The 72,089-nt window shown below is 32.7% G+C and overlaps 3 protein-coding genes and 1 long non-coding RNA gene across 4 annotated transcripts in view; 1 reads left to right on the top strand and 3 right to left on the bottom strand.

Moving 5' to 3' along the window:
- The window catches only part of LOC139495733 (uncharacterized), a 2,918-nt gene extending 699 nt beyond the window's left edge, over positions 1–2,219 (bottom strand). The window contains exons 1-2 of the long non-coding RNA XR_011657443.1: positions 2,099–2,219; positions 1,440–1,509 (exon numbers count right to left, since the gene is read on the bottom strand). This is a non-coding gene — a long non-coding RNA (uncharacterized lncRNA). The remainder of the gene's footprint in view (positions 1–1,439; positions 1,510–2,098) is intronic.
- A 13,668-nt stretch (positions 2,220–15,887) lies between these two features.
- LOC139495732 (uncharacterized) lies at positions 15,888–21,160 on the bottom strand. The gene is made up of 5 exons (XM_071284092.1): positions 21,067–21,160; positions 19,472–19,875; positions 18,494–19,123; positions 16,722–16,991; positions 15,888–16,177 (listed from the first exon to the last, which is right to left on the bottom strand). The coding sequence occupies exons 2-5, from the start codon at positions 19,872–19,874 to the stop codon at positions 16,089–16,091; spliced, it is 1,392 nt and encodes a 463-aa protein (XP_071140193.1). The 5' UTR covers position 19,875; positions 21,067–21,160; the 3' UTR covers positions 15,888–16,088.
- A 10,995-nt stretch (positions 21,161–32,155) lies between these two features.
- On the bottom strand, positions 32,156–48,893 carry LOC139495731 (uncharacterized). The gene is made up of 8 exons (XM_071284091.1): positions 48,569–48,893; positions 46,529–46,562; positions 45,875–45,960; positions 43,133–43,261; positions 42,147–42,263; positions 41,519–41,600; positions 39,912–40,113; positions 32,156–38,878 (listed from the first exon to the last, which is right to left on the bottom strand). Exons 1-8 carry the CDS (start codon positions 48,769–48,771, stop codon positions 33,306–33,308), a joined length of 6,426 nt encoding a protein of 2,141 aa, XP_071140192.1. The 5' UTR covers positions 48,772–48,893; the 3' UTR covers positions 32,156–33,305.
- An 8,489-nt stretch (positions 48,894–57,382) lies between these two features.
- LOC139495730 (testis-expressed protein 9-like) lies at positions 57,383–71,605 on the top strand. Its single transcript, XM_071284090.1, has 11 exons — positions 57,383–57,480; positions 59,504–59,604; positions 60,558–60,621; positions 61,802–61,869; positions 64,303–64,366; positions 65,220–65,320; positions 66,761–66,957; positions 67,663–67,919; positions 68,312–68,446; positions 69,352–69,486; positions 71,449–71,605. The coding sequence occupies exons 1-11, from the start codon at positions 57,436–57,438 to the stop codon at positions 71,521–71,523; spliced, it is 1,242 nt and encodes a 413-aa protein (XP_071140191.1). The 5' UTR covers positions 57,383–57,435; the 3' UTR covers positions 71,524–71,605.
- The last annotated feature ends 484 nt before the right edge of the window (positions 71,606–72,089 follow it).

Genomic DNA, 72,089 nt, shown 5'->3' with positions numbered 1-72,089 from the left:
TGCATTAAGAGTTTATTTTTTATAATGCATATCTGATTTAATTTTATATCCATTGGTGGATGAAACTGATTAATGGTATGCTTTCGACCCTACAGTATCATTAAATCTATACACATGCAAATCTTACAATTTAAATTGATTCAAAACACTAATGTTTCTACTTCGTTTTTAGTTTGATCTTACAATTGACTCGATTACAACCCCATTGTTGAAACTTAGAACCGAAGGCGCACATCTGGCATGCTAATTTGTAAGCAAAGAACTATTACTTCCATTCATCATTTTGTTTGTGTGAGGATGGGTATTTCTTTGGGTTTGCTAGTTGTTCCTAATAATTCTGTACTGAGTTGTTTCCAGTTCATGGTTAAGGCTCAAAGTGTTTCGGATATTTTGAATATAAACAGGGATGTGAAACTGGGGTCTTTAAATATAATATATACAACAAGTGAAAGCGGTATTCATGTAAATCTATGTGGATGCGATACGTACTCGACTAATTTTGTTTAAAATGAGATCTTGCAAATATGACTAAATTTGATGAGCTATAGAATGATAGAAGGGAATTTATACAATATAGAATCCATCAATTTTGTCATAGCAAACATATATAGGGTGTAGCAATTTTGATTGTACATTTTGAACAAAACAGTTCTGTATCTTGCCTTGAAATAAAACAAAAATATATATATTTGGATTGTTGTCAGGTGCGTGTATTTTCATGTCCTTATATGGAGAATGTGACATAATAAACATTATTCATGTCGTTGGTCACATTTCATGCGTCTATTTACTTCTGATCATAAGATATTTCCTCATTGTTTTCTTTCGTTTCAACACACCGACATTTTGTCACGAATGTGACATATGGATGCATAAAGAGACCTAATCTATTCGGACGAAACCTCACATGTCAGACAAAGACGACTCAGTTACTTTATCTGTTGAATACATATGTTTTGTGGCTTCCAATACTTAATTGTGGTTGTCCTTTACCTCATATCCATAGTTTAACGAAATTCCTAAACTCTATATTGGTATAAATGCAACGTGATTATTTTGTAAATAATATTTGTCTTTTGTGGTAAAGTGCAATGCATTAAGACTTCATCACTTCAACGTAGACGATTAACTATCTATTTACAACAATAATTCCTATAATCATCTTGTAAATAATTTCTTTACAATCAACATCGTCGTCAGACAATATAGAAAAACGCCTTTCAATACAACACTCTGAGCAACGAGTTGAGAAATAAATATATTATTATATGTTAATCTTCTTGGAATACTGGTTGATGTTATCGATTTTCAATTTTTTGTCACGTCAAAGAAAAAAATACTTTTTATAAAATTTGCACTTAAAAAAAAGATGTTTGCCTCTTTCCTTTTTATTGATTTACAAATGAATTTTTATTTTCCTCACTTTTATTAAAACTTACCAATTCTAACTGTATGTTCCCTTGCACGTTCAGTCATATTGTCTGTATCTGGATGAACTTTAGATGAAAACTGAATTAGGAGAAGAAATCGTAAAAAAATGTTCGTATAAAGTCCAACTTATTTTCTATATGTGTATAATCAAGGAACATACTGATCTATTTCATATAAAGATGACATAAACTGAAATTTGAGTCTGCAAAAATTTATGCCATTTGTTAATTCTAAAACACTGAAAGAAATGTACTGAACAAACCGTATGACTCAGGTTTGCATTACACTTGTCTTAAATAATCATCGTCGCTAGAAAATTGTTTGACAAGCAAATAACAATAAAACATTCATTAATGTCAAAACCGAACATTACTCATATGCACAACTTTGAATGTTTCTTATATATTTGATGTCGAAGTTTACAATATTAAATGTTCAAGAAGAATAATTCCAGAAATCCTCGAAGGAGAAAATGCTTTAGTGCTTCAAAGTTGAAGCATCATTATATGTAATAGTGCATTGTTTGGTTTCTTGGATAAATGACTCAAATTAAAAGTAGTAAGGTATAACAAATGAACAAATAGACATACTGCATTCGGTATAATCCCTGAACTTAATTTCTTTTCAACTAACAATAAGATAGATTGATTCAATAGTTTGATAATACCTTTTTAATTTTTTTCGCCGCCTTTGGTCCATCTTCTAGAAGTGTTTGTCGTAAAGGCTCGTTTGGTTTGCCCTTAAAGCGTGGTGTTGTTCTTGCATTTCTACGTTTATCATTGTTGAATCCTGATAACACAACGAAATTTTCACAATGTTATTACAATTGCATTTGCATAAATATCACTTGTGAAAATATTAATGATAGCCATTTTTCGTCTTATCTTTCATTTAGTATATCTATTTTATAAATACACAAACAGTTCGTCCGTTAGTTCTAAGAATTTAGAAAATTTCAAATACATGCAACTACATATTTCATAAATATGGATTTAGATAATTGACGGTATCTTGTAATCAGAAGGAAGGTTGCCTTCAACTACAATATCGTTTCCAGCGGATCATAACTGTCCATACCCGCTGCATGTTTATGGGCCTGTCCTGAGTCAGGAGCCTGTTGTTCACTAGTTGCCCCGTATGTTTGTATGGTTCAGAGGTATTTCTCCGTTTGTATAAAAAAAAAAGATCGTTGGTTTTTCTGTTTTAATTGTTGTACGTTAGTCATTTTGGTGTCATTTATAGGTTGCTGTTTGGTCTGGCCTAAAGCTATGTTTCAAGGCCGTACTTTGATCTGTAATTGTTAACTTTAACTTCATGACTTGGATTGATGATTGAGAATTGTCTCATGGGCACTAATACTTCATCTCATTTATATATAAAGTGCCAAAGAGACAAAGAACAACAAGAAACACCAAAAACGACGAAGACACAGACAACCAACACAAAAAAACTAAAATATACAAACATCAACATCGCGAACCCCAAAAAACAGGAGAGCAACACAGGTGTCACAATAGTATGAGAAGTTCCTACTTCTTGCAAGACACCTGCCGTGGTTACAGTTATAACACAAGTCTGATGAAGGAGGACAGACATCTATGACAATTCAATGTAGATCGTTTAAAGTAATAGAAATAAGTACTCAATTGTTCAGGCTAATTTCGGTTGTCCTCATAAACTAACAGTAAGACAAGAAGTAGTAAATGTGATGCAATTAAAAGGAGAGCATTATATGTCTTGGTGAACCGGGGAAAACACTTCAGTAGTTAGAAATACAACTACAAAGAGTATAAGGTTTCCAGTTCTGCAAGCATTTAAACGGAAAAACCTTAACGTTTCAAGATCATCTATTATTAAAGACAAGTGTTTTGTTATCTTATAGTTAACATGTACGTAATGACTCTATTTACCTCAAAAGAATATATTTAGAAAATTACTGCTGTACTATAATTAAAGCTTGATGGTACTATCATTTTAGATATGTTCATTACAAACATACTTTAACACTGTCGTATCAAACCCCAAAATGTATAAAGCCAGGAAAACAATTATTTATGATCATATATCGAATTGGGATGATATGTCTGAGGCCCTCTGTTTGTCAGCTGTTTGGTAGAATGAATAATAAAATACTTATTTGAAGCTTACCAATGTCCACATCGTTTAACTTTAAACTTTCAGCATTTGATTGTGTATATGGTGGAAAAGGTTTACATGGCTTCTGTAACAAGATAAAAAGCAGATTTGTAATAATGTCTACTTAGTCTATATTATATATTTGTGAAGTCCAATCCCTAACTGATTTATTTCACGTAAATCACAAACACTGACATACTCTCATTTAAAAACTGCAAAAATAAAGGATAATTAAAAACCAATTGTTCAAAGAACAATTGAAGGTCTTTCCACAAGTAAAGATCTATTTTATTATCAAAATATTAAAAATCAATCTAAAATGTCAGTTCCTATCACTTTATTATGTATAAATATGAATTTAAAGCAAAGGTCAAAATCTAGAACGTCCTATTAACCTTTGACCTTGACCTCAATTTCAAGGTCACCAACCATGGACCTCAAATAAAAAGACCCTAGGTCTGTAATATGTATGGTTAATGAGTTATATCACTTTAGGCATGATTTTAAATATAAGATGGGCGAAAACTCTCATTTACTGTTTACGCACCCTTCCAACCAAAATTTATAAGTTATAACATGTCGCAACTCACAATTTAGTAAAAATAATTTGTCAATATCTTTCACGGTTGTTGAAAATAAGTGAAAATAAGCCAAAATCAAAATTTAGAATATGACCTTGACCTTTGACCTTGACCTTATTATCATTTTTTTGGACCAAGGAACTTAAATCCAAAGACCCTAGGCCTATATCACTGATGGTTTACCAGTTAGAAACGCATATCACTTATATCAAATGCATAAGGGGAAATAACTCTCATATGGAGTCTCCGGATAACTTCAGTCCAAATGAATATCCTAATCCTGAAGAAGTAACGAGCAATTTGGTAAAATAAATTTGTCGTAATCTTTTACGGTTACGAAGGAGCAGTGGCCACAAGAAAAACTGTGTTTAGGGAGATAACTCTTACAACGTAAAGTATTTTGTTACGCAGTTGTAAATTTTTAAAGCGTATAAACTATACGACATCATATTCCAAATATCTAAGCGACATCTTTTGAAACATCAATACTACGCAAGAAAAAAAATTAGGCGGAAGAAAAAAAGAATAATAATAATAATCAGAACAAATTCAATAGGTCTTTCCACGGAAAGGTGGAAAGACCTAATTACTAAATTTTAATTCTTGAGAGAAAATTAATGTAATGATCGTTGACACTGCTGGTGGAATGTTCGTCCTGAGTGTATCATCGTATATTTAGTCAGTGGTTCTGTATCGTCATAATGTATTCCCAATTGATAAATTGGAAAACATAGATTAAGTCAAACTTATCGATTATCGTTCTATTGTGATTGTAACCTTCGGAAGGTGCCAGTTTTATTGCATCAATAGCTAATGTGTATTTCAGTTAGGGGTAGAATACCTTAATGAAGTATTGTTACTCAATACCGATGATTTAATATTGTTCGTTGTATACTATTTTTCATGAATTCCGTTGGTTAAAGTGAAAAACAAAGACGCCTCGCTGCATTGAAGACCTGTTGGTGACCTTCTGCTGTTGTCTTTCTCTTTAGAAAGATGTTAATTATATATATTTTATGAACAAACATAACAATGTATCGTTTCAAATTCTTTATCACATTCAATGAGAAATGTGTAATCAATTCAGTTAGGAAATGTCTAGCAAAATGATGATATCTTTGAAGTTGAACTTTAGGAATACTGCATGAATCTTCTGTCTTCTTCTAAAAAAACTCATCATAGATACCAGGACTAAATTTTTTATATACGCCAGACGCGCGTTTCGTCTACAAAAGACTCATCAGTGACGCTCGAATCCAAAAAAGTTAAAAAATTAAATAAAATATGAAATTGAAGAGCAGTCGCACACATAACAAATGCAGACCGGAAGAGCAAAAAAACAGAAAACGCACATAGAAACGCCGACTGTATTCGAACAAACAAATCTAATATGAATGACAATTTTGTTATAGCATCATTATTTTATATTAGATGAAGCTTTAAACTTCGTAACTAGAATCCCCTTCCCTTTCATGAATGTGACCTACCGAATTAGACTATTTACCGGATTTGTTATAACATTAGCAACACGACGGGTACCAAATTAGGAGCAGGATCTGCTTACTCTTCCGGAGCACCTGAGATCACCCCAAGTTTTTGATGGGGTTCGTGTAGCTTATTCTTCAGTTTTCCATGTTGTGTCATGTGTTCTATTGTTTGTCTTCTTTCATTTTTAGCCAGGCGTTGTCAGTTTATTTTCGATTTATGAGTTTGACTGTCTCTCTGGTATCGTTCGTCCCTCTTTTAAAGAGACATATACATATTCATATGATGAAGACATAATCTTTCAATCAGTTTAATTAAAGTCTGGAGCTGGTATGTCAGTTAACTGCTAGTAGTCTGTTGTTATTTATGTATTATTGTCATTTTGTTTATTTTCTATGGTTACATCTTCTGACATCAGACTCGGGCTTCTCTTGAACTGCATTTTAATGTGCGTATTGGTATGCGTTTGCTTTTCTACATTGGCTAGATGTAAAGGGGAGGGTTGAAATCTCATAAACATGTTTAACCCCGCCGCATTTTGCGCCTGTCCCAAGTCAGGAGTTTCTGGCCTTTGTAAGTCTTGTATTATTTTCAATTTTAGTTTCTTGTGAACAATTTGGAGTTTAGTATGGCGTTCATTATCACTGAACTAGATACTAGTATATATTTGTTTAGGGGCCAGCTGAAGGACGACACCGGGTGCGGGAAGATCTCGCTGCGTTGGAAACCTGTTAGTGACATTCTGCTGTTGTCTGTTCTATGGTCGGGTTGTTGTCTCTTAGACAACATTATTTGGCCTTTTTAACTTTTTTGGATTCTAGCGTCACTGATGAGTCTTTTCAAGACGAAATGCGCGTCTGGCGTATATACTAAATTTAGTCCTGGTATATATGATGAGTTTAATTGACACATTCCCCATTTCCATTCTCAATTTTATATAATAAATGAGGGATGTGGTATGATCGCAAATACGACATCTATTTACCAGAGTTAAAATGAAGTGGTATTTAACAGTTTTAGGCTACTGTATGGTCATTAGCAACGAAAAAAACTCACACCGTATTGTCGGCTATAAAAGGCTCTGACATGGGAATATATGAAACATTTCAATAGACTCATCATACATGCCATAAATGAAATATATTTATCTTCATCAAACGAGAAAACTAACGACTCAATTCTAATAGTTCTTATGTATTTCTTATAACTGCAAACCAATACAACATTTAAACAACTTTACAGGAATAGAACATTAATTCGGCCCCGATCGGCAAGAACATGCAAGAAAGTAGTACATATCTTAAACAAAATAGTGTTTACGCATAGCTGTAACTTTGTCAATAAATAAAATAACTTCGGTATCAAATTAAAGCTAAAGGATTTAGTATTATTGCAGAAACCTTCCTGAAAGTTTCTTTTGAAAAGATAAAAAATACATGAAATTATAATATTTGTCCAGTTGTTCAGAACAGTCCTGCTTTTGTACTACCAAACTGCCGGGAGCTAGCGATGCAATTAACGGTATGTTGAATATTGACTGTACAAGTCAGAATTAGGTTTGATTTTGACATGAAATGATTGTCACCTTATTTGAACTTAAGACAAAGTAGCCATTCATGCTTGAAATTGTTGAATTTGACAGTTTTATTCCTTAAGTTATGCAACTTTGTATGTTGTATCTTTTTTATGCTGATTAAGATAGATGTGGCAATTCGCGGATCATAATAAAACAATAAATATTATTTTGGCAATAAACAACATAACAAAAAAAATGGAACTTAAAAATGTTATTATTACTTACTTCAATAGTCGTTTTCTTTTTGGCGTTTTCATTTGATGTCCTCTGGTTGCAGTTTTCACACACATTTCGTATACTGCGGTAGTCTCTAATACTTTTGCCAAGTACAATTATGCAAGTTAGCATTTCTACGCCGTAGAAAACTGATGCTACTATCATGAACTGTGACCATTTTAAACCCGAAAGATTCCAGAAAACAGAAAATAATACAGTATCAACTGTCATATCAACAATTCTATAATATATTGAAAACATCTGGCCTCGTTTCGATAAATATATGTTTGATTGTGTTTGTGTTATTTTGCAAATGCTAGAGCAGGAATACGGTAGAAATAAATTGAGACACACAACAAAAATCATGAGTACCGTCCAACAAACCACAAAACCGCTGATGACTTCTTTACTTAGATCTTTTCCTAACAGAAGATTTGCAGTTATCATTGTCCCCATGTTAACTATAAATCCAATGTAAATCCTGAAAGTGATTACTTTAAGATAAACAGTTCTAGAGTCGAATGCATCTTCGAATAGTATATCTTTTTTAAATAGTTTGGAATAAACATAAAATAAAAATGTTGTTGAGAAATCAAAACAGAAATATTTTAACGCCATTATGCAGTGACGAGCATTTTGAAATATTGTTTGGAAAGCCGTAAGAGATCATTCAAACAGAGAAAAACATTTAATTACATAAAGTATTGTAATTAATATTTGAGTAACTCTAATCAATTAGAGACAATTGCTATTCAAATATGTAGTCCTATAAATAATCCTCGTAGTAAACCATGTTATATTCTATTGAAGTCGCTTTAAAGACAATTAAATGCAGTTATTGAAGTGTAATGGCATGAATCATCAGACTTAACTTTCTTTTTGTCTTAATTCATTCAAACTGTTATTCAAACTAATTGTATAAAACAAGTGGGATCCGTTCTAAACTTCCGTATAGCGGAGTTTGATTTGCAAGTGCAAAATATCGTGATTCAAAGGCAAACATTTTTCGTCAAATTTTGCCAAATTCTGAATTCCCATTAAAATATAATGACGGATACTGAAATACTGTCAAATGCTGCTGAAGCGTCTAAAATTTACTCGTCTCGTGATATTTTTGCTAACGGAAGCCCGTCTTCAAATTGATCAAACTGCTAGCAATTAACTTTATCGTCATTCATTGAAACAAGTGTCTATTGATATAGAAACATTCCTTGAGAAAATTTAATGGTCACTGTATACTTCAAATATTTTACTTGTAATGACTATCCTCAAAGTGCTCATCCATATTGTATAACTGTATTCTGGCAGTACTGTATAAGAACTGATTCTAACATGGTAATACTGTTTTAGAACTGGTTTGAATTTTCTAAGTTTTTATCTGATGTTTTTGTCTGATGACAAATAGAAAAAGGAACAAATAAAACATTAAAGATTTCGATTCAGCCAATGCAATTGCAACTTTTTATCTATAAGAATCGTGTAACAATTTCTGTTTTATAATCTATTTGTTTAATGCAAATATTTGATTTCATGAAATTCTAGCAGTTTGGTGGTCGTTTTTGGTGTTATATAACAGCAATGAGTAGCTAGTTAGTGATCAAAATAGAGAACTCTGTTTGCTATATATCAACCAAGGGCAAAATCATCGTTAATAACAAACAGAGAAGATATTTTGCTTCGACAGATTAAGCATCGACTCCAATGCATTTATCATCCGCCATTCCAATCAAGAATTAGTCAAGAACATCCCGATACCTTATTGCACATAATTGCTTTATTTCAATTTCAGGCGAATATCTTCAGTCGTCTGATCTAAAACCGAGAAAGCATGTCTGTCGTGAGCTTGAGCACTTCGAGGCAATAAATAAAGGCAACAGTAGTGTACCAGTGTTCAAAAATCAAAAATCGAATGAGAGAAAACTAATCCGAGTTACATACTTAAACCGAGGGAAACACATCAACTATAAGAGGAAAACAAAGGAACAACAGGAAAACTGATGTGCAACAAAAAATAAAACGACAAACGAACTATTTGATAACAAATGCGATATTCTTGACTAAGTACAGGACACTTAAAGAAATAAATGGTGGGTTGAACCTGATTTAATGGCTAGCCAAACTCATTTGATAGTATTAAACATTTTTGTGTCGATTGCGATATGTCATCTTAGATGCAACAGTAGGTCAACAACGTTCAGATATATGTATATCAGTCAGAAAGATACATAACAAAGTTTTTAAAAAAAGGACGATTCACAGGCGCTCCAAATTAATCGAGTCTGTGTGCGTCGACAGGATAGGCGTCTCCTTTTCTGTATGCATCACATGCTCCACCTGCTGAGAATATGATTTGGTCATACTTAACAACTGGAAAACAGAAATCTTCATGTTTGTCATAGATCAATGTTTGCAGTAGTCCACCATTGTAAATTTCAACATAGAAATATAGGTAGGCAGCTGGCCTTCCATTTCTGGTATTTTCCTTACTAATAACATTCAGAGAACATAAGACCTAACTACCTGAGCATGGAAGATGCTCTTTGTTTTTGTCTTTAACAATGTTTTGTGTAAATATTATCTTATATAAATACAATTGAAATGATAAGATTTCTGTCATTACAAGTTTTCATTACAAACATCATAAAAAAGGTTACAGATATAACAACTGTTCACGAAATGTTAAACTAGTTGCCGTGATTGAATTGAGGGTGGATGCATAATCCAACTCGCATTCATTCATATCATAACCAGCTAATATTTTGTTATAAAAACGAGTTTTTCCATTTTTCCAGTAAAAGGTCTGTCCATGTTTCCGTCGAAAGACATTTGATTTTGTTCTAAAAAAAATTCTTCGGTTCTTGGGTTGATTTACAAAATATTGCTTAGATATTTAATATATGATATCGACCAGTTGATACGTATTTAAGACTGACATTTCTTTAATTTGTTATTATAAGTATGTACTTTATTCGACTCCATAATGTTTGTCTATTCTTTTATGTGAAGAAATTGTGTGCAGATTCACTAATACATATACTGTGGATAAATTCATTTTCGTGTGTGCCAAGGAGTAAGGAAAAAATACATGTTTGTGAATATTTAATTTCGTTGTTTTGCCGAAGTCTGCATACAAGTCTTTAGAAAATTTGGTTTTCGTTGAACATTTAATTTCGTGGTTCACCTAAATCGAAAATTGGTATCCAACGAATAACAATGAATCCACAGTACATAGCACTGGGTCGTCTCTTTCCGTTCGGTTTTGAGTTGACTTATTTGGTGTCAGTAACTGCTATCAATCTTGTTAAATTTATATTATTCTTGAGTTTCTTTGTTTTACATGTAATTTTGGTTTGTTGTCTATAATACAGGTGTAAAACAGTGGATTTGTTTTTACTAAAAACCGACTTTTCCTCTGCATACATGTACCTATTGTTTTATCACTATTTGAGATTTTATTATTAGGCTCTCGAAAAAAATGGTTTTCCTTGTAAAATGCAAAGTCATGAATCTTAGTATTTGGTATATCTAAATCTATTGAACTATTGTTACCGGATATATAGATTAATGGTAGACATATCAAGTGATATACTTACGCTGTATAAACCTCTCCTTTCTTACACATAAAACATTATACCGTAATTCAATATGTTTAGGAAATTATTCCTGCAATCATTCTAGGCAGTGTAGGGATTCCCAGATTTTTATTCTGTTATACACTGCCACTGTATAGCCCTTTTGTTTTGAAGCTGCGAAAAGAGGGGTTGAAGATTTTCGATTCATGGTCAACAAGAAAGCGACATAAATATATTGAAATGTATAATTTTACATGATTTTTATACAAACAGCTATGAACATCGTTGAACTTTGGTCATGTTGATGTCGGATTATTTGTTCACTAGGGTAACCTTTTCAAAAATCACCAAATGTTCAATTTCTAGACAACATACAGGTTAACATACTTGCAATAAGTTCTTGAAAAAAATTGATTAATTTGCAAGCAATTTACCAAGACCTTGATGATAAATATTCCATATCAATTTCGCAAATAATACACGATGATCTTGAAGTATAGACTTTGTAACTCCTAGGTCCAATTTGAGATCACTAATACCAGTGATACACAACGCAACCCATTAATCAATCTACAGCTTGGTACTGGCACAACATAGTGTTGTCAAACCAGTCTTACGTGCGTATAAACCTCTCCTTTCTTACACGAAAAGCATTTTATACTGCACTCGTTCTATTTGAGCAGTCAAAATGCGTTGACCGTATATTTCTATGTCATATACAGTCACGGACATGATATCACTTTTCCTCATGAATATTTAAATAGAAATTGCCGAAATTATAATGAATTATTCATACCACTCTTGTTTTCAATGTATACAACGACTTAATCTTATTTCGTTTGCAATTTATATATATAAAAAAAAAACATATTTCACTTGTTAATATTTTTGGTCTGCAAACTATAAATCATTATGTTTTATGCTTATTGTTGATAATTTAGTTCATTTTCAAACAAATTCATTCACCATCGATCGCGACTTTTAACAGGTAGTGTACATTTCATCGTGTTGCTTATTTCTCCACCTGCATGATATGAGGTCTTTTTATAAAAGGGAAGTTTCCCAATAATTAAATCAAATGATAAAATTAACACATTAAACAACAATTGAAAAGGTTTTTTTTTTAGATTGCAGTATAAAGACAATAATAGTGAATTGACTTGACATATCGACGATATCAGGATTCGGCCCGAAACAGCTCGGCACAGCCTCGCATTTCCCCGTTTCTAAGCTTCATCCTTATATCTTTGATATGTCAAGTCAATGCACTATTTTTGTCTATATACCGTACATCAATATTATTAGGAAATTATTCATGCAATCACTCCAGCCAGTGAAAAAATTCCTATTGTTTTCTTCTTTATACACCAATGCTATATATCATTTTTGTTTTGTAGCAGCGTAAGAGCAGTTGAATATTTTTTATTCATGATCAACAAGAAAGCGACATAAATAAATTGAAATTTATAATTTTACATGATTTTTAAACAAAGAGAAATGAACATCATTGAACCTTTGATCATGACTAGGGTAAGATACAAAAAATACACCAAATGTTCAATTTCTTAACAATATACAACCTCATGTACTTGCAATTAGTTTGTAAACAAAACAGATTGATTTATTTGCATGCATTTTACCAAGACCTTGATGATAAATATTCCATATCAATTTCGCAAATAATACACGATAGTCTTTATCATCTTAATAACGTGCTATATATTCTTTTATTGTCTTTGTAAATAATTTCTTTATCTGTTTTGTTTATTTTTTGCAGTAACGTCACACACGCTGTTCCTACAACCCCTATGATTTAAAACAGAATCTTCGAAATTTCCTCCGCAAAACAAAACGAAATGTTAACAAACACTAACCACTATAAAACTAATTCAGTATATGTTTTCCTTTATGTTCTTATAGCTCTTGGTCATATGCTTAGTAATATCTAGTATATTTGAGGATTAAAACAACAAAGCTATGTGAAATAAACGGATGTCCAACGTTACATTTTTAAACAACTGTTTTATCTCTTATGTATAGTGATCCTATTTTTTATTCTCTGATCTTCCCGAAACTTGGCAGAAGCAACGAAGTTTGTCAGTTCTCGGTTAAATTAAAACCGTTCTTTTGTCGAATTTCGTTTGACTCCGTGGCTGCATATTAAGCTGGAATAAGAAAAATGTCCAATGACGTTTTTCGTTGACTTAACGACTGAAGTAGACATAGCTAAAAATGTCTAAAAAATGTGAGATAATTATAACATCTGCCGAAAGAACAAACATTTGCCTCATTGTTCGTGAGTTCAAAAATTGTAGATTCTATAAAACCATCTCTACACAGTCGTTTTTCAAGCGGTAGCCATTTTGTCCAAGTTGATATTTCATTTGTCCAAGCAATTAATGCGGGTTTTTTACCTGATATTTCAATAAGTTATTAACTGCATGTTTGGGTCGTACAGGAATAAAATGCTACGAAACATTACAAAACGGTAGCCATTTTGTCCAAACGTCGAAAAACGTCGAAAAATCCAAACAAACGCTTTTTTATCGACGTTACATGTGCAAAATGTGTTCCATTGTATATTTCTGATACTTAAAACGAATCGCGTGGTGAAATTAAAAAAAAAAATGCTGGTTGTCGGAAAAAAAACCACGGTGCATGTTGTGCATGAAACGGAGGTATCTGAAAAACTTATCGGAAACAGCGACAAAAACAGTTTCATTAAATTAATGCAACCCCGTATTGTATGGACGATTCAGGAGAAGATTAGTACATTTTAAAAGCAAGCAACTTCAAATGACTGGGAAAATAATTTTCAAGATCGGGTTACAGTCATTTTATTTAATGGTTGTATATCTAGAAGTTATATGTCAAGCAAATTTTTAATACAATTCAATTCAAATTAATCAAGGGTAAATATGTTTTTATTTACTTGCAGGGTGTCGGATATATGTGTATTAGGGTTGAATCAAGATATGAAAAATTTACAATGACAGATGATATGCACCATGCAATTTTAGCAGCCTGCGATTAAAGTTTTGTTATAATTCATTTATTGAAAACCGTATACTTCTGTCCCATTTTTCCTTCCTTCAAGTTTATTACTTACGACAATACAACATTTTAAGGTGAATTAAGGGTAGACATTATTTAATCTATTTCCACAACTTGAGGTAAATAAATTCATGGTAAATAGACACCACAAAATTAATAGAGACAGATTTAGAATCAACCAACTACATAAAAATAGCAAATGAAACTTAAAAATTGAATAAATGTACGTCAAAAGTTTCAGAAAACTCTCTTTGATGTCGTGGTGGTGTAACGTCGTGTTGTAGGAACATCGTGCGCAACGTTAGTGTACATTTGACTTGACTTGGTACTTGTGCGTCCCGTCATTGTGGGGTTGCGTTATGGTTAATTTTTGTCTTCTTGTCTTTCGTTTTAGCTGTTGTGCTTTGTCTATATGCCTTTTTGTTCATCTTTGTTGGCATGTGTGCTTTTTTTATAGTGATTAAGATTATAGCACCATGTTGACTGCTGTACTTTTTACCTATTATATGAGAAAGAAGATGTGGTATTATTGCCAATGAGACAACTCTTCACAAGAGACCAAATGACACCGAAATTAATCATTCGGCTTCAACAACGAGCAACCCCATACCGAATAGTTAGCTATAAAAGCCCCGAAATGACAAATTTTAAACAATTCAAGCGGGAAAACTTATGGCCAAATTAATGAACAAAACATGAACGAAAAACAAATATGTAACACATAAACAAACGACAACTACTGAACTACAGGCTCCTAACTTGGGACAGGCACATACATACAGAATTTAGTGGGGTTAAACATGTTAGCGGAATCCCAACCCTCCCCTAACCTAGAATAGGGGTGTATCACTACAACAACGCTCGGTGACGTATACTAGTAGTTGTTAATTTCTGTGTATTTTTGTCTGTTGTTCACAGTTGTATGTATCATTAGCAAAATGAAACTGCTTTATCTTATTTTTCTATACAAATCATGTCAGTTCCGAAACATTGATTTTTAGCTACAAATACCCTCGATGACTAATAGTCCACCAGAAGCGGTGTCCACCCAGTGCTAGAAAATGAAATAAAACTTTATAAATTTGGTCGTCTGAAGCCCTTTACAGTATAAACCTTTACCAGCAACGCTCATAACAAATAATTAAAAGCCAGAAAGGTGTGCGACAAACGGAGACATGCATAAAACGAAGAGCAAATACCATCATAAGGACAACTTCGACTAAGGGAGCTGAAATCGTATATCTTAACAATTCCTAAATATACCAGAATACTAAGTGAATTGACGCCTCGATCTGTGTCAATTCTAGATAGCTATCTTTATATGAGTCAGGGTTTATCTTTGAAAGAGGGCAAAAGTTACTAGTAAAACTACGGATCATTCTGTTCTAATATCGGTAATCAGATAAATACAAATTTGCACAAAAAAAGACAAACGGAAAGACTTACAGCACATATGCGAAAAACAGAAAAAAAAATAACGGTCGGATCCACTGTTATGTCTATTTCTATATACATTTTCACATTTACTTGTTAATTTTTCTCTTGTAGTGATGATCTAGTCATCCTCGATAAATTGGCATAGTCATGATAGTCGGAGTTTAGTATGACCTCCATTATCACTGAACTAGTAACATATTTGTTTAGGGACGAGCTGAAGGACTCCTCCGGGTGCGGGAGTTTCTCGCTGCATTGAAGACCCATTGGTGGCCTTCGGCTGTTGTCTGTTCTATGGTCGGGTTGTTGTCTCTTTGACACATTCCCCATTTCCATTTTCAATTTTATGATGATGTCCATTTAGACAAAAATAGATTTTCTTCAAGATAGAGACCACCAACAAAGCTTTACATATCTAATAAGCTGTAAATTAAATCTCGTAATAAAAGAATATTATGCACGTATACAACATTTATATCCTCTACACTATGTTCTCAGATTTACAAATAACAGACGGTCTACATGAATAATACACTCGTCTTATAGACAAACTATTGGTCAGTATAATGTTTCGCTCTAGCAACTATTGGTATCAGTAAAGCATTACGAAAGTTCAGATTTTGTTTGAAGTTCCCCGGCTTCATCAGCTTGATATGGTGGTGGATTTTCTGTTTCAGTCGGGGCCTCGTAACCTAAAATTAAAAAGGTATTTACTAGATAGAATGTTTCCTAAGCATAAAAGCACCTTAAAAGGAATACGTATCATCGGTTACGTTTATTTTTATATTCCACTCATTTTGGTCGCCGTAACTATGTTTGTATGTTCGGTTTTTTGCACATTTTTAGGGACATAAATTTAACCTGGTTGTAATTCCAAAATTTTATGAAACTGACCTACTATAATTAGTTACATTCGGAAGAAATTGATTCAAATTTCGAATAAGTTTTTTGCAGTTTTAAAAATAAGTAGTTGACCTATGTACAGCAAAACAATAGCAGTAATAGTTATTGTTTAGTAGCAAGTTAAATTCCTATTGATTCTGGAGCATATTTGCTATCGGAAATATAAAGTATTGATTGTTAAGTTCCTTATTCAATATTTTCATTTATTTCAGTGTTTTGATGTCTTTTTAATGTTAATATTCGAGCGTCACCAATGAGTCTTTTGTCGACGAAATGCGCGTCTGTAAATAATTTCGATCCTGATATCTATTACTTTCTAGACGTAAATCTTACCTGGATTTTTAAATCCACTGCTATGTTGCTGATGAGGCATAACTCCTGGTGGTTGTTGATATGGCATTGGTCCTTGCTGATGAGTCATAACTCCCGGTGGTTGTTGATATGGCATTGGTCCTTGCTGGTATGGATATGTCATGATCCCATATTGTTGCTGTGGATACGGTCTGTTACCCTGTTGTCCAGGTTGAAACACATAGCCCGGATAACCGTTATGGTTGGTGGTAGAATATGGTGGAGGACCGTTAGGTTGGGTAGGTTGAGCTCCTATTTGAAGAAAGAAATTATAAGCGTTTGTTAAGAATTGTTATATAAAATGTGTGTAATATTGTGTATGTTAACTGTCATAAAAAAAAAGGCCCGATATGTATGATTTGGCGTGCAGATTGAACATGCTTAAAGATTAATGGTTTATTTCGATTCTTTAATTGACATTTTTGGAAAGACCGCATTTTACAGTTTATTTAGACATCAAGCAAGGCAAATTCAATGAACGCTTAACACGCCAAAAATTCCAATTTGTTTTACTAGTAACCTCCGTTAATTTTTTTGAAATCAAGAAGATAAGTAATTTAAAATCATAATTAATACAAGACAGTCGAAAATCCCAAAAGTCATTCAATACAAACTGCGTACTTTTTCGTACGTTGTTTAAGAAATAATTCATTGGGGCTTGAGTATATCGTGATTTTACCACGGGTTGGCCCTTTATGACAAATATTTTACCATGAGCGATAGCGAGGGGTAAAATGTCGGCATAAAGGCACAACTCGTGGTAAAATCACGATATATTCAAGCCTCCATGAATCATTTCGATTCTAATAGGACAAATACGGCAATTCTGTTGGATCGAAGCGCTCTAGTTGGAGGCAAATATTTGCCGTTCCCATGAATAAACGCACTTTTGAATTGGCGTAAAAGAACGGACCAAACCGAATTAGTGACATGCTTAAACTATTCACAATAACGTATTTAGATAGTTTTGGATGAATTTAAATGATAATTTACTTATATGTCTTAGATGTATAAAAAAAAATGGCTTATAACACATTTTAGAATCGTTTGTTTACGTTTCCTTGTTGTGATATTTTCGGTTTCACAAACGTGTATTTTCCCGTAAAATGACTATATTGTCACGTCACCGTTCTATGACGTCGGGAAGCTTATTCATAAAAAGGCATATGACGTGGGAGTACGATCGGAACAGCCTATGCAATATATTCATATTTTACCACGGGTGTGTACTCAAAGCGTTTAAAGGACGTCATGTTAGAATTTTGAATATCCAAGACGTCGCGAAAAAATAAAATCATCTAACCATTAAGGTGGTACCCAACACTTGCACTTAAATTAATTTGGCTCGTTTAATTTTCATAAAATTTTGTCAAAGTACTTACTTTGACCCTTTAGCAAAAATATAAAAATTTCAAAAATTTTTAACCAACCGTTTTGTCAGAAAAATTACACTGGTTATATAGCAGTTTGACAAACACCAATTTTGATCATTGAGAAGCTTAATATTCCTTTTACAATACAATGTAATTAAAACGTTTAGCTGACTTTACAGAGTTATCTCCCTGTAGTGTTAGGTACCACCTTAAATCAGGCTTTCATATCTAATAGACAACTAGCAAAAAAACATTTGACCTAAAATGGTTTACTTTTACAAAGTGTAAATTAAGACTGAGATGGGGAGTTGTCTCATTGGCACTCATATCACATCTTCTTACATCTTTTAAAGTTATTTATGAATAATAATTTAGACATACCATTTCCACTGGATCCATTGGTATATATGCTATTTGGTGGAGGGAGACCATAAACTCCTTGGTACACCGGAAGTCGTTGTCTCTCTTTCAAGTTTTCATTATGTTGTTTTACCATGCAGCATATTCTGAATCCATCAATTAACCAACCAATTCCAAAGAGACCGAAAGTAAAAAAGTACAAGAATCCCCAAAGTGGTCTTTGTAAATAGAAATGATGAAATCCGAGAATTCCAAAAGGAAACCATAAAACATAGGCGTCATCGCTATACTTCAAATTCGGATCTCTACCGCTAAATTTTTCTTCGTTATGTCTTTTCACTAAATTAGGTGTTCGGAACCAATCAACAATGTAACCAACACCCAGTAATCCGAAAGTAAAGAAGTAAGACGCGCCATACAATGGACGGTTTAGATAGAAGTGGTGAAATCCTAAAATTCCGAATGGTGACAAAGCAAGTACTTCCGCAGCACATGCAGATTTTTCGTCGGGAATTTTCGGTTCTTGGTTAGCTTTTCTCACGTGATAAGGCATAAAACATATGTCTAGCAGCCAACCTATGCCAAACAGTCCAAATGTAAAAAGGTAGGCAAATCCTAGACCATAATTACGCAGGTAGAAATGGTGGAATCCTGTAAAAAAAACATTCGAACAGTTAGGTCATGAACGTTTAAGTGATCATGTAGCATTAATTGTTTCTTTCTGAACAACTTTTAGCAAATATTTAGCGCATTTTTAGGATGATATTCAAACATGTTGACAGTATAGATATATTTTGAACTAAAAATATTTTATGTTGAAAACAGTGACATTGTACTGGTACCCTGATTATCATTTACGATGGCGAAATACATATTTTAGTTAATGTCAAAATGAATGATTTTGCCAAAAAAAATTTGTTCTGTTTGAGAAAAGTAATGACTGAAATTGATTGCGACATTGATCAAAATATGAGTGTAATCTAATATGAAGAAATTTACCTAGCAATCCGAATGGAAACCAAAGACCATAGGCATCATCCAGTCTCTTTTTAAATTCAATTTCAGGATCTTTGGCTCTTTTGTTAGCATTCTTAACCAACCATGGCATTCGAAACCAATCGAAAAGGACACCAGCTCCTAGCAATCCGAATGTGAAGAAATATAATACTCCAAATCCAGGTCTTCGGAGATAAAAATGATGAGCTCCAAGAAAGCCGAGAGGTATCGATAATATGTAGGCTTCAATAACCGTTTTCGTGGCTAATGGTTGCCTCTGTAGGACCACAGTTGGTGCTGTATACTGGTAAAACATCTGGTTGCCACATCCTGCAGATGCGTTTTGTGGAGCGGTGGCCGCAACTGGTGGTGCTCGTTGTCTATGTACTTCAGATTCCTTAGACATTCTACAACAATTTCAAAACGTGTTTCTACATTTTATTACAACTTGTCAATGATTAATCTACAATTTAATTCTCATATTTTATTTAACGAAATTTTTGTACCACACGTAAATATCCCGTTGGGTTTTTTTTTTGCTTTTTTTCACGCTGGTTTTTGTGTATATGTTCATAATTTAGTTTTTTGTGTAGCACATACAAAGGGATAACAAGATACATCGGAAATGCCGACAGAACAACAAACGATATATCAATCAACAGCACCCGATTCTAAAAAAAGGAACAGACGGATACACCCAAAGACGAACAACAAGATTCAATGAATTGCAAATGATGCATTTTTCTTGACTAGGTGAAGGCAAAATAAACGTTATAATGTTGAACTAGTTTTAAGGGCGAACAATCCTTTAAACAGAATAATTTTGAAATAGTGACGGTTATTTGTTACTCTTATCAATGTCTTGTAAAGGTTTGCCGACTGAAATTGTTCAATATCAAATTCCAACAAAATACAACAATTCCCAAGCTAGTCCAATTTTAATAACAGTCGTTTGACGCTCGCTAATTAAGGCGTAGCAAGTTTTGCTATTTTACCAAGTTTTGCCTGAGAACGTTTATCCGAATATATTATATAAAAACGTTCTTGCGATTTGATCAGTCCCATGTAGTGTCGTTTAATGCACAAACTGAAAGTCAGGAGCTTGTAATGCAGTGGTTGTTCGTGTTGTTGTTTTTCATATTAGTTTTTCGTTGATTGTTTTGTGCATAAATCATGCCGTTAGTTTGTCGCTTGTTTTTTAATATTTGTCTTGTCGGTGCTTCTCTTAGCTTGCTATGCGGTATGTGTTTTGCTCATTGTTGAAAGCCATACGGTGCCCGAGTGTTGCTAACTTTTACGTCATTTGGTCTCCAATTGAAAGTTGTTTATACCTTCGAGAAGTCGTTTATTGTTTTGTGCGTACAAAAGTACTCATGACAATCTTGTTTTATACTGAAATATAATGTATCTAAAGAAAAAGTAAACTTATGCTTTTGAAAATATAAAATTACAACGGTTATTCTAAAGATTGACCTCGGCAATACATTAATTTAAAAAAAATGTTTTAAGATCGAATGTTTATTTAAAAAAAAAACCCACATTGTTTGGTATAATATTACTGATGTCCAATAGAAATAAATCAATGTAAGTATGCTTACCTGTTCTTCAAAACTAATGATTCAATCAGGTAACCGCATTATTATAAACAACCCGGTCTTATGACCGAACGTCATAAATATAAATAAAACAAAGTCATGTGGTTCAAGTTTCATTTTTCATAATAGCATAGAAATAATTATTTAATTTAGATAAAAGTGTTGATCCAGGTCATCACTGTAGTTTTTTTTTTTTGAATATTTTTGTAACCTAAATTGGTCGGACTTAATGTTATGAATGAAGTTAAAAATAGCAATTATTCATATACCCGGGGTACACCTGTTTTGTAAACCGATGTTACTTAGAATATGTGTACTTCTCGCCTTGACACAAAGATGTTATCTTGTGTTTACAATAAGATAGGTATATGCAAGTAATGTGTGTAAACTACATACCGTCATCGAAAGATTAAAATCGGTATGACTAAAATAAAAGTGATTCGTAGATAACTCTAACGTCCAGCTGCAAGTATCACAAGCATGTGTATGCCGATAACATAATTATGAGTCATGACTATACCCTGCTTGGTACAAAATTGACCTGTTTAATATTGTTATTGGGCTGTGTGCAGACCACATACACCCCACAACACTTCATAATACGCTGAGTCGAATTTTTTCATGTGCAAGCGTACAAGGTTGTTTTCCCTCGCGCCTGTTTCTCCTGATTAATGATACTTGTGTAAGTTTCTGAAACGCATCAGCTTATTCATTTTTTCATTTTGTTTGCTTGCTCTTTTCAGAAACTATAGTCGGCCAGGTAGAGAATAAAAGTATGAAAAATTAATTGAAAAAAAAATAGGTAGTCAATGACCCAGGCATCTACAGAAGATATAAGAAGATGTGGTATGAGTACCTTTATAACAGGCACCAACTACATGTGTTGTGACGTAAGATATATAATATCCAATGCATTGTAAGAGCTTTTGAGGGTTTTTTTCCATAATAGAGAATGATGATAAAAATAATGAATAGAAAAAACTGAGCGGAACAAATAAAAATCAAAGCAATATATTGACCATGATAGTGAAATCTGTACAGAGTACAGAAATCTTTTCATGGTTAATCTCGCCGTTTTAGAATCTAATGCATTCTGGGTAATATTTTCAAACGTGTACACCAACACGTCGTGATTGATTCAAAACGTGCAGAACAATGAAAGTTCAACCAATGACGTGACGTTATTTTCATTTTGGGGTACGAACAATAAAATTACCCACAGTCCTTTAAATTCTGAAATGGCCAAAATCATGCGACTTTTACAGAATCAGCAGAATATTAAGCGTTATTTTTAAATGTCGATAAGAATTTTTAAGAACACAGAAATAAGGACCGCCGGGGCCTATAAAGAAAAATGCAGTTCATCTGGACCCGCTTAGTATGAGTCATATAAACTATTTATTATGAATTTAAGTGTTAACAAGTTTTAGCTTTCTAAAAAGCTATGGACTGCTGCACTAATTTAAGGTTATAATTTTTAAGTGTGCATGTGGTTGTTAAATTAGTATTGGAAATGTGGTATTTTTAGATATTGATTGATATAAAATAGATGTACTTTAAGAGTGCGTTATACACCCATGCTTTTAAAAAAAATTAAAACAATTATAAATTTAGACACGACTCTTGAGGTATTGTCAGAAGTTATAAAATGCAGATAATGCATTTTTGTAACATTGTATAGGAACATTGTTTAGCAAAGCAAATCGTGCAAATTGCAGAGTAACAAAGCAATTAAACACGTATTAATAATTGATATTTCAATATTGAAATTATCTGTGAAATGTATGCATAATAAAAGGAAAATGAATTAATGACAGTTGATCGGAACTGAAATACACATAGTTAATTTTCATGCACTTGATGTCTTATCCTGGACGAGAAAAGTCTGTAATTATTTAACTCATTTAAGCCAATAGCTGTTGTTGTATAGCAGCCTCATTATAATGCAACCAATCAGAATCTATACGATAAGTAATTTATTCAAAATGGCGTGTATTTCGACTGAAACTAATAGCTCCGCGTCGTGATGCGAAGCAAAAGGTCAGACTTGCTTAATATCAACTAGAGTTTAACCTATTTCATAATAAAAAATCATGAACTACCGAAGTGAATAACGAGTAGTAACAGAAGATATGAAATATCTAGGTCTTTTTCTATATGGAATACCCAGCTTTATACAAATAGTTAATGTCGTTGTCGTTGGATTAGTATTCACAACTTCAATCCTGCGATATTTGTCTCAGACGAGACATATTCTAGTTTTACGACCGCCACATATGCATGTGCCTGTATGAACTAAGAACCTTCAATTTTTTTGTCTTTTTTTCATACTGTTGCATGCAATTTTGTCATTATGAGAAATTTTGTGTTATATAGATCTTTTTCACCCTTCTTAATCTAGACTCTAGTGAGATCCAGAGATTGCCATATTTTATAGACACCTGTCTTATGTTGAAGTCCGTATGAATGCATTGATCGGGAGTTCCAACCCCTGGACCCCCCTGGATCCGCCACTGGGTGTCTTCTGTTATGTTTGTTGTTAGTCTCTTTATTTGTAGTCCCATTGATGTAAACCCCACATTCCCTGCATTCATCTCACATGGAGAATAAAACATCTTTAGCAGTATATGCAGACCATCTCACAAGTTTTTCTTCCCTAACAAACTCGCCACGTATTCCTCGACACAGTAAGTATGTATGTCCTTTTATATTCTATCTCACTTCTGTCATGTTTGTTTTCGTTTGATAAAATTGAGAATGGAAATGGAATGTACCAAAGAGACAACAACCCGACCAAAGAACAGAAAACAGCCGAAGACCACCAATTGGTCTTCAAGACAGCGAGAAAATTCCGCACCCGCTGTTGGGCTTCAGTTGGCCCCATAACAAAATGTGCACTAGTTAAATGAAAATGAACGTCAAAACATATAAATGAACTTAATTAAAATATACAATAAAATTGAAAATGGAAATGGGGAATGTGTCAAAGAGACAACAACCCGCCCAAATAAAAAACAACAGCAGAGGGTCACCAACAGGTCTTCAATGCAGCGAGAAATTCCCGCACCCGGAGGCGTCCTTCAGCTGGCCCCTAAACAAATATATACTAGTCCAGTGATAATGAACGCCATACTAATTTCCAAATTGTACACAAGAAACTAAAATTAAAATAATACAAGACTAACAAAGGCCAGAGGCTCCTGACTTGGGACAGGCGCAAAAATGCGGCGGGGTTAAACATGTTTGTGAGATCTCAACCCTCCCCCTATACCTCTAACCAATGTAGTAAAGTAAACGCATAAAAATACGCACATTAAAATTCAGTTCAAGAGAAATCCGAGTCTGATGTCAGAAGATGTAACCAAAGAAAATAAACAAAATGACAATAATACATAAATAACAACAGACTACTAGCAGTTAACTGACATGCCAGCTCCAGACTTCAACTAAACTGACTGAAAGATTATGATTTCATCATATGAACATCAGGCACAATCCTTCCCGTTAGGGGTTTAGTATCATACCATCATAACATATATGAGAAGAACATAACCCGTGTCATGCCAACAACTGTTTTTAGAATAAATGTGTTTAGTTCCGATGCAAAGACTATCTTAGGCCGATAAGCTCATAACTTGACTATCTTAGGCCGATAAGCTCATAACTTGGACCAGGCGTAAAAATGGGGCATGCAGGGTAAAACATGTTTTGTGAGATCTCAACCAATTTATTTCATATCCTCTGTTTTATATATTTCGCCTCAAAACAATTTAACACTGATGTGCTAATTCTAGACATAACAAAATAATACTTTAACTTTGTCGTGTATGCATTCATGTACCTGTCTCAAGCTATGCATATTATCATTAGTTGTCTTATACTTTCTTAGAAATTCTATTGAAGAAATAAAATTCAGACACGTAGGTTTACTCTATCGGGCAAAGTTGACATAGATGAATTCAGCTAGGTCACTATTGGTCATACTGCTCTTTATTTAAGAATTGAATGCTCTTTTTTGTAAATTTATTGGGGTGTAAAAGCGTTGACCGAAGTACATTTTTCCACGCTTCATACTAAAAATGTGCGCACGGTCAACGCTTTTACAACCCTATGAAGTTACCAAAAAAAGCTTTCAATACTTATAATTACATTTTTACCTATAGGATCATGAAAACACGCCTTTCATCAAGTTTTTATTTCATTTACCTGTGCACTTTATTGTGGGACCTCGTGTCATCATGAATGAAAAGTTGCATTGTGTAGTGCAATTGATTAAGGAATATCACGAGATTGCTAGTTAGCCAATCAGAATAACGTATTATAATGAAACATACATGTAATGTAATTATATTTATATCTTTCACATTTGTTGTGGTAATTGCATGCATGATGAAGGGAAATCAAGAAATGCCTATTCACACACAAAAATTTTAAAGTGTTATTTTCATGTAGTGTTTTATGGTATTTGGAGATATTTGTTTGATTGAAGATCTTTGATGATGTTTGTAACCCAAATAATTCCATTAATATATTCAAAGCCCTCTTTGTGTTAAGTGTATTGTGTTGGACTTCATTTATCTCTGTAGATGTCTTTTAGTTTTTATGTTGTTTGGCTGCTGTCTCTTCAACATATACCCCAAATCTCCTTTTATTCAAAAATATAATTGATCTAAAATTTTCTTTTCAAGGGTATTTGTACAAATCCTGCAATCTTGAACAGTCTTTTTTAAACAGACGTTTTTAACAATTCCAAATCAAAGATTGAATGAGTTTTTCTTTTCCATTAATCATGATGTTTTAGTCACTGATGTGTTTTAATAAATGAACAACAAGGCAAAAGTTCTACATAAAATCTGTATTTATAAAATTCTATGTTTAAAACAGCAAATCACAAAAGTTGGACTCCACAATTATAAAATCTTAACAATAATGATTTAATTGAAGATGACCATGATGCAATGTTTTCAACCTTTTCACTTCTAAAATGTTTGTAAAATACAATAAACAAAAGGGATATGATAAGATGACATTTTTTTCATATTATAATCAATTAAAATAATTATTTAAAAGTTACAAGATTTTTCAATATAAAATCTCCATGTGTATGTCTCAATAAATACAAGTAAAGAAGGTAAATAGGAAAAGAAGAAGTAAAATAAAAACAAAGTGATTCATTTTATATCTTAAACTGTTTGACAACTTATTTTAAAGAGCAATTTATTTTTTAGATGTTTACATGTAGGAAAATAAAGTAAACATTATACCAAAATAAATAAATAATGAAATTAACTTTTTCATATTGCCAACTTTTGACTTGGAGTTTAAATTTATTTGGTCTATTACCTCATTTGTAACATCCAAAAAGTAGCATATTAAGAAAATAAGTAAGAAAGAAGTCATCTAGATATAATTTAGCATAACATCTGAGTAACAAAAAATACTACAAATATCATTTCCTTAAGATTTTGTTAACAATAAAAAAAAAACCTGCTATCTAGAATATATAATAGTTTTTAAAACATGCACACTCTTCTAGCAAATCTGTGGAATCATTATAATCATTTTTTAATTGAAATTTCATATTTCAAATTAGGAATCTTTTAGGAAAAGTTTATTCAATACTAAACTAACATAACCATTTTATATATTGGACAGAATGAAACACAAAATGGAAGAAAAGAACAAATAATGGACGGAAAAAAATAAAATGGAATGAAGCATTAAATAAATAGATATGTTAAATAAAAGAGTATTAGTTAAAATTAATAAATTAAGCGAAGTGACTAACCTAAAATTATAAGTGAACACAATGTGACTTGGTTAATATGATTTCTCATTGGACAGAGGATAATACACAACACCATGTGACTTATTGATCTGATTTCTCATTGGACAGAGGATAATCCACAACACCATGTGACTTGTTTTACTGATTTCTCATTGAACAGACGACAACCACAATGTCATGTGACTTGTTTTGCTGATTTCTCATTGGACAGAGGACAACCACAATGTCATGTGACTTGTTTTATCTGATTTCTTATTGGATGAAAAACAACCAGAATCTATAAATACATTGTATTCAGTCAGAAATTTTTGTAATGTTTTTATCTTTGGAAAAATTGTGCTAAGATAAAGGAAAAATAATATAAATTTAATTATCTGTAGTTGTAAGATTCGTTTTCTGAAATTACAATAATAAAGCATGCATTTGCTTCCTTTGTTCAATTTTCTAAAAAAAAAATCAATCATTCAAAAATTTCTGAATTTTCAGTAAAACATTTTCAGAAAAATTAATATTTATTGTAGAGTGCACAAAAATTTATTTCTTTATAAGAATTAACTAAATTGTACAATTCATTTTTTTTTTTTTTTTGTAAATTTCAAAATCTATTATTTCCACAATTTGTCATGGAAATAATACCCAATCATTCATTCTAATAAATAGTTCTTAAGAAAACTTGTACACAACTGCTCAACAATAGCAATGCATAATTGATACATTAAAGTTACAACAAAAGAGATCAAAAGAAACCATTCAATCATGACAGGTAAATTATACCTAAAGATTTACATATGCTGATTAAAAGGGGTGTGCAGGGCCTGGCCCATTTTTTGAGCTTCATATATAATAAATGCATATACTTTTTATAATTATCAAGCTATAGCTTGCCAACAGTGCCCAGGGAGAATTTTTGTTTACAGCAGTTGAAAAATGGCAAACCTAGTCAATTAAGATCGGAGTCATAACCAGCCACTAATGGGTTCCTAAACACAGCATCAGTGTTGGCAGGGTTTTGAAATCACATGATGTCCAATTGTTTAAATTGGTGTATTCCTTTTGAAGCTTCAAGTATAAATCACCTATCAATATTTAGAAAGTTTTCAAAAAGTAATTATTATTCATAGAAACCGTACCTAATATTTGTTCACGGCAAAATTGTACTCAAGGGATTTCACAGGAAATAGGTCACATTAAACAAATAGGAAAAAGTTTTAGACGTTAACATAAAACAGTTTCAAAAAGATTCTAGAATCCTTCATGTTTTCTAAATATTTTGTACAATAGATTTTTGAAGAAACCATGCTGTTTCAAATCCTATGGCGCTATTTCAAGTGTTTTAATTTGCCTTAAGTGATGAAAATTCCATCTAAAATTGTAACAAAAGACAGGTGTCTTTATAATTTGTAAAACTCTGTTTTTACAATATAAAATCCATGTGAGCAAAACTTGTTGTGAACAATGATACTTTTTCCTAAATGAGATCAAAGGAAATTTATAATTTAGTATATTACAAATTATATATATACTATAAAATCTATACACTAACAAGTCTACCAATATACTCTGCATTCAAGACTCCCATAGTTTTTCAAAAGTTAAAAATGTTCCACTTTATTTTTTCATTAAAGTTTTTGAACTGACAGTTTAATTTGTCAAATAGTCAACAGAAAATTATAAATTCTGAAAAATTTTGCAAGGCTTTTATTTAAGTAATAATGTGACTGTGTTATTATCGCAAAAATAAAAATTCACATTTTTTTCAAGCTATACACAGATCATAATAAAGTCGTAATAATTATCCACATTTTTGTTCACTCTTCAAAAATTGTAATAATTTATGAATTTCCAAATATCCTCTCATGATTCTTTCTTGTGTATATTTCAAAATAGACAGAGTCTTTTCTTTCTTGATTATATTTCAAAATAGACAGAGTCTTGAATGCAGTTTAAATATGTTTCGTAATAACAATAATAATAAAAGTTTTACAACAAAATAACAGTTTTCCATTAATTCTGACATTAATATGATACAAATATGCAACAAAATCATTACTAAACAGTAAGTTTATCAATAAGTACCGGTTTTCTTAGATTTAATGGATAACCAGCATTATTTGTGGATAACAAGGATAAATTTTCTCACACAAATAAAGAGTAGAAAAGTAGCTGTAATAGTAGCCAATGTTATCTTATACTGTAAATTCAGAAATTGTTGCCATGTTGCCAAACTTTGCCCGGTTAGTGTTGCTAAAATTGCAATGGGATAAGTTTTGCCAAATAAAACCAGATGCTCCGCAGGGCGTAGCTTTATACGACCGCAGAGGTTGAACCCTGAATGGTTGGGGCAAGTATGGACACAACATTCAAGCTGGATTCAGCTCTAAATTTGGATTGTGATTAAATAGTTGACACAGCATAGGTTTCTGACACAGAATGAATGTGTTCTAATGAACTTTAAATTTTTGTTTTCTCTGAGAGCAATTCACTATGCTGTTGAATATTAATCCTCTCAAAAAAATGTTTGAAGAAATTTTCTTTTTATTTATGAAATTTCAAATGAGAAAAATTGAACGCAATTTTTTTAATCACATCCCCCTTTCCCTTATTCCAAAACTAATCTCAATTAAAATTTCTAATGGAGTTTGCAACAATAACTACTCATTTAAATACATCATAAAATATTAAGATGTAAAAAAACTGCTTGTTATCACTGAATGGTAAAGATTATTTTAATTTATCAGTTGGTAGTAAAAAGTGAATATACATTGTATATTGTATATAACAAAGATTTAAGTTGATTCTGGACAAAGAAAGATAACTCCAATTGAAAAAATTCTTGCTATTGCACAATATTGTGAAATTAGATATTTCTTGCTTACTATTCTGGACAAAGAAAGATAACTCTAATTAAAAAAAAAAAAATTTGCTATTTCACAATATTGTGCAATTGAAAAGACTTGCTATTGCACAATACTTTTAATACAATAATTTTAGGTCCTGATTCGGACCAACTGGAAAACTGGGCCCATGATCAAAAATCTAAGTACATGTTTGGATTCAGCATATCAAAGAACCCCAAGATTTCAATTTTTGTTAAAATCAAACTAAGTTTAATTTTGGACCCTTTGGACTTTAATGTAGACCAATTTGAAAACAGGACCAAAAATGAAGAATCTACATACACAGTTAGATTTGGCATATCAAAGATCCCCATTTATTCAATTTTTGATGAAATCAAACAAAGTTTAATTTTGGACCCCGATTTAGACCAACTTGAAAACTGGGCCAATAATCAAGAATCTAAGTACATTTTTAGATTCAGCATATCAAAGAACCTAACCGATTCATTTTTTGTCAAAATCAAACTAAGTTTAATTTTGGACCCTTTGGACCTTAATGTTGACCAATTTGAAAACGGGACCAAAAGTTAAGAATCTACATACACAGTTAGATTCAGCATATCAAAGAACCCCAATTATTCAATTTTGATGAAATCAAACAAAGTTTAATTTTGGACCCTTTGGGCCCCTTATTCCTAAACTGTTGGGACCAAAACTCCCAAAATCATTACCAACCTTCCTTTCATGGTCATAAACCTTGTGTTTAAATTTCATAGATTTCTATTTACTTATACTAATGTTATGGTGCAAAAACCAAGAAAAATGCTTATTTGGGTCCCTTTTTGGCCCCTTATTCCTAAACTCTTGGGAACTTAACTCCCAAAATCAAAACCAATCTTCCTTTTGTGGTCATAAACATTGTGTTTGAATTTCATTGATTTCTATTTACTTAAACTAAAGTTATTGTGCGAAAACCAAGAATAATGCTTATTTGGGCCCTTTTTTGGCCCCTTATTCCTAAACTGTTGAAACCAAAACTCCCAAAATCAATCCCAACCTTTCTTTTGTGGTCATAAACCTTGTGTCAAAATTTCATAGATTTTTATTAACTTAAACTAAAGTTATAGTGCGAAAACCAAGAAAATGCTTATTTGGGCCCTTTTTGGCCCCTAATTCCTAAAATGTTGGGACCAAAACTCCCAAAATCAATACCAACCTTCCTTTTGTGGTCATTAACCTTGTGTTAAAATTTCATAGATTTCTATTCACTTTTACTAAAGTTAGAGTGCGAAAACTAAAAGTATTCAGACGACGACGATGACGACGACGCCAACGTGATAGCAATATACGACGAAAAAATTTTCAAATTTTGCAGTCGTATAAAAATTGTTTCTCTGGGGCATTTATTGAAATCACAATAATCCATCTCAATTTTAATTCCTATCATCAATACAATAAATGGTGGTCAAAGTTTCTAAATTTACAGTACACAATTGTACACATTAATACCCAAACTTACAATAGAGGAAACATCAACCCTTGATATGCATTAAATGTACACAATAAACAAGTCTCAGAAAGTAATAAAAGTGTGAATACAAAAATTTGAAACCAATAGCAATAAAATTTGGAAATAATTAATGGCATAAAAGACAAAAGTACCTAAACAAGCTTGTTTTATACAGCTAATGTTCACAAACAAACAATGTGTTCTCTCTTGACTATCGATCCTTTTAAAATGAAATAATTATAATTAACTGAAGAAAAAAAAATATTTCTCTCATGAAAAAATTGAAGACTTGAAAAATCTTCAAACTAAATGTGATAATACTAATATATAAATGAGGCAAATTGTTGTTTATTATGTTAAAAATTAGCAATTATTATGATTTCATTATAAAATTATTTAATGATTAAAATGAATGAATTTAGATGATATAAAAAGAGACATTAAAATAATTTGTAAAAAAAACAAAACAAAAATTGTTGGCAATTATTCATTTTTAAGGGACACTTTAAAAAGCACTTATTTTGTATAAAAAAAGCACTATAGTTGCATACTTATCAAAAGTAATGTATAAAATATATATTTACAAATACATTGTATATACAAAATTCTGCAGTCTAAGGCAATTATATATAGAAACATATTCATGAAATTTGTCAAAAGAAGCTATTTTTTTTTTCACTCATCTCTCTTGTCTTTATGTGTTTATTTTTTAACACATTAAAATTTAAAAGTTTCCATCGAAAGACATCAACAAATTACATTTAACTTTAGGCAAGACTTAATGCGTGCAATCTTCATAATAAACTTGTGCACCCAAATGCCTATAGCTCGCTATCGCTCCATAACATTAATTTTATCATGCCAAATGAATTAGCAATTTTACCAATCTTAGCTGGTGAGGCGGATCCGGATGAAGGGACCCCCTTTTGTGAGAAAAATTTGGTTGATTATGGTTGAGAAGACTGGACTTAGAAGCCAACAAAGTTAACAGTTCTCTTCTTCATTCTTTTGACAGACTTCTTGATTAGTTCAGAAGCACATTATACATATAAGTATGTACACTCATTAACATTTACAAGGGTAGCATTATACAACTATTTAGACAAATCATAACCTTCTTAAACACCATTTCACATACTGTAAATTCAGAAATTTATGTGATATTTTTCTTAAAGGTAATGCCAAAATAACATAATTGCATGCAGAGTTTTTTTCAGAAATTGTTAAATATAATCTGTCATTTTTGACAATTCTTAAAAAATCGCAATAACAAATGCAAAGAAAATTTCGGAATTTACAATATGTACTAAATGATACATGTAATTAGCTAACCAGTCAGTGGAATTTTCAGGCAAAAAACCTTTAACACTGGTACATAAAAGCCTATATTCAATATTGTTACAACACTTTTTTAGCCATATCAATAATTTCGTCATGGTTTAAGCAACATTTCACACAATAACACAATAAATTTGAGGTCAAATGAGATCAAATCTTCATTGTACCAGCGAAAAAAAGACAAAAATCGGACGCAAAATAGATCCTCTTCATTACTAACCATAACTTAACAACAGAAAAGTATTATTTCGTGAAATCATTACATGTACAATGGCTTATTGGTTTTCTTTTTCCATTGAAATTTTGTGAACCTTAATAGAAGTGCTTATATAAAACAAAAACTTTTGAAATCTCTTTAAAAAACAATACACTTGCAGTGAAAGATATATTCAGAGAAGTCTTTTTATCACTAACTTTTAATAACAGTATCATAATATTTCATAAGTTTGAAAATTAATTTTGTATTCCCTATGAAGTGTATTCAAATTAATTACTTTTTGCTATTTTCTGACTTAAATTTAGTTTTTTTTTTACATTTTTATGATCAAATAATAAATTCTGAAAAATTAGCCATAATCCCTATTTTAAAAAAACTATCAAAACATTTTTATCAATAATATTAGACAGCCTAAAAAAGATTCCCTTAAAAACTTTTCTGTTTCAGTTTGTTAGTCAACAATTTTTATAAAATAGTAACACACTTTAAGAAATACACTTCTATTGTAACAAGCTATCTTAAACATTAATTTACCATTTATTAAAACACAAATCAAATAAATCTGTTATCTTGGTTATCGTGTGTAAAGTATTGTCCATCCAATGATTTAAGATCCTCAAGGGTCGTTTCCAGATCGTCTTCATTAAAACTTGTATTATGTTCCAAATCTAATGACAAATTTCTTTTAGCAATAAATTCTATATCATCGTTATCCATCATTTTCTCAATTGCTAAATCACTTTTTCTATGTCTGATTTTTCTCTCTGAATTTCTGACCCCTACCTCTACTGTGTTCTGTGACCTTGAGATATCTTGACTGTCAAAGTCTGGAATGAAATTAACTAGGTCAAGACTATTGTTTTGTAAACTAGCTTTGATAGATTCAATTTGTAGTGATTTTTCGTGATCTTCATCATTTTGAGATAGTCCACTGCTTGGGTATAAACTAGAGTCATTACTTTGCAATAAATGTTCTGGCAGTGACCGATTATGTAAATCTGAAGAACTTCTATTCACTTTCCGACTGCCATATTTAGTAGACATCAATGCCAACCTGTGAGAAAATGGTGCAACCATCAACTGTTCTGAATTCCCATTTCCAGTATCTTGTTGTTGTTGTGAAATGACATGCTCATTTCTTTGAGATGGAACATCAAATGCACCTTGAGACGGAACATCAAACGCACCTTTGTTTGACAATCTATTCTGATCCATTCTATTACCTTGCAGTTGTGACAATAATGCATCGCTGTATGAAGGTGGTGGTTTTTGTAATGCCTGATGTTCCGTTCTTGGTAAAATGCTTCCAATTCCAATCAGATCTTTCCTTAGTTTAGTTTGTTCCTTAGCTTGCAGTGGTCCTGACGATGTTTGATTGGATTGAGACATAGCCACTGTAACAACAGGCTTTATCAAGGTCACATTGCTGTCAATCTGGAACTGTGAACCTTGAATAGGTACAAATGACTGGACCGGACCAGCTCCATCTATTGGACTCTGTATAATATTTCTGCACGGTGTCTGACTTGGTGATTGTAAAGGATAAGGCGTTGAGGTCTGGAATCGTGGTGAGATAGCTGATGACACTGGGCTGAACATTGCCGTATCGCTAGCAATGCTTTGAGCTGAGTCAGCACGAGTTGACATAAAACTAGAATTATGGCCTGATGTAACTGAGGTGTCACAATTTATGGACTGTGAAACTGGTGTTGGATTCAATATAGGACTGGCCCCAATACTTCCATATCCTGGATCTGAGAATGGTGTCTGATTGGTCATCCTGTCTATTGAAGTTTCTCGTCTTCTTACATTTGTGGAATGAATAGGACTTGGAAATAATGTAGGAGTCGTAACAGACCTTCGATCCAAAGCTGAATTTGCTGAAATCTGTGATGTTATTCTTTCAACGGAGGGTGTTCTCTGCCTCCTACCGACAGGTCTTTGAGGACTGGCAAAGACATCTACATTTGTTGGACGATCAGCAATCCTGTTAGTTCCCATTTTGTTTACCTCAATATTACTTCCTTGTCTACTCTGAGGTCTTGATGATTGCAGTTGCTGTAATGCTTTCATCTGATTGGAATTTATTTCAAAATTTTGTAAAGTATTCCTGGGGCTATGCATCTCATTATTTGAAATATTGTGCAATTTCTTCTGAATGGCCTCAACATCTTTTGAGAATTTTGCATTTTCTACATTATCATTTGGATCATTACCCATAATGCCTCCTGTAACCATGGTAACTTGTTCTGTTATGAAATCTGCAATTTCTGCAGGCAAATCACTGTCTGCTTCCATTGGTAGTTCTGAATCTGCTGGTATAGAAAATCCTGTACTACTCTGAAGAAGATCATGCTCATGTGGAACATTTAGTTGTGAAATACTCAGGTTGTCAGATAAAGGTGCATCACTAAATGACTTGCTTCTATCATGCAGCAAACGCTCATTTTCAAAATTAAAGTTTGACTTTCCTGCAATGTTAACATGTGAAAAGTTTTCTGAATGTTTAACATTGAAAGTATCTACTGAACCAAAATCTGTGATATTTCTATCTTTCTTCTGCAGGAAAGTGTTGATCATTTGATCTAGTAACGGCTTTTCTTTTAACAATTGTTGTTGAGACTTCCTTAATGACAAGGAGTTCACCCCCACTGCCGCTGAACTAACTTTTCTCAGTGGCCTAACTGAATGTGGCTGTTCAGGTTGTACTAGATCAATCAAGGCATCTATTTCCAGCATGCTGATGTCTGGAGAATGTTGACTTTTGTGCTTCAGAACTGATGTGATTGTCTTATTAGTTTTAGGGCTCCCATCTATTTCAAAAGTACATGATCGACTCTCACGTCTATTTTCATTGCTTTCCTCTAATGGATCAAAAAGAATAACATCGTCATCATTTTCGTCTCCTGAATTCAACCTCTTTCTACCAAAACATCGAAACTGGCCATTATCGGTGTTAAAAAATTTCCTTTTCCTACCACCACCTTGCTCTATATCAGCAGAACACCTGGATCCTGGTCGAGAATGAAAAATCTGGTCACCATCTTCAATTTTAGCAAATTTGGAAGGTGTTTCACATGATACTTCCATCTCATTTTCTTTTTCTTTGTACATTTTCAGAACATCTTCTATATCCATTGTATCATCATCATTCAAATCGGGACTTTCAACTCCTTTCTTTCTATCCCCGGTATCCTGTCCAAGACTAAGGGTATTTGGTCTTGCTACAGCCGATTTAACAGGTGATTTCTCCAGTGGTTGTGGCACATGATTTATAACATAGACAACATCCCCTGTTGAAACTAATCCTGGGGGAACTTGTAATTGACCGCTCTGTAGTCTGTCCGTCCTGTCATTGTTTACTACTGATGTCCCAGGTGGTATCTTTTGAGACATTCCGACATTGAACAGATTTTTGACATTTCTGTGATCAGCTGGTACAAAAAATGACCCAACTGAAACTGGAATATTTGTCGCATTTTCTACATTTGAACACATCTGTGGATTAATTGTACCCGGCATATTCTGACTATTTGATATGTCTATATTAATGGTCCCTGTAACATTTTGAGCACCAGAATGTTGCTTGTTCTTTAAAGCAAGCTCAGCCTCACGGGCTCTTTTCTCCTTCAAAAGTTCAGACACAGATTTAGATTTGTCATAAACAAAATTGTCAGTTGGAGTGATTTTAGTGTCCTTTAAAATTGTGGATATTGTTTTTACTGGCGAGGCTTTTGGACGAATGAGTGCAAATCTGCTTTTTGTGGATTTCTTAGGAGTGGACGGGTTTGAATGAAGCGAAGTATCCAAAGTCTCCTGATTATTGAGTGGAACAATTGAACACAGTGTAGATGGTGTTGAATTTACAACCTTGAATGACGACATGGACGACTGACTCGGAGACTTCAAAATGGCTAGCGATGTCGAGACGGATGAAATGGGACTTGAACGAGGGACAACTAATGGCACAGATGACATTGAGATGTCTGGGTAACTCACAACAGGTTGATTTGTAGCAATTGGTGATTGTAGCGTTGGAACTGACACAACCGGTCTGATCATAGATGGAAGATTGTAACCACTAGGTGATTGTAGTGTTGAAACTGGAACAACCGGTCTCAAAATGGATGGCAGATTGTTAGCACTAGGTGATTGAAGTGTTGTAAGTGACACAACCGGTCTGTTAATGGATGGAGCGTTGGTAGCATTTGGAGAAAGCAATGCTTGAACAATATTTCCAGGTGAAAACTGTTGGATGGTTGACTGGTGAGTTTTATCTGCAGCACTGATAGCAACTTTTATAGAGCCACTTGGACTAATGTTTGGCTGATTTCCAACAAGGTCCATAGTCTGTCTTCGTAAAACATTCTGATTATTAGTCTGATTTCCAATAGGGCCTAGTGTCTGTCTTCTAATTACATTCTGATTGTGTGCCTGTTGAGCCAGCAAAGCCATTTCTGGAGCTCGAGCCATCTGTTTCAGCAGTTGACTACAGGACGAACTTGAAGTGGTGACTGGTAGAATAACTGTATGTGCAGGAGTTGGTACTGAATTGACATTCTTCCCTATATCAGAAATTGGACCTTGTCCAAGAACAATTCCAGAACTTCCTCCTATATTGAAATGTGCAGGCAAGATGAGTTTGCCTTCTGATGTTACCTGTTGAGGCAATATAGATGATGTCAACTGCTGAGGCAATATAGTTCCTTTGTTTTTGGTTTCCATAGCAACCGTTGATGAGGCTACAGCTGGCAAAGAACTGTTTGTGGCAATTGTAGACATATTTGTTGATGACACAACCAAATTACTCGGTGCAATAATCCCACTTTGTAAAACAGGTTGAAACATAACTTTTCCGACTAAACTTTCTGTGGTCCTCTTGGGTGCTTCAGTTACAGATGAAGATGGGTTGTCTTTTCTTAATGTTTGACTTTGACCAGCAACTTGTTCTATCTTCTCCAAATAATGGGACGGAAGTTTGGTGATATCAAAGTTGTTAGGAACGGTTATAAAAATCTGACCATCACTCTGTGTCAAATTAATGGACGGACCTTTGCACAAGTCAACATTGGAATCCTTCCTGCTTTGGATTTGCGAAAATGGAACAAAAGCACTACGAGATGAATGATTCGCAGAACTTATCAGATTGGCAGAGTCATTGTCTGTCCTCTCAACTGTTGTGTTACTATTCAACAACTGTTTAATACTTTCGTTTCCGACAGAAGTTTCAATGTTAGTGTTGAAGGAATTATTGTCTTTGACGGATACGGGAATGTTCCATACATTGGCAGCAATAAGAGACGGTTTTCTGATGATATGCTGAATCTGACTAGAAGTTTTCTCGCTTTCTACTTCCATTAATAAAACATTATTTGTATTTACTGGACGGTTTCCATCTACTTCATCAGAAATTCTACTTTCAATTTCAGCTCGATTGTTTATATTCCTACTTTCACTTTCAGCTTGATTGTTTGTATTCCTATTTTCTCTTTGTTCTATATTAAACCTTGGATTTGTTTTCACATTACTTTTATGAACAAAATTAACATTGGCAGTGTTTTCTTCACGTTGTACTGTCGTAAGCTCTCTCAGAATATTTTGGTTCATTTGAACATTTTTCGGAATTTCTATATTTAGATTCCTTGCAACATCTACTGGGTGATTCTTCCTAGCCGAGATGTGATTTGTTTTGTTATTGTCAGTTTTTTTCTGTTGACCACTATTCAAACTTGACACAGATTTGTCGTTTTCATCACTAACCATCTCAACATCAACTTCAGAAATAGACTTTGATCGTTCCTGTTTTGTTTTGTTCTGCTGCACAACCATGACAGACTGACTACGCTGTAAATCTGTTTTGCCTTGAACACTTTTTGATCGACTTCCACCGTCTTCAAACAATCGTTTTACGGGAGATTTGATCACCTGCTGGATTGATGGAGACGTAATAAATGGAGTTTGGCGATCATGAGATTCTTTTAACTTTTGTTCGTTTTCCTCGCGTTGCTGTTGAAGTTTTTTCTTTTGTTCTCGTAACAGTTTACCTTCTTGTAGTTTTCTCTGAAGTAACATTTGTGTTTCTTTGTGTCTGTCCCCACCGGTGCTGTTGGAAAACAAGGATGGCTCTGAAATACAAGACATATGTTTTATTAACTTATCTCCCTTACAAAAATAAAGAATTATCTCCCATATAATTGTTCTTATTTTTTATGTGTGTTGGAAAACAAGGTAGGCTCTGTCACTACAAGATGGATGTCCAATTTCTATAAATGAATAAACAATATAAAAAAGAAGATGGTGTGTGATTGCCTATGAGACAACTCTTCACAAGAGACCAAATAACACCTAAAATTAACAAATAAAGGTCACTGTACGGCCTTCAACAATGATCAAAGCCCATACCACATAGTCAACAAATCATGTAGATAGCTGTCTCACAAGCAAAAAACCCTAACTGTAAAAATTTAAGGGCCTACACTAGTATTGCTACTATGCATTTGCCAATTTAAACATTGCACTGATTGGCTTTGTCATGGTGGACAAGCCTTTTTTAATTCAATAATGAAAACAATTTATTATTTGTTTATATTTATGGTTTGAATAATTCACTCGAAAGCAAAAACTCATCAATAAGCTGTAGTTTTGTCATTACAAACTAGATGAAGGATTTACCACTATGAATAATGGTAAAGACTCAAAGAGAGCCCACCAATTAGTAAGGCCATTCCATCACATGGATTCCTCTAATAAATGCTATAATTTCACAGCCTACAATAGATTCTTTTAAGTTGTGAAATTTTTAATATTATTCAATTATCTCCCTTACAAATTTAAAGAATGATCTCCCATTAAATTGCTCTTATTTTATTCACAATCAATAAAATTGAGAATTAAAATGGTGAATGTGTCAAAAAAACAACCATAATAAAATTAGAAAACATCTTCAACATACAGTAAATTCAGAAATTATTGTGATGTTTTTAATATTGCAAAAGTGCAACAGGTTTATAATCACAACAATTTAAACTTGATTGTTCTTAAACGACAATATTGCAATAATAAATGCATGCAATAATTTCTGAATTGTCAGTAGTGAGAAATTCCAGTATATGCTCTCTTCAGCTGGCCCCTAAACAAAAATGTGTACCAGTTCAATACCTTTAATATTCTGTATGCCTGCATCTTCCATAGCAGCAATGACTGTGAAGGCTGCCACAGATTTACTGTTAACACACAGGTTACTGATAAGGTATTCAGCCAGATCTCGTATCCCTTGGAAGTTAGCATTGAGAAGTTTGTGGGCCCACTCACACACCAGTTGACAAGAGGCTGTATTGAGTTCGTCATCTTCATTTCCAGGCTAAAGAAAAAATGTCACATTGCAAATATATATTCCCAACTTTGTTAAAACTTGCACATGCAAATTTCAGTTTTAATGTCAACTTAATGCATTAAACTTTATTGATTTTAGTTTTTTTAAGTGATGTTCTAGAAATTTTGTTTAAAACTTAAATATGGTATTTATATTTGTTACAACTGAATATCTTCATCGTATAATTGATCAGGGGGGTTTAGCAAATAAAAATCTATCAATCATATTTCAGGTAATCAATATATATACATCAAAATTATAACTTTTGTTGAAACTGTCCAAATGTCTCAACACAAACATCTCAATTTTCTGTACTTTAGCTAGTATTTCAAAAAAGGCATAGTTTAAATATTAAATCAAATTTTTCCACTTTAAAAATTTACTTCATTTGAATGATACTTAAACTGAATGAAATCTGTGAAAATTACAATATCTTTAAAATATTTTAAAATTGACAGAGAACTGCTTTTTAAAATTGAATGCTTCTTTTGATAATTTTATAATAACAGCTTAGAACAATTTTGTTTAAATTTTGACAACCCTTTAAGATCATGAAAAAAGAAACATTCAATTCCTATAGTTACATACTTTTATGCTATAAACATAGAACAATTAATGAGTTAAATAAAGCTTTTTGTTTGTTTTCATATGCTATGTTGTTATGTTTCAAATTACTGTTAATTCAGAAACTATTGCAATGTTTTTATTAATGCGAAAAATGTGTTGACAAAACTGTAAGTTCAGAAATTATTTCATACATTTATTATTGCCATTATTGAAGAATGGACAAAAATGCGGGATTAAGGTGGTACCTAACACTACAGGGAGATAACCCTGTAAAATCAGCTAAATGTTTTAATTATGTTATGTTGTAAAAGGAAAATTAAGCTTCTCAATGATCAAAATTGGTGTCTGTCAAACTGCTATATAACCAGTGTAATTTTTCTGATAAAACGGTTGGTTCAAATTTTTTGAAATTTTTATATTTTTGTCAAAGGGTCTAAGTAAATACTTTGTAAAAATTTCATGAAAATTAAACGAGCCAAATTAATTTTAGTGAAGGTGTTGGGTACCCCTTTAAGCAATGTGATTTCAGGAAAAATATATGTGTTCAAAATATCAACATGTGAGTTCTTATTAATGCAATACTCACCAAATTGCATTATATATTCACATTAATAAAAATCTCCCAATATTTTCTGAATTTACAGTAAAACAATCTTGCATTCACAGTTTTAGTGATTTTTCATCACAAATTTATTTCAATTTTTATTGCATTTTTATTGCATTTTTATTGCATTTTTACTAGTCATCATTGAATCCGAATAATAAATGAAACCTTTAATATTTGAATTTACAGTACTATCATTTCATCAATATTATTAGTACTTACAGCTGTATTTGATAAGATTTCTAACTCAGGTAATGTGGGTGGTAATACATCTAATTTCTTCCTAAGTCCTCCATAACAATATGTATGTAATGTTAAGGAAACCAAAACACTTAAATAATCCAGTAAAAAAATCAAAATATATTCTATTAAACATGTCATATAAGTTAAAATAAAATTAAATCAGAGTGGACAAGACATTTCTTGTTTTGTTTTCTTTTTCTATCATAAGAATTGGCTATGTAATACCTTTAAAAATAACACAAGCTATTATGTATTCAAAGTTTATATGTTGTGCTTTGTTTTAGGCTGTTGGTCTTAAGTCATTTTTTTTCAATTTCTTGTCATGGTGTTGTCTATATGACTTATGAGTTTGAATACCCCATTCGTATTTTTAGCCTCACTCTTTGGATATTTGGAAATATCAAATATCAAAAAACTAGACACTCTTCACACAAAAAAATATGGCAATTATAAATACTTCTAGTTACAAGTACATGGACATTGCTTTCCCGACTTGCGATCAATTAAAATTGTAATTTTTTGGGGGGAAAAACAGTTACAAAACTTTGTTTATTTCCTGTAATTATGTTAGCCTTTTATATACAAATGAATCTTAGAAAAAGGATATCTTGATTGCCCTCTTTGTCCCAATCTTCTAGGTTTAACATTAGGAAACACTGACTTCATCAATTTGCCAAAATCTGCTGTACTTAGGGGCTTTATGTCATGATTTTCACAGTAGGACCTGAAAATATAAAACAGAGATAATTAAATAAAGTGAAATACGTTCATGCTTCATACTACAAACAGCATCTATCCACATTGAAGAAATTAATGTCATAAGGAGAATCTTATGACAAAATAAACATCTTCTTTCTTATATATATAAGCAAATATGATTGTTTACTAATTTTGGTGTTGTTTTTTTCCCTCTTTTAATGTAACATGTCTAAACTTTGTTAATATATAAACAAGTTAAAATAATCTAAAATTGTTAAATTTATCATACCATCTAGAATTCTATAAAATTAAAACACACACACAAATTAACATTAAATTCAAAGAATTCTAAATCACTGTCCGATCCAAAATGCATCATGGGAGACAACTCCACTTAATTTGTTTGATTGAAGTCTATAGGTTACAAGAGCTCAATTATTTGATTAAATTTTACAAGCAAAATTTTCACATATAGATGATACTTCGAATAAAATCTTGTGGAACCTGGATTGGATGATACATGTTTGGAATTATTTCAATTGAAAGCCTGGTCAATCAGTTTAGAAAATCAAAAAATTTATATTAAACCAGGTGTAAAAAAAATGTATTCAATTTAAGTACAAAGAAGCCTTTAAAAAAATACCTTTCCAAGAAACCTTGACAAAAAAAGACGTTTTTCAGCCATAATTTAAGTCCACTTTTGACACTTGAATATATATATTTTTTTTTGACAAACTTGTCTAGTAACCAGAACTACTTGTACTACCCATTTTTCCCCAGTGTGAAGTCTTCACAAAAGAAAATATGTAACACCACTATGGAAATACACTATGAATAACTAGTATTAAGATTGGAGATAACTGTACTTAAATTGTCTGACAATTCTATCCTTACCTATAATCATCATACACGTCTTGTTTAGGTAAGCAGATAAGTTCATCTTCCTCTAAATGTGACTTGATCCATGTATATGTCTGAGCTTGCTGTGTTCTGTTAGGTTTTTGTACACCTATAGTTGGGGTCCTGAAAAAAAAATATGTGTTCCAATGAATAAGAAGACGCCAACAATATATAATTCACTAAATTTCACTGTATAGCAGATTATTTTCGCAGGTATAAAATTTTCATTGAATAAGGTATACAAAATATTTTGGCGGTTATAATGTCGGCTGATTTCAAAACTTTTATCAATACCTTTGAATTTACACTTTTAATTTGGCTGAATCTATTTTGGCAATTTTGTTCTATCCATGAAAATAAGCGAAAATGTACACCCCGCAAAAATAACCCGCTATTCTGTATTTTGTCTGTGTTTTGATTTTCTTTCTAAGTCCTGATTGACCAATCATTGTGAAAAGTATACATATTTTTTCTTTCATTTTTTTTTTTATAAATGAGGATGTTAGTTTTCTTGTTTGAATTGTTTTACATTGTCATTATGGGGCCTTTAATAGCTGACAATGCAGTATGGGCTTTGCTCATTGTAGAAGGCTGTACGGTGACCTATAGTTGTTCATTTTTGTGTCATTTTGGTCTCTTGTGGAGAGTTGTATCCATGGCAATCATACCACATCTTCTTTTTTATATATATTCCATGAATTTTGAATGTTGTGTTTATGTAAACTTGAATTTGCCATGAGGGTCATGGTTTGTTTCATGCTGGAGGTCATGGTTTGTTCCATGCTGGGGGTCATGGTTTGTTCCATGCTGGAGGTCATGGTTTATTACATGCTGGAGGTCACAATGACCTTAAAAGATAAATTAAAGCATAGTTTCTTTGTTTTTGGTTTGAAACTGACTCAAATGAATACACCTCTCGTACAGAATGATTTTCATCAGGTAAGTTTGGGATACCTAAATGTCAAGAAGAATCAAAACTTAGATTGCTTAAACAACCAGGTGCTCCGAAGGTAGTGTTTCCTACAGGTGGTTTTGGCGTGTAATGGCGCCCTGCCGCGATTTCTCGACGCCCTGCCCTTTTTGGGAAAAAAAATTGGCGCCCTGCCCTAATTTTGTCGAAATTTCTGACGCCATGCCTTTATCGTCGTAATTAACAACCGGTACTGAAAGACATATTTTATGAATACCGCTCGAGTTATTTCCCTTCAAAACAAAAGTTCAATAGGTCGTCATTTTGTAATCGATTTCGTAATCAGCTGATTAGCAAACTGCAATAGATTGAATAGTGAATACAGATACTAATCACGGGTCCTGATTGTATCCCCAAGTCCCAGAAACATCGTATTGCCTAGAAGATTAATGATAAAACATCGATGTGATGCTTAGATATTTTTTTTTTACAGCTGATAGATTTCTAATTTACATAATTTACATTGTTTGCATGGTTGAACAAGCCAATGAACGGCGATCATGAGACATTTGTCAAATTGAAAAGTAAAAATTCTTTGCAAACTATTTTTTAAATACAAATGCTTGACTGTACCTTAAATAAAATGAATAAAAATCCAAACTAAATTATTAAAAGCAGAATAATCCAGAAAATAAATGAATTCCTTGATCAAATGTTTTCTTTTGTTTACAAACATGTCACATGATCATTTTAGGCGGGAAAAATACTTGGGAAAACACCTAAGTAACAGACAACTATGTCTGGCTATTTATAGACATTTAAAATAAACAGCTGATATGGTAGTGCCATGAAAGTAGTAAAACTTGTTGTATCTATATTAATTTAATTTGGAAAAGGGTGTAGAGGGGAAGGGGTTAATTTGTAAAGTTATTTTTTTTTGTAATTTAATGAATTTTGGTTACTAAAAATGACCCTGGATATCAGGGAATGTGTCAACCTGTTTTTAGGGGAAAAAAGGAGGATTTGTCAATGACAATTGATATGACCAAAGCAATATTTTTATATACATGTATATGACATAGTGCTTTCTTGTTTTTAAAGAACTGATTTTGTTTTTAATTGTGTTTATTGTTTTAAATATTTCATATATATATGTTTTAAACACTTTTTCTTGTTTAACAATTTGTTTTAATGATTGATTACAGATGTATATGTCCTTTTTATAGTATTAAACTAGTATGTTTTAAATGAATCCATTTTATAGAAATTGCCTGTTTATGTTAAGTAAGTGCCCTAAAATTGTTGTCCATCGCGCTTAATGTGCCCTCTGAGCTAACAATTACCCTGCCCTTTTTAAAAGCTGCAGGAAACACTACGAAGGGCGCAGCTTTAAAGGACCGCAGATGTGGAACCCTGAACAGTTTGGGCAAGCATGGACACAGCTCTGAATTTGGATTGTGATCAAATTTTTGTCATAATATGGGTTTCTGTCACACAACAAATGTCAAGATCTTACAAATCTATTGCACAATATTGTGCTATTAAAGATTTCTTCTTCAATCTTTTCAAAAATTTGGAATTTGAAAAATTTGGGGAGAAAAAATTGAAAACTACTACCACCCCCCTTTTTCGACATTTTGTTCAAAACCTGACATTTATTTATATATATTTTACAAGTAGTGTAAGGGAGGTAAATCCACATACCCAACATTGTATGTTAAATGTTTTTGAATTACATCCCTTTCACTGCTTTTAAATTGTCTAAATTGTCCATTGACCAGAAAAACGTAAAATTCCTAATCTGCCATTCATTGTAAATTACTTACTTTCTAAACTCTTTACATGAATCTCCTGTAGGTAGTTTTAAATACAGGAACAGTTTTTCTACATCTGATAAACTCTTTACTTCATTCTGAAAAACAATCAATATATATATTAGCACATTTTCAAAATAAACTGAAAATTTAGTTGGAAAAGTAACATTTTTAAATTTGTGTCATAAGGCCAATTAAAATTAATTGATATATATTTTCATCCCTGCCCGCCCCTCTGAAATCATCCTGCCCCGATTTTTTTTATTTTCAAAAACTTACGATTTCCGGATTTTGTTCATTTCAATTTCCAGTAACCTTCAGAACTTCCTCTTGTTTCACTTATAAATGTGACGGAGTGTTTATAAAACAAATGTATTGTATTATTGTATTGTTAATTTGATCTATTTTGTGATATTATTGTTAACATTTCTCTCAGTAATACATGTTCATGTCTATTCCAATCAATGATTAACAAAGATTTTTTTTACATTTACACAATGCCAAAATCTCGAAATGAACTTGCCTATGTTCACGAACAGTCCTTTCTTATTCATTTTCACTAGATAGTTGAAGTATGCTTGTGGTCTATCATGAATACTGATAAATATAATTATTCGTCTTTAAGTTTCTCAAATTATCTACTTTTTATTCAATTTCAATACTCACAACTATTCTGCTGATGGTGCTTTGAGCTTCATTGCTAAAAAAAAGAGAGAAAAAACATGAAGAGAATAATGTTGACATTGCAAAATAAGTTCAGCTGTTTTAATCAATAGTTAATTCTAATGCAACACCCTTTGTTATGTTCTTTCTATTGGATAATGTCCCCAATTTTTAGGGCATAAAACAGGGATCTCCATGGAGAAAATTGAACCATGGAGGAACTTTCAACATTACAAACCGTGTCTACGCTGTACAGTGTAGAGCGATCGGAAGTATTTTATCCCTCCATGCAAGGAAAGGTGAACATGCTAATTCATTGCTTATTTAAATTATATTTATTTGAATTTTCATTATAAAATTAAAAGTATCAATATTTTCATTGATTGCCGTTTTTAACCATTCAAATGCCAAGTTTTCATGGTCCCCCCTTAGTGAATGACCAAAAGCTGTCATGAAGGTTCCCATGTAGATTTCTTGTATTTTTGGTAATTGTTATGGGGGTTAAAAATCATATGATGTGGAGCTTATTTTTTCATCCATGACACTGTCAAATTCAGAACCAATTACCGGTATGACTGATTTGCAGCAACAACAAAACGATTCGTACGAGTTATGTAAAAGGTTAAAGAGATTTGTAAAGCAAACGTTGACAAATGAAAAGGTTTTTAATGACTTTATCTGGCAAATTGATGCTGTGCAACATGCATCTTTCGAGTCTGAACAGAAACCGGAAACGCGGATGTATCAATTTGATTGTAATATACGAAATGAATTCGGAATTACGATACGATATTTCTTTACAGGAAATATTTAAGTTTTTACTTATAAACTTTTAAATAATTCTAAATTATCGTTACAGCAGTACTCGAGTTATTTGCGATGAAATAATATTTACTGTTTTGTGTCTTATTTTGTACTGCTTAAAAAAGAGGGATGCTGATTGCGTAAGTCAAAATAAAGCACGTGTTCGACTTGTTGAACTGTTTTCTTTGTAACTGGATTATTAATTTATTTATTCAATCTAAATTGTCATAATCATTTGCTGAAACTTAGTTGATTAATTCGACAAATGGATCGTCTATCCTCAGATAGTATTCCCCTAGTCTGGTTTGTTGATCTACCTGTACAAGCTCAGGTACAAGTGATTAGCGATCTTAATCCGGATATCCCTCAGGCGTTAGAACTGTATTGAATTATAAAAAGCCTAAGTGTTATGCAATTACATGCATTTGATTATAATTGATAAAAAAAATGGCGTCTGGCTACAAAAAACGATGAAGTTTTGAACGATGGCGGAAGACAATTTAACGATGGCGCAAGACATTTGAACGATTGCGGGCGCCATCGTTAAACAGGCCATGGAGATCCCTGATAAAAATTGTACAAACAATCGCAGACGACTTATGACAATATTTAAATGTATGATTTTATGTTGTTTTCTGTCAGCTTCATTGCAATGGAGAGAGAAATATCATAATTTCAGCTATGACAGCATCAATTTATGATTTGATGGTCACAAATGCCCGTTTATTGGCTCTGCCTTAGTTAACACCATGCATGAAGAGTCATATATCTTACTATAGTAAGTTTTCATAATTATATAAACATGATAAAGATTATATATATTCTTAATTTTTATGAGAAAAAAATGAAGTTAAAGATAAGTCACAAAAGAAGACATTGGATGCCACAAAGGAGAAATTATTGTTGAAAATGTCAAAAGTTCAAGTGTTGAGACTGCCACATAGTGATAAGATCTATATCTACTATTCAAGGGAGGCAATCCAGTCAGCGAATGTCAAAATATCAAGTTGCAGAGGCATAAATGATCTTTCATAATCATATGAAAAGCCTCTTGGGCAGTTCAAATGTTTGACTCGAATATATCACACTATAACAGTTAATCATCACATCACTGTCCATAGAATTAGACATGATTCATTTACTGTGACTGAATCACTTACCAATAAAAGCCATATATATTAATAAATTAATAACACATTTACAGAACCATTATCAATTGACTCCCCCAAAATATATTACCTCAGGGAGGATTCTAAGCCTTCCTCAATGTGAGAGAACCTTGACTTAGTCTCTTTCTCATTATTATTGGTAGGTGACATTTTGTAAACATTGACGTCCTCAGAATTCTGGACAACTTGTTTTGCATTTTGTGACCAAAAAGCAGGATCGATCTGGGCGATATCTACTCTAAAGTTATCTTGACATATCAAAATATTATTCATGCTACATTAAGTTGTTAGGTTATGTTGTCAAAGTTGTAAAATAATAAATTTTCTTCAAAACTATAAAATCCGATGAACTCCATTGTTGGTATTTCTTTTTGCGCATGCTCAAATAACAAAACGTAAAATAAAGTGTCGTAAAATGTAACACTGAGGTCATTTTTTAATAAATCTTAATCAAAACTCTTTCTATTATCTATTTATCGTTAAACATATTTTAATCGTTATTGTTATCATAATGAATTTCATACGATCTATTTAATGTTGGCGATTTCAAAAGAAAAATCTAAAATAAATACTACTCATCCCGCACCTTACTAAAATTTGCTCTGTTAAAATTTCAATATCGGACAAAATTTTAAAAATAAAAAAATATCGATTATCGTGTTCGGTTCTAAATATAAATGTTGATTGAAAACAACATTACAAAATATGTTGCATTTCAAATTCAAGTACAAAATGCAACTTCAAAGTTTTATTCAGTCATGCATGAGGATAGTAATGAATTCTATAGTCAAGTCGGCACCTGGTTAAATCGCACCTGGTCAAATCAGCACTTGGTATAGTCAAATCGGCACCTAGACAATTTGACACCTGGTTAAATCGGCACCCGATATAGTCATTTCGATACCCATGTTAGATATATTTATTCATGTATTTTAAGCAAAAAGATGAAAATAATGAAGGGGTTATCCAAGTATTGATTTATTTACATTTTTTGGGAGGTTTCTTCTTCTTCTTCTTCCAGGTAAGGAACCGGATTCATTGCTGAATGTTAATGGTTCCGCGCGAAAACTTTACGCAGTGTCGGGCAACACAGAAAGATTTCTCTTGGCTATTTACAAATTACATTTAAAACGTTCGCAAAAAAATATACAATTAAAATTATTTACAACTGGTTTTCCTACTTCCTTTCAGAGCATGCCTTCAGGGCAGCTCTGAATCCCTCAACGGTGTTGGTCGCTGTAACTGTTGTTGGTAGGTTGTTCCAGTCTCTGATTGTCCTCGGGAAGAAAGATTGGCCATAGGTGTCTGTACTTGTTCTTTCTTGGAAGAAGCGGTTTTTACCTCTGGTCCGGTTATCATTCGGGGTCAAATATTGGTGACGGTCTATATCTATAAGTTCATGCTGGATCTTGAATAGCATGCACAATCTATTTGTTTTCCTCCGTTCTTCGAGGCTTTCCCACTTTAGATTTTTAACCATATTTGTGACACAGCCAGGTGTTCGGTCTGTGTAGTTGTTATTCACAAATCGTGCTGCTCTTTTCTGCACCTGTTCAATTGCCTTGATTTTATTTTGGGCGGTTGGTCCCATACTGTGCTTGCATATTCCACTGAAGGTCTTACCATGGACACATATGCAGCTGCTTTTACAGGTTTTGTACAGCCTTTGAGGTTTCTACGTATAAACCCCAACGTTCTGTTTCCTTTGCCTACTGTATTGTCTATGTGTTTATCCCATGTTAGGTTGTTGCTGATGGTTACTCCAAGATATTTACTTGCTTCTTCTGTGTCTAGAGTATGACCGTGAAGATGGTACGATGTTTGTATCACTGGTCTATTTTTGGGGGATATTCTAATGAAAAGGCATTTTTTGGCATTAAAACTCATCTGCCATTTGTTTTCCCATTCTTCCAATGCTGTTAAGTCCTTTTGTAGAAGTTCACTGTCAGCTTGGTTGGTGATGGTACGAAAGAGAAGGCTGTCATCCGCGAACAATTTGGTCTCTGATGTAGATGCTGTTTCTGGCATGTCATTAATGTAGGCCAGGAACAGTAATGGACCAAGGACTGTGCCTTGGGGTACACCAGAGAGTACTGGTACTTGTGAAGAGACGGCACCCTCTAATATCACGCTCTGTTTTCTGTTATGTAGGAAGGAGCGAATCCATTTATTGGTTTTGGGGTTGACGCCGTAGTATTCCAACTTGTGTAGGAGGCGGTGATGTGGTACCTTGTCAAATGCTTTTGCAAAGTCAAGCAGGATGATGTCTACTTGGCCGCTACTTTTTAATTTCGATGCAATGTCGTTGATGGTTACGATTAGTTGGGATTCGCATGATCGTCTTTTGCGGAATCCGTGTTGTGCATCAGTTAGTATTTTATTTTTGTCAAAGTGGTCCATGATGTTGCTATGTACAATATGTTCTAAGACCTTACATGTGATGGAAGTTAGAGATACTGGTCTGTAGTTAGATGCTAGGTGCCTTTCGTCTTTTTTAAAAAGTGGAACTACATTGGCATCTCTCCAATCTTGCGGGACTTCACCAGTGTTCAATGATGTTTGATATAGGTCTGTGAGTATAGGAGCAAGTTGTTCTGCTGCTGCTTTCAGTATAAAGGCTGGTATTGAATCGGGACCAGTAGCTTTATGCGGTTTCAGGTTTTTTAATAATTTGTGGACTCCGTTGGTACTAATTTTTATGTCCTTCATGGTGGAGTATGGACTTTTACCTTTATCTGGAAAGTTACTTAGGTTTTCTTTGGTAAATACTGACTGGAATTGGTCGTTTAAAATGTCAGCTTTACTCTTGTTATCACTTTGCAGAAATCCCATTTTGTTTTTTAGCGGTGCCACTCCTGTCCATTCCTGACCTTTGCTCTTGATATAAGACCAGAATTTCTTTGCATTATCTCTATAGTCTGAACTGACCTCTTCCATATACTTCTTGTTGGCTTGACGGACCTCCCACTGCACTTCTTGTTGTAGTCTTTTATACCTATCCTTGTCTCTTTTCTTTTTAGTTTTTCTCGCCTTCTTGTGTGCTTTCTGCTTTTGGTTTATTTTGCGTCTAATGGTTGTATTGATCCATGGATGAGTGTTTCTTCCAAGGGTCATTTTCGTTGGTACTCTTTTCTCTATGGTGGTTTGTACAGCTGTTTTAAATGCCTGCCATAAAGACTCAACGCTTCTATCTTTGATGTTTTTGAAGGTAGTTATAAAGTTTTGTAGATCTTCCTTTATATTATGTATTTCCGCTTTTTTCCATAGAAATATTTTTCTTCTGACTGGTTTAGGTTTAAGTGGTTTACAAGCCATATCTAGGAGGACGATGTCATGGTCGCTGTTTCCTATTGATGGTAATGGTTTGCATCTTAATTTAAATGAAGGATGAGATGTAAGCAATAAATCTAGGGTATTCTCTTTTCGTGTTGGGAAGTCCACAATTTGTTCTAGCCCGTTGTCAGCTACAAGTTCCAAGAATGCCTGGTTGGTTCTGGTAGGATACTGTCTATGGTCTATAGTTTGTTCTGCCCAGTTGATATCGGGTAAGTTGAAATCGCCACCAATAAGGAATATGTCTTTTTGATGTTTTGATCTGATGTTATTTATTTCGTCTTTCATTTTATTCAGGTAGGTGTCATCTGTTTTATCAGGTGGTCGATAAAAAGCGCCTATGAGCATTTTCTTTTTTCCTTCTAAGTTAATAGTGCCAGTCAGTAGTTCTATTTCAGTGCTTTTTATGATGTTACCCAGCTGTAATGTTTGTTTAGCTGCTATCAATACCCCTCCATGGGGGTCCTTTGGGCGATCTCGGCGTTCCGTGTCATAATGGAAGTAGTCTGGTATAATCTCGCTTGATTTGATGTTTGGATCAAGCCAGGTTTCCGTGCCTATTATTACATCTGGCTCAGTTGACTCAATGATTGCTTCGAGTAGTTTTCCTTTTTTTCTGAGGCTTTGAAAATTGATGTTTAATATTCTTAACTGTTTTTTAGTGGCTGGTTTGGTTTTAGTTGGTTTTGGTGATGATGTCATGATCGGTATATCAGTGCTGAAAGATGTTGTGTTGAATGATGGTGAATTAATGCTGGAACCTGATGTTGATGGTATTGATGCTTCTGATATACTGTCCATCATTAATGGATTGGTCGATATATTTTGTGTTGAGTGCTTGCTGTCATCTCCATTTGGTATAAAATATATTTTGGTTGAAGAATTGTTTGGTTTGCAGCAAGATGGGCAAGTCCATGTGTCTTCACTTTTGCCTAGGTTGCTGTATTCTGATGTTGACATACCAATGCAGTTTCTATGTGTCCACTTATCGCAGTCGTCACAAGCTATGGATTCTATTTTACATGCTTTTTGGCATATCGTGCAAGGGAATCTTGGTCGTCTTGGTCCTGGGTTTGTCTCTATGCCACTCAGTAAGAGTAAGATGAGTCTTTGTGTACTCCTCTCTCGGACAGTTTTAAATTTTTGTTGAGTCAATTGAATATGTTTTTTACAGCTTTTTATCCAGTAGTAAGTTTGTACAGATGATGTTACTGGGCTTAGATGGTGTTCAGATAGGTATATATTTACCCCTTCTAGAGCATGGTTTTTATAGATGCAGTCCTGATGTGTTGGTTTGTATTTATGTTGTGGGGTAAGTATTACTTGGTGAACAGTAAAAGCTTGTCTTGTCCAAAGAATAAGTGTAAGCATAAATACAGTATAATAAAACATTTCGGTTGATGATAATGTATCTTATACTAACGGTACTTACAATATTATGGGTGTTCCAATCTGAGTCTTTGTGTTATTTTCAATCTGAGTCTTTGTGTTCTTTTCAATCACTTCAAGAGTCCAGTTCTGGAAGAGAAAACATTGGTTGAGTGTTTTGTGTGGTGATCCTATACAAGAGGTAAGTAGCAAAACCTGATAAGATTAACTCACCTAGAATTTTACTACTCGTCTTGTCTGTTCACTTTTGGCACCTTTGTTTTCTTGGTAGCTTGAAGATGTTGTTTAGAATAAGGAGTTCAATTCCTCTTGTTCGACTCGGATTTGAATAAATTCAGATTCTTGGTCAATTGTGAAGCATTCGGTATACGTGTCCAGCAAGATGTTTTTAGTAATCGCTAGACTCAGTAGACGTCCAGGATGTATGCCGTCCTTGTTGTTGATTGACAGGTTGACTGATTTTCGTGTTTGTCCTTTCCTTCTCTTGCGCCCTCTGAAAAAGTATTTGCTTATTTTGACTGATGTTTTGTTGAGTCTTCTGTTGAGTTCATATATTTTACCATTTAGTTCCTGTATTTGTTTTGTCGCTAGGAAATCCTCAACTTTGTATGTTTCTGGTCTTTTATGTCCTTTACTCTTGTTCCAGTTTGATATTGAAATAAGTGGGCAATCGATAAATTTTATTTCAGCATGTTGATAACTGTCAATAATACTTATAGCTCTTTTGTATTGATCTTCTATAATTTTGATTGCTCTGTTGTTATGAAATTTCAATTTTATATATTTTCCTTCCTTTGTGGTGAGATCACAGGTCCCGGACCAGAGGTAAATAATGATGTGGTGGTGTCGCTTGATGGCTTTTGCAATTCTAGTTTTTATCAGGTTGACAAGTACTTCGGTTGTTGCCCCCGATTTACACCAAGTTTCTAGTGGAAATTCTTTTTGTAAGCAATTGTTCCGTAGGGTATAGCCTTTGCTGTCGGAGACTAAGATTGCAGTTTTGTGTTGGAAGCCAGGAGGAAATTGTGGCTGGTCTGCAATGTATTTTTCTAATTTTCTGCTCATGTGGTCATTTGGTGAATTGATTTATCCCGCTAGATTGTTTACATAGAGATAAACCGGAAGTTGGATTGTCAAACAAAGAGGTACGTTCCCGCCAGTTGTCAAAATTTTTAAATCAAATTTGTGAAATAAAGATCGAAATTTGTTTAAATGTGTGTAGTGATGTGTCTTACACCCTTTAAATATACAAATGTATATAAATAGGTTTCTGTTTGTATTTTTGTTTTTGTTCAACTTAATTTGTATTCAAGGTATTGGACATATTTTAAGCATGATGCATGTTTTAACATTTGAGAATTTTTCATGATTGTTGGTTTATTACTGTTTGCAGTTTCCTGAAAAACTACAATTTCAATCGTTTAAACTTTCGCGTACTAATGAAACGAGAAAATCATATCAAATCTTCAAGTGGATTTCACGTCGAAAAAAAGGATGGACTATTGAAGTGAAAAGACCATTAATCTGTCGTATGTTAAAGATACGGTTAATGACTTATCTATATCAACAACTAGAGGCTCTCAAGAGCCTGTATCGCTCACCTGACTCTACTTGGGTTTTTGAAATCATATTAAAACAGATAAAATTTGGCTACAAAGTAACAACACCTGGCCAGCACCTCATAAAGAAAGGACTATTCATGATATGTTTGATTTCATTCAATTCCGTGGTTCTCTAGAAGAAGACTTTTGTATGCATTTCCCATAGGGTCCTATGTTAAACTAAACCCCCCGCTGGCAGCCATCTTGGTTGATTGATCGGCTACAAAGTAACAACACTTGGTCAGCACCTCATAAGGAACATTCATGTCATGTTTGGTTTCATTCAATTCAGTGGTTCTATAGAAGAAGTCATTTGTAAGCATTTCCCATAGGGTCATATGTTAAACTAAGCCCCCCCCCCCCCCCCCCGGCGGCCATCTTGGATGATGGATTGGCTACAAAGTAACAACATTTGGTCAGTACCTCATAAGGAACATTCATGCCATGTTTGGTTTCATTCCATTCAGTGGTTCTCTAAAAGAAGTAATTTGTATGCATTTCCCATAGGGTCCTATGTCAAATCCTGTTAGATTATTTCTTGTAATACTAAAATGGAGAGTTACAAACCATTCCCCCATATTGGTACTGATGCTACACATGCTGGACAGGATCCTGACAAGTGGAAGTGCAGAGCTGTCGTTCCTTTGATTTCCATGTCGACAACCTTCAAACAGTCAGCACCTGGTGAACATTCAGTGAGCAATTTTTAATTGGCACTGGCTACGGTTACATGGAAATGTAACAATAATAAAAATATTATTGTTACATTGGAGACTAAATACCGGAATGCATGGTTGGGTAAGGACCTGTTTAATTACGAATGTAACAATAATTATTGAGGCTACGGTTACATGAAAAAAAGCAATGTACGATGGGACTAGTAATATGTACTAAATAATAAAAGTTGAGGACATTTATAACATACAATTTATTTACTGTAATTTGTTATTTACAATGACCATTTCTACAAATCCAGTAAGTTGTTTTTAAAGTCCGACACATTTTTGATGAACGAAATTATGTCCTCCACGGATACGTGTACATACAGAATTTCTTAGTATTTAAGTTACAGTTAGCAAACTTTGCTTTTGATTATCAATTTGCGTCAAGTTATAAAGCTGTATGAAACGTATGTCTTGATATTGTTTCATTTTCGTTTAAAACGCATCCCAAGTTTTATTTTTTTCACTATAAACAAAATTTGTTCCAAAGTATAATGACAGTAATAAGAGTAGGTGTGCAGTTAAATAATTTAAAAAAGTGAAACCATTGAACTATATTTTTCGCCTTTGAAGTCACACTCCTAATCTTGAGTAGTATCTTTAAGAATATCAAAACCATTACTACGTAGTAAAACTATTCAAGTTGTACACCCGATTTGTTGAATAATAATATTTTATTATTTATCAGTATTAAATTACAAGTATTGTTTAGTACATATGAAAGAATGAAGCAATACAACTATAGAAGATTTAAGTTTGATCAATCTAGCGTATATTGCTGTTTTTCATGTAACAATAAACGTAATGTAACCGTAGCCTCAGTAATTATTGTTACATTTGTAATTAATCGGTTCCTCACCCAACTTTGCATTCCGGCAATTAGTCTCCAATGTAACAATAATATTTTTATTATTGTTACATTTCCATGTAACCGTAGCCAGTGCCTTTTTAATTTGTACAAATTAGAAATAAATAAGCATATTATAATCTCGTGCATTCAGAAGAATACAGTTAAATTATTTACATCTATTTAGTTCTATTTCGTTTGGACCTTCACGTTTTTCTTCAAATTTGCCATAAATGATAAACTGCCGAACAACAATCCTGTGTTGTATAACGTATTTATAATGGAAAGGAACAATAATGGAATTGTTATATACTTTATGGAAAAAATCAAAACTGTTGCCAAAGACGTCAACTTAATAGTTGGCTAAATCCTGTGCTTATGGTGGGAGCTGGAATACTTTGTATATTTTAATGCTTGATTGTGACTCCGAAGTGTCTTAAAAAAAGAACGGATACCAACAAAAACAAAAGGCATGCCAAAACAAAATAGTGAATTTGTAAACTTTCGTTTCATTGTTGCTGCTTCACATGAGTCATATGCCCAGGTTCAGAGAGTATCAGTTACAAGTTCTTTTATACACTCTTGAATAGTTTTTGTTTTCTTTCCACTCAGGCTTTTTGGCTCAAGGGTAATTTTCTCACTTCATCTGCTAGTGGTGCCAAGTTTGATGTGGAATTTCCTTTTTTATGAAGCTAGAAACTTATTTTTTTGCGGAATAGTCCTCTATTCATAATCATTAGAATTGTTTGCCAAAATAATATGTATCTTTTTTGCACTTAATCAAATCGGCACCTGCAATAGTCAAATCGGCACCTCAGTGCAATAGTCAAATCGGCACCTGGTTAATAATATCGATTTTCAAATAATGACGGAAAAAAATATACTTTGGGTATAGTTTTTCATCATTTTAAAATAGAAAATTAACCAAATAAAAAGGAAATAACACGGTAAAAATAATATGAGATGCTTTGTATTGTACCGTTCACGGGATGCGACTACACTTTTAGCAATAAGCCGATTTACGGCAGCAACCTAGTGCGTCAAAATGGCTGAAAGTTTTAATAACATTCCAGGCAGTAGAACAAATTCTGTAAGATTTTAGCTCATCTTCACGTACAAACATACTTACGAGGGTTTAATGTTTTAATTATTCGCTGATCATTTTACATATTCAATAAAAAATATAGAATCCTAGCCAAAATACTAGCTTGATCTGAATTACAAAAAACAAATCAAATCACAAAAATATGTACTGAACTCTGTAGAGATATTTTGTATTATGATGTCAAAATTTTAACGGGAACCTGTGTGATGTCCGGTAATATATCTTATTGCTATTCCCGGCTGACCTGAGAATCCGTCCCGCTTTACATACAATATGTAGGAAGCAAGTTAACTCGTACCACGGAAAACTCGTACCACGTTAACTCGTATCAAAAAAGTTAACTCATACCAACGTAAACTCGTACCACTGGGAAGTCGTACCATTAAAAATAAATTAAAAAACAATGTTTTATGTTTTGTTTTTTTGTGAACTTAATAAAAATAAGGTTGAATTACTTGAATTTTATACTGGATTTTAAGGAAAGCTTAGACAAAAATACAAATGTTTTTATAAGCTTAATTTTTTAAACTGATCTAGTTTTAATCCAGAAGAAACTAAAAAAACTGTACCCTAAGTTGAATATCTATATCCAAATTAAATTAATTAAAGCTGTAATCCATGATCACAAATCGAATGATATGTTTACAAGTGTTGAAAGTCATGTGTTTTTTGGCGGGAAAATTCGGGAAACCCCTTAACAGGAAACAGTTACATTTCATTGTTATTTATAGACAGTAAAATTTTGGAAATCATTTTGATTATTACCGTTTTAACTGCTAAGATTTATTCATGAAAAATAAATATTTTCTTGGGGTGAAACTTTAATAATATTACAAATATAGGTAATTAAAAACCAGTCTGAAGTATTTTCTATCCAGGACCAATAGACAAGGAACATTAGCTACAAATTGGTCATTGTACTTTCAAAATTATATATATTTTACAGACTTAAAAGGTATTCAGTGAAAGTCAAGTATATATTCATTATTTAATACCATTTAAATGCATAAATTTATATAAATTGGTTCGAGTTAGCAGTGGTACGAGTTTGCATTGGTACGAGTTTTTTTTTAGTGGTACGAGTTGACGTTGGTACAAGTTTACAATGGTACGGGATAACTATAATTCCAATATGTATATGATTATTTTGTAAATCTCACATTTAATCAAATGAATAAACTTAGTTATGTGATAGACTTCAAGACCAATTGGTGGCCTCGGACTGTTTTCTGCTCTTTAGTCTGGTTGTTGTTACTTGTAGTACTTGTCACTTTGACACCTTCCACATTTCCATTATCTATTCCATTTGTAACCGGAGAGCACGAATTTCATTACAAAATTGCTTGTCTCCACCGGGACTCGAACCCGGGACCTCTGTGTTACAAGGCAGCACGCATACGCACTGAGCTAAAGAAGTACTTCCTTAGCTCAACTGCTTACGGCTGACTAAGTATCTACTAAATGTTCTAAGGGGAGCAATCCCATCACACTTCCCCTACCTCAAGAGTCATCATACCATTATGACTCTCACACAAACATACCCTAGCTAGAATTCCTCTCTAACTACCGTGGGTTTTTTTCGTTGGGCGCCAATGTAACCCGAGAGCACGAATTTCATTACATAATTGCTTGTCTCCACCGGGACTCGAACCCGGTACCTCTGTGTTACAATTACGGCAGCTTGCTAATCGACTGAGCTAAAGAAGTACTTCCTTAGCTCAACCGCTTACTGCTAACTAAATATCGACCAAATGATTTAAGGGAAGCAATCCCGTTACACATTCATGGAAAATCAAAGACAATATACAATGTAAATTTTTAATCAAAATCTTACTGATCTGGAAATGTTGTAATCATTTGTTTATCGACTTTTACATCAAAATGTTAACTTACAGAGTAAGACTATTAATAATCAGTGAAGAACTCTTTATATATATTATATGACAGTCTTGCTACTAAATTTAGTTATTCAAATTCATACTTATGTGTTATTATATTTATTTATAAGGCAAAGAACAGACCAGGATCAGGGAGAAAACCTGGATCAAGTGTAAAAAACACAAATATATCTGGAGGTGGGAGTATACTTAGTAAAGAAGAAGAATACAAGTAAGTTCATAACACCAAAATACATATAGATTCTATCACTGCATTGAGTGTGATAAGATATTTTTCAACTGGAGACAGTTAAATTTGTGTTAGACACCTTTTTCCTGTTCAGATAAGTACTGTGACTGTGAGTTGACATTTTAATGGATTTGTGAAAGTTGGCTCAGTGCAGTCCTTTATTTTTGTCCAGAGAAACCCATGATATATTTTTATTTTCAATACTGTAAATTGTAAATTCAAATGTTTCTGTGCATTTATGTTTGCTATCGTTGAACCATGGACAAAAAGCTTAAGGTAGAACTAATTGTGATATCAGAAAATAGCATACACAATAATTCTATTTTAAAAATTAAAAATATTATCTTTTCACAAAAAATAAAGCACCATAAACAAATATAAATTTACTTTCATTTTTATGTCCCATGTATGGGCACTATGTTTTCTGGTCTGTGCGTCAGTCCATCCGTATGTTCCTCCATCTGGACTTAAATTAAAATATTGTTTGTTTCCCAAATCCTGACCCTGCCAAGCCAGGTGTGGGTAGGTAGGTAGGAAAATAATTTTATTTTTCCAAAAAGCTTGCCATTAACGGACAATCTGGCAAGCCTGAAAATCCAAAATGAATAAAATAATATTTCACTTAGTTTTGACAATAAAATTTTATGAGTAGCACCAATTTTGCAGGGTCGGTCAGGATTGGGGAAACAAACAATATTTTATTTTAGGCCCTGCTTCAGGTTTAACTTTATATGGTCAAGGTAGTTTTTTTGATGAAGTTGAAGTCCAATCACCTTGAAACTTAGTAAACATGTTCCCTATGATATGATATCTCTAATTTTAATGTTAAATTAAAGATTATATCCCATTTTCACTGTCCACTGAACATACAAAATGATAGTGGGGATGGGGCATCCGTGTACTGGGGACACATTCTTGTTTTTTTCTTTTTTCAGGAGACTAAATGATGAATTAGAAGCAAGAACAGCAAATCTTGTTAGAGAAGCTGAGGAAGTTTTGGTAAATATTTTAGTGGAATAGACTCAATTAATATGAGGCAGGCATTACCTGTGAAGGGGGACAAAGTCTGTATGCATTATTTTTTTTTAATTCAATTATATTTTAACTTCAAAATGGTTAGCAAAGACACGGAAATACCGTAACTTTTTCGATTTTGGTTCTGTTGTTAGGGATTTTAGTTGTGATGTTATTTATGTTATGACGTCATATTCAATGTAAACAAAGAAACGCTTAATGTTTTTTTCTTATCAAAGAATTAATAAAAATGAAATTGGTATTGTGTTCCTTCTTATATTTTACTATAGACTGATAAATATATTTTACTCAAAGTTTTCTGACAATGAGACCGGAAAAAGGAAGTGGATTTCTGCGCAAATGCAGGAATTTGAAAAAATCTGAAAACAAAAAAGTTAATGATTTTGAGTTTATTAGTAGAATGAAAATTTCGGGTCATTTTTCCCGAAATGTTTGATTTTTTTCTTCTACCCTAATTGGGGACTTCGTCCCCACATAAAGTTCAATTGTTATTGAATAAAATGCAATAAGATAAAGATCACATACATACAATTCCAAATCTAAAAAATCTTCATTTTCAGTAAGGGAGATAATTCTCATTTTATTTGAGCCAATTATCTCCCTTTACAGAAAAATCAAATGTTTTTTTATCTGATACCGGTAGACTGCTAGCAATGTGTGATATCTCTTCTTTATAATATATTAATAATGAAACATTAGTGTTCTAATAAAGCAACAATTTTTTTATTGTTCAACCAGTATGTGTTCCCACACAAAGTATATGTGAGAAAATTTGGATTGAAATACAAGATTTTTCTGTTGCTGATAAGTTTCCTTGTATAGCTAATGCATTACAAGACAAAAAAATAATTTAGGTCCTGAAATTAATTACAGGTACTCAATGTGTCAAAACATAAAAACTAACATTGTATTTAACAGCGTGAACCCATGATGGACAGTCAATTAATGTGATGTCCACTAAAATATAATATTGTTTATTTTATAGATGTTTTGACTTTGTCAATGAATAAAACATGTAATTTGTTTGAACAAAATCGACAAGTTGCACCCGTCAAGTAGTGACCCATGCATATCAGATTGTCAGAGAAATGAAATTGACCTGTAATTTGAGTGAGATGTACCGTAATTCTGTTTTCTATTTCAGCAAGGTCAAGAGAAAGCTTTATCAGAATCCAGACTCTTAGATAATATCAATGCTGATGACTTCCTCAAGTAAGAAATATGTTGGCTGTTTGGATAGTTTTAGACATTTTTGTAGCTCAAAATAGCTTGCTGTTTGGTGTTAGTCTAGGCTCCGTGTTGAAGACATATAATGGTTTACTTTTACTAATTGTGACTTGGATAGAGATTTGCCTCATTGGCATTCATACAACATATTCTTATGCAAGGATCCGGAAATTTTTTCACCTAATTTCGGTCATTTTCATATAACTTAAATGTAGGTGCCCTTTTCAAAAAAAAGATTGTCAAAATCTCATTTCTGCACGAGTATGCATCATCGAACTTGTTTCACTGTTGCATCTATAGCATTTACTTCACGATTTATCCTACCATTTTCCTAAAATTGATCAAGAGCATTTAAGGGAAGGCAACAGTTTAAAAATAATATGATTTTAATGACTCAAAATGATAATTTTCTCAGTCATCGCTTACATTTTTTTCGATTCTGAAGTCGAAATTCAAACCGGATGTAATGCGACAATACTAAAACGAACAATTCCGGACTCATTTCCGGGATTAGTTTTGTTTATCAAATTCACAGGAAATCATCGGCTTTTTAATATTTTACCTTTAATAGTGTGAGAATATTAATGAAAATAGTTGCACTTGCTTTATTTAGCATGAAATCATTTTAAATTTATGATTTAGTGTCTAATCTGCGGAAGAGAATTTCAGGCATGCGTATTACATAGTAAACAAAGCACGTGTATTAGTAGTGAAAAACTTTTTTTGTACGTAAATTAAATCAAGTTTTAATTTAATTTTAAATCATAATTGACAATTGTCTTAGCTGAAAAGTAATTAAATTATGAAGACAGTTGGTATGGAATTTTAATTTCTTTATAATAGTTCGGAGCTTGTGATTAATAGCCAAGTGTGAACTAAAAACACAGGTAAAGAGATTAGCGATCATTAGCCAATAGCTCACGAGGCATTAATATAGTTATTAGGAGGGCCCTCAGGATTATAACACTTTACTGAAGTGACAGTTTAATTACATAAAATCGATAACAAAACAAAAATATGTTCAAAATGGCGATTTTGAAACTCGATCTTAAAGAAATGACCGAAATTATTTCTGTTGAAAAATAAAATTTGACCTAAATCCCAATGAATCATTTAGGACTTTTGAGTTTCCAAATCGGTCATGTCTGGCATATATGACCGTTTCCGGACCCTTGTTCTTATGTCTATGTAAAAATTTTGTCTTATACGTTAAACAATTCAAAACAAACAAATACTAATTTGCCAATGAAAACACCCTTAATGAGCAGAATTATTACAATATGATTTTCAAGCATTATACAAAGTTAAATAAAAATTTGTTCAACAAATTAGAACATAACATATATGTACATGAAACTTTTCATGATTACAACATTTTTATGGCCCCGCTACGAAGTTGTTGGTGCCATATAGTTTGACCCTTGTCCAAAATTCTGTCATTTCGCAACAAACCATTATTCAGAGTTTTTTTCTAAACGCCTTCAGATATTGGGCTGAATTTTTGGTATGTGAGTTAACCATGATGAATTACAGATCAAGTTTACGTTTCATTCCGCCCCACTAATTTTTTCTGAAATTACAGGCTTTGGACTTTGATAAATTGTTGAAAATCACAGTTATACAGACTTTTTTCTAAAAGCCTTCACATATTGGGCAGATTTTAGGAATGTGAGTTATAACCATGATGAGTTACAGATCAAGTTTAAGTTTTGTTGCGCTCGGCTAATTTTTGCTGAAATTACGGGCTTTGGACTTTGATAAATTATTGAAAATCACAGTTATACAGATTTTTTTTCTAAACGCCTCCAGATTTTGAGCTGATTTTTGATATGTGAGACTACCATCATGTTTGTGTCCACATGTGTTTATATTGAAATTGCAGATATTTCATTTTTTTGGGACGGGGCTATTGGTGTCGCTTTGACACATCTAGTTTACTCTATATTTCTTTACAATACAATGAATTTTACCTTATTATGGAATTTTGTCTTGTTATTTATTGATTCAGTATGAGGTTTTGCTTTCCATAAATGGTCTCATATTACTACTGGTTACAGAAGAGAATATATTCCATAAAATTGTTTTACCCTGTGGGCATTTAATACAAGATTTCAAAAACAACAATGTATTTTTTTATTGCAATTGATGGATTTACAATTAAATTTGCAACAATGGCATGTTTTTTTAAATTAAAAAAATTACATGCAGACTCGAAGGTCTCGAAATTTTAATACACAGATTGTATGGTACAGAAATTATTTATGAATAAAAACAGAAGTGGTGAACAGTCTATGAAAGTGCAATCAACTGACTCCAATATCTGATTAGTTCACAAAATGAGGTCAAAATACCCTCTTCAACTTGTATAGTTTAAAAAAAATATAATGATGTAATTTTTTTAATCTTTTTTATTTACAGAGACTATGATGATGATACAGAACCAAACACAGACAGATCTCATACAGACCGACCGTCATCAAAGGTTAGACAATTATATAATACTTCTACAGTTGTCTCCCCTGGCACACAAAAATCAATCATTTTAAATCCTGTTAATTCAGAAGTGATTGCAATGTTTTTATTAATGCAAAATATGCGACAGGGTTATTATCGCTAAAATTTAAACTTGTGTTTTGAATTTTTTTATGTGAATTCCACAGGATTTTTCTCAATATCACAAAAATTAAAATCACATTTTAGTCTAAAATAATCAAATTGCAATAATAAATGCATGCAATAATTTCTGAATTTGCAGTATATATTTATTCCCATTTATTAGGATTTATTTACCCTGCATACAAAATTAAAATGTCATTGTGTGCTTAAGTTGCTCACATAGAAGATTAAATTTTGTTTAAAGAAGTTATCCATTTTGTGCTTCATACAAAATAAGCTTTAGAAATGTAATTTCATCAAAATAAAACTGCAAAAGATATAGTATGAATATTATTTCTAAATGGGTTATTTTGCAGTTTTATATAATTTCTGTATTAAATCTAAGGACAAAACAAATACCCTGAATTGCAGATATTGGGAAAAAGAACTTTTTAATCTTTTGCACATTTTCAGCAATGAAAAAACATTTTCTTGATATTTTTAAATATTTAGAATAAAAAAAAAACAATTAATTTATAGCATCATTTCCCTTTGACATAATACAAAAAGCAACAAGAACAGAAGAATTTAAGTCACAAGGCAAAATCAATAGGACCTTATTCTGATACTTAATGCTAATATATTGAGGGAAACAGTAAAACAAATATTGGAGAAGAAAATTAAAAGATTTGACAAGACAAGACAAGTTTATTATACAATTTCTTGATTAAATATTATAGACTGGATCCAGAACAAGTTCCAAGGTTACCAACCATACAAGACCACATTCAACAAACCAGTCCAGGCCACCATCAAAAGTTAAACGACCTACCTCTGGAAAGTATGTATAGACTTAGTACCTATTGTTGTTTTCTTCTTCGTCATTTGGTCTTTGGTGGAGAGTTGTCTCATATGCAATCATACCACATCTTCTTATTTTTATATTGAAACTTTAGTTTAAAACAAATGATGTAGATATAGCCATGAAAGAAAGCTTTAAAATATGGTTGAGGCTCCCGCAGGGTCAAAAACGACCTGCGACCTCTGGGCTTTTTAGAGGAGACTTCCGAACTGAGGGCCTTCTAAAAACGACCTGTAAAATTTGGAAAAAACGACCTCCGATCGACTTCCGTCCTCTGTGTTGGGAAAAAACGACTTACGACCTGTTCATTTCCCTCAAAAACAACCTCTCGACGAATTTAAAAGCGACCTTGCGACCTGAGGGGGGTACCCTGTGGGAGCCTCATGGTTATCCTAATTATGATTTGAAAATACGGATATGTGGTATGATTGCCAATGATACAACTTCATGCTAAGGATCTTAACAAATGGACAATACTGCATGTTCAGATATATTTTCAGTTGACACAAGGACTTGGTTATAAAGTTAACATTGAGATATATATAAGTCGAATATATTTTTCATAATCTTTAAGACCTCTGAGACCAAAAATGTCTGTTAATGGAAATGATTTTAAACTTTAAGAGCCCTGAAACCAAAAATGTTTTCTAATTGAATTTATTTTATTCTTTAAGACTTTTGAGACCAAAAATGTCTGTTAATTGAAATGATTTTAAACTTTATTACCTCAGAGACCAAAAATTGCGGCTTATTTTCTTGATTTTAATCTTAAAGATCTTTGAGACTAAAAAAGTTTGCTAATTGAATTGAATTTTATCTTTAAGACCTCTGAGACCCGAAAAAGGAGTGAATTGAATTGATTTTAATCTTTAAGACCCTATAGACCAAAAATGTCTGCTAGTTGACTGGATTTTAAACCTTCAGGATAAGGGAACAAAAATGTCTGCTAATTGAATTGATTTTAATCTTTAAGACCTCAGAGACTAAAAATATCTGCTAATTGACATGATTTCAATCTTATGACTTATGAGAACAAAATGTTGACTACTTGATGTGATTTGAAATCATTAGACCTTAGAGAACAAAAATGTCTTCTAGTTCACATGATTTAATCTATAAGATCTCTTGAGACCAAAAATGTCTGCTAATTGACATGAATTTAAATCTTTAGGATCTTAGAGAATACAAATATCTTCTTATTAATGTGAATTTTAATCTTGTAGACCTCTGAGACCAAACATGTCTCCTAATTGAATTGATTTTGATCTTAAAGATCTCTGAGACCAAAAATGTCTGCGAAATTGAGTGATTTTAAATCTTAAGGCTCAGAGTGGGGAAAACAAAAATTCATGTAATTTGAAATCTTTAGGACTTGAGAGAATAAATATGCCTGTTAATTCGCATATTTTTTTATTTAAGACCTCTGAGACCAAAGAGTGGTAAATCAAACCTAGCAGACAATGTTGCCGTCCCTGATGACACGTTCATGACACAGTTTAGAGACTTTAACATAGATAAAACAGTCAGTAACATTGAAGGTCAGATTGATAGAGGTCAGGTGATCTCTGATGAAGATGATGATGTCATACCTCAGGCAGCCAATGAAATGGGAGCAGGTATGGTTTATTTTCAGTAGAAAAGGAAAAATTGAAATGAGGTCCATAGGAGATCTTTTGAAAGATATAAGAAGTTGTAAAGCAATTGTTGACAAGAAAAAAGTCCAGAGGCTTAAAAAATAATGACTATATTAACCAATAGAACAAAAGGAAAAAAAATGTCATATATTCCTGACTTGGTAATGGCATTTTCTTGAGAAATATTTTCTTTTTTTCTGTAAAACAATTATACGGTACATGGTTGGTAAAATCATTAACTTTAATCCACCAGTCTTGAAGTCATTCCTCTCTTTTTTCAAGGAATTCTTACGCACTGAGTGCATTTACCTTCAGCACATGTTCACTGAAAAGGAAATCAAGAGAGCATCATATACGAATAAAAATAATAATCATTTATAGACAATCTCATCCATTCATCAGTGGAAGAATGCAATATAATATGAAACAAGCCAAAAAAAATGTTCTCTCAGTCAAAACAGAAGTGTATTTTGCTGGCAGTTTTATAGGCTTTGTGTAAATACATTTAAAAAAACATTTTTCTATTTACAAATTTTACACACTTTACACTTATTCTATATTTATTTATTTGTATAAAAAAAATTAATAAATCTTCTTCTTTAATTGATAATTAATATTTGTGTGGATGTTTCAAAAACTTGACATTTTAGTAGACAAACCACTCTAATATATCTTATCGGTTTTCAGAAGCAACAATACGTTTTCTCAAGGCAAAATTACGAGTTATGCAGGAAGAGCTTGACAGACTTGGATCAGAGGTCAATAAACGAGATGATTCAAATAAAACTTTATCAGTTAAAATCAAAGAAATGGAGGACGAGAGAGGAAGATTATATCGTACAACATCAGCACAACAGGCACAAATAGATAAATTCAAAAAAATATCAGAAGATGCACAAGTTAAAAGTGATACTGCAGAAACTCAGTTAGCTGGTCTTAGAAAGGTATAGAAAATATGAGTAAATAAAAACTGTAAATCCAATAATGAATAATTGCATGCATTAATTAGTGGGACATTTGAAGAAAAGAAAAAATTGTGAAATTAATTATTGCGATTTTAAAAAAATCTGCATACAGATATAAGTTGGATATCAGAATGTGAGTTCCTGTTATTTCGATAAAATATCCCAGATCCATTATTCACATTGGTATAACCTCACAATGATTTTAAAGAATTTGAAGCACAAAATAAATTTCATTAGGAAATCTTACAATCAAATGTGCATAATTTATGCAAATTAGAATATAAAAATGAATAAAAACCATGCTTTTCTTAAAAAAAAATAGAGCGCTAGTTTTAGTCAAAGATTAACAATGCAGATTGTTTTTTTAACAGGAATTAGATCAGATGAAAAGATCCCAAAAACAACAGACATCAACAAATACAGCAACCGAAGTCAGATTAAACAGAGCGTTAGAGGAGATAGAGAAATATAAAGAACAATTACTGAGGGCTAAATCTTCTTCTAAGGTAGGGGGCTGTAATGTAAATATAGAAAAGTTACTGATGGCTTTATCTACTTCTAAGACAGGCATCAGTAATTGTAAATGCAGAACTGTTTTAAAATGAGGACTAATCTTCTACCAAGGTAGAGAGCTATAAACATAAAACAGTTATTGTAAAGTGTTGTTGTCAATTTTGAATATTATTTAAGTATTGCATTCATTTGCATAATTTGACAACCCGGCATACCAAGGTATCCCCATCAGGGACTCTACCAAAAGGATTTCAAAGGTGTTGGTTCACCAAACAGAGTTTAGTTATTGTAAATGTAGAACAATTAGTTAGTGAATAAATATAAGTTAGACTCTCTGAAAAAAGGAACATGTATCTGAAAGTAATTCTCCACTGAAGACATATAGAAGACTGGACTAAAACCAAACAAATATCTATGCTGAATTCTAAGTTTCAATAAATTTGAGAATTTTAGCATTCAGATCCTCTAACAAGCAAACAGAATTTAGAAAAGTCATGAGCTTATTTGTATAAGATGTCATAAATACAACTTAAAAAGCATCTAATTTTGCCCCATTTATGGGATTATGTTTTCTGGTCCGTGCCTCTGTTCGTCCTTCCGTCTGTCCCACTTCAGGTTAAAGTTTTTGGTCGCGGTAGTTTATTATGAAGTTGAAGTCCAATCAACTTGAAACTTAGTAATCGTGTTTCCTATGATATGATCTTTCTAATTTTTATGCCAAAATAAAGATTATATCCTTTTTTCACAGTCCACTGAACATAGAAAATGACAGTGCGGATTGAGCATCTGTGTATTAAGGACACATTCTTGTTTTTATAGAATCTATGTGTTGATAGAGCTTAATTAGATTGGCAAACAATTTTCTCATTTAAAACTTTTGATGATATTCTATTTCCAGGAATCTACCGACCATGATAGAAAGAGAACAGAACAGCTGCTGGCAGATAATAAACGATTAGAAAAACAGAAAAATGAACTGATGGCAGGATTTAAAAAACAACTCAAACTTATAGATATCCTGAAAAGACAAAAGGTTTGTACTTATGTAGTACAATGCTTTACACCGTTCCTAATATATTGTTTCAGAAACCTATGTTAAGGATGTAGTCATGTCAGATTTCTAATATTTGGTCAAGACTCCTCGGGATTTTTCATAGGATACAGAGTAAAATATTTACCCCATATCACCCTCTTTTTTTTCATGGAAAACTTCAATAGCTCATTAAAAGGTAATTATCAATATTTATGCAGATTCTAGAAATATTGCCAATTTCCTACCATAAGGTAAAAGTCAGATTCACCCGTTTTCCTGCCATTTTATTTTAATCAAATATCTTGAAAAGGAATTCCATAACCTGTCAGTATATTGAGTTTATCTTGTTACTTGACTAATTCTCTAGCAAAAAACAAATTACTTCCAGAGTTTTTATTTCTAGAATCTGTGAAACCAGATTGTTAATCTGTCGACATCCTTAAGGGCATTCTTCTTAACATGTTCAAATGCATGCATCAAAATGTTTATTTGGTTAAGATAGTGCTTAACCCTTTCGCCGATGAGTCCCGGTTTACCAAGATTCACGCTTCAGACAGCTGACAATGAGTCCCGTTTTACCGGGATCGGAATACCTCTTTTATATTTCCCGCTCAAAACAGTGCAAACATGAGTTATCTTTCTTTGATGAATACCCGGATGAAAGTGTAAACATGGCGCTTCTGTTTGTTGAAAACCGTGTCAAAATCAGACGAAATTTACGGAAATTACAAGAATTTGAAATGAGGGAACATTTTTTTTGAAAGAATATGGAAGAATTGAAGCCAAACTAGTATACTTTTTTGACATAAAATGTCGTTTTATATACAAAACCCTTGGAATAGACATCGTTCAGTGTGAGGAATTTGTACAGCCTCATAAAAATTTTCAAAATTTTGCCATTTCGGGTTAAAAAAATTACGATTTAGGGTCTTAGAGCAGAATTTTGAGAATTTCACCTAGATAATGCAGAAAATTTGAAAATTTGAATATTTATGAAGAAAAAATTATCAAAACATGAACAAAACTGTGAACATGGTGTTAGTGAATGAAATAAATACACAAATAACTATAAACAAGTTTTTATTGACATTTATTATGAAGGTCTCCCACTTGAGTAAAAGTAGCCAGGGAAGCCATCGTCTCAGAGTAGCTTCTGTCTGGGAAGCAATCGGTGAAAGGGTTAAGAATGGAAATGCAGCTAATCAATGTGACATTTTTTCATGTTGGAATCTTTTAGAATCTGAAAATGTGAATTACATGATACACCATTCTCTTTTCCTCTGATTTTTTAAAATCTTACATAAACTGTTGCATAGTATCCATAAAAACCACATCCAATTATTAAAAAAAAATTATATGAAAGACAAAAAAAAATGTTTTTTTCATATTTTGGAATGTTCAATAGATTTTTATGCCCCACCTACAATAGTAGAGGAGCATTATGTTTTCTGGTCTGTGCGTACGTTCGTCCGTTCGTTCGTCCGTCTGTCCTGCTTCAGGTTAAAGTTTTGGGTCAAGGTAGTTTTTGATGAAGTTTAAGTCCAATCGACTTCAAACTTAGTACACATGTCCCCTATGATATGATCTTTCTAATTTTAATGCCAAATTAGAGTTTTTACCCCAATTTCACGGTCCATTGAACATGGAAAATGATAGTGCGAGTGGGGCATTCGTGTCCTGAGGACACATTCTTGTTAGAGGTCCTTTAGCTACAATAACTCTCAGGACAAGTAAGGAGAAATTGTAAATGTATGCACACCACATAACTAAAGTTATACAAAAGTACAAAAGACATAATGGTTTAAGGAGTATAGTGACTGCATTGTACTCAAGTAGCAATCTGCCCTAAAAATCTAGACTACTGGAATGTGAAACTTGTCATCTCCAACTAAAGAATATAATGTACAATTGTTTTTCATCACATTCATTGTGTTTAAAGAAATCACTTTATTATTTTTTCAGATGCACATAGAAGCAGCCAAGATGTTATCATTCTCTGAAGAAGAATTTGTGAAAGCTTTAGAATGGGGAAGCTAGCAACAGGGACTTGAATATTTATATTGCCATACTGTGATCACATTTTATTTAATTTTATTTAATTATATAATATTCCGATTTATTCATTTGTCGGTTTTTATCTGTTTTTATGGAGTACATATTGAGTACTGCAGATTCATGTATTTTCATGGTTATTTTTCTGTTGTGTGAGGAAAAATTTACCTTTGTGGAAACTTAATTTTGTAGTTTTGACAAAATCGAAAAACATGACTATAGGAATATAAAAAAACAGAAATGTGGTATTATTGATAATAAGACAACTAACTATCCACCAGTGTCAAATGACATCAGTATACTGTGGACTTATTTATGTTTGTGGATTGAGGAAAACTTTTATATTTGATTTCGTTGTATTGTTAAAGTTTGTATACAAGCTTAAGAAAATTTGGTGGCCTTCGGCTGTTGTCTGCTCTATGGTCGGGTTGTTGTCGCTTTGAAACATTCCCCTTTCCTTTTTCAATTTTAAACTTAAGAAAATGTGTATTTTGTTGAAAATTTAAATTCATACGTTAACCTATACTCGATGAATTCCACGAAAAATGTGC

Source organism: Mytilus edulis, chromosome 11, assembly GCF_963676685.1.
Source record: "Mytilus edulis chromosome 11, xbMytEdul2.2, whole genome shotgun sequence".
NCBI lineage: Eukaryota > Metazoa > Mollusca > Bivalvia > Mytilida > Mytilidae > Mytilus > Mytilus edulis.
Note: the sequence above shows the minus strand (reverse complement) of the source record. Positions and strands in the feature narration are given on the sequence as shown.

Coding starts and splice junctions, on each gene's coding strand:
- LOC139495732 (XM_071284092.1), bottom strand. CDS start 19,874: ATGTCTAAGGAATCTGAAGTACATAGACAACGAGCACCACCAGTTGCG. Junction 19,124..19,471: donor GTTTCCATTCGGATTGCTAG/GTAAATTTCTTC, acceptor TTTTTTTTACAG/GATTCCACCATTTCTACCTG. Junction 16,992..18,493: donor CAATGGATCCAGTGGAAATG/GTATGTCTAAAT, acceptor TTCTTCAAATAG/GAGCTCAACCTACCCAACCT.
- LOC139495731 (XM_071284091.1), bottom strand. CDS start 48,771: ATGAATAATATTTTGATATGTCAAGATAACTTTAGAGTAGATATCGCC. Junction 46,563..48,568: donor GGCTTAGAATCCTCCCTGAG/GTAATATATTTT, acceptor TCTTTTTTTTAG/CAATGAAGCTCAAAGCACCA. Junction 42,264..43,132: donor GACGTGTATGATGATTATAG/GTAAGGATAGAA, acceptor TTATATTTTCAG/GTCCTACTGTGAAAATCATG.
- LOC139495730 (XM_071284090.1), top strand. CDS start 57,436: ATGGCTGAAAGTTTTAATAACATTCCAGGCAGTAGAACAAATTCT. Junction 59,605..60,557: donor AGTAAAGAAGAAGAATACAA/GTAAGTTCATAA, acceptor TTCTTTTTTCAG/GAGACTAAATGATGAATTAG. Junction 67,920..68,311: donor AGTTAGCTGGTCTTAGAAAG/GTATAGAAAATA, acceptor TTTTTTTAACAG/GAATTAGATCAGATGAAAAG.